This window comes from Mesoplodon mirus, assembly GCF_964341445.2.
Source record: "Mesoplodon mirus genome assembly, chromosome: 2".
In the NCBI taxonomy this organism is placed as follows: Eukaryota; Metazoa; Chordata; class Mammalia; order Artiodactyla; family Ziphiidae; genus Mesoplodon; species Mesoplodon mirus.
The window spans coordinates 106,053,132-106,125,220 of NC_138977.1; positions in this window are offsets into that span (position 1 = coordinate 106,053,132).

Below are 72,089 nucleotides of genomic sequence, written 5' to 3' on the forward strand. Positions count from 1 at the left end.
TGATACAGTCACTGTGGAGAACAGTATGGAGGTTCCTTAAAAAACGAAAAATAGAATTACCATATGATCCAGCAATCCCACTTCTGGGCACATACCCAGAGAAAACCATAAATCAAAAAGACACATTCACCACAATGTTCATTGCAGCACTATTTACAATAGCCAGGTAATGGAAGCAACCTAAATGCCCACAGACAGAGGAATGGATAAAGATGTGGTACATATATAAAATGGAATATTACTCAGCCATAAAAAGGAATGAAACTGGATCATTTGTAGAGACGTCGATGGACCTAGAGACTGTCATACAGAGTGAAGTAAGTCAGAAAGAGAAAAACAAATATTGTATATTAATGCATATATGTGGAACCTAGAGAAATGGTACAGATGAACAGGTTTGCAGGGCAGAAATAGAGACACAGAGGTAGAGAACAAACCTATGGACATCAAGGAGGGGAAGCCATGGGGTGGTGGTGGTGGGATGAGTTGGGAGACTGAGATTGACCTGTATACATGTATATGTATAATATAGATAACTAATAATAGCCTGCTGTATAAAAAATAAATAAAATAAAATATCAAAAATTTTTAAAATAAATAAAATTTAAAAATAAAACAGAAAAATGTTCTTCCCTTCACAAAGATGTATTTATATGAATGAATAATTTCCATGCTTATATCTATAAATACATTAAAGAGGAATAAAATCTAACTTGAACCAAAAAAGAAAAAAAAAACAGACACCACCAGTTATACAGAGGAAAGTCCTATCAGGGCACTTGCTCCAGTGGTCAACAATTCTGAACATCTGCCATGCAGCCAGCAGCCCCCCGCAAGGAGCGTCCTCATTGCAAAGCTGGGGAACCATGCCGAGGCGTCTGTGAGTAAACGTGAGTTGAGGCCCAGGCCAGCTGCTGCTGAACTGTTCCCACCCATCCCAGGTAAAACACCTGAATATGTACAAGGACTTGAAAGCCTAGAGGAAGGGCCCTGGAGCCACACCAGCGACAGCACGCAGGCCGACTTGGTGCCTGCAGTCCAGCCAGGATGGTCCTGGACCCGGGCGCTCTTCTGGAAGCTTTCCATTTCCCTGCCTGAGATACCCCTCCTATCCCGGCCCCCACTGCTTTGTTCCTTCCTCACCTCTGCCCGGGGAGCAATTCCAGCGATAGGTATGGGTGACACATCCTCTTCTTTAGCAGATGGCAGCCTGGCAACTCCTGCAGAAAGTCCAGCAGAGCCCCACTGACACCGGGCCTCCCACAAAGCTGTGGCCCCTCGCTCACTCCCACCAGCACAGCCCCGAGACTGCTGACGGGGCAGAGAATATGGCGTCAGGCACAGCTGCAGGGGCTCTTGCTGCCTGGAGCGGTGTTTATATTGACCTCAACCCAGGCACACCTGGGGAGGGCTGGCCGGCAGGGTCAGGCTGCCCAGGTCAGCCAATCCTCACCCCTCAGGGGCTCACATTGCCGAAAATGGACCTCGCTGAACCGGCCACGTCCAAGGAACAGGTGTGGGCTCCTGAGAGTCACGATACACAAGGGGCTGCAGCTCCGGCTTGTTTTCTAATCATTTTATCTGGCCCATGAGTGGGAGACAACTTCAAGAAGACCCTCTCCTAATGAGAGGAACTCAGGAGTCAGGGAGAGGAGGGGTGATGGGTGGAGACAGAGGCTTGGTGCCCCGGCTGCAGTGGAAGTCTCTGGAAGACCAGGCAGAGTGAAGCCACACAGAGTGATGCCCAGGGTCACAGACCTGTCAGAGCTGCTGTTTGTTAGTTCAAGTCTGCTCTGAGGTGCTCTGTGTCAGCTCTGAGTGACAGGCGATCTGGGGTGCTCTGCAATGAGGGCTATGTGCATGGTTCCTGTGTGCCCAGCCCTGCCGGGGTACCTGCCCAGGGGAGCTCCTTATCCTGGGAAGGGCCTATGAGAGCCCCATAGGCTGCTGGGTAGATGCACAGGTGAGCTCCATAACCTGGGAGTGGCCTGACCGTGAGAGCCCGGTGGGCTGCTGGGGACATGCCCAGGTTAGGCCCATATCCTGGGAGGGGCCTGACTACGAGAGCCCCATGTGCTGCTGGGTAGTTGCACAGGTGAGCTCCATAACATGGGAGTGCCCTGACCATGAGAGCCCCGTTGGCTGCTGGGGACCTGCCCCGGTGAGCTCCATATCCTGGGAGGGGCCTGACCACGAGAGCCCCATGGGCTGCTGGGTAGATGCACAGGTGAGCTCCATAACCTGGGAGTGACCTGACCATGAGAGCCCCGTGGGCTGCTGGGGACATGCCCAAGTTAGGCCCATATCCTGGGAGGGGCCTGACCACGAGAGCCCCATGGGCTGCTGGGTAGATGCACAGGTGAGCTCCATAACCTGGGAGTGGCCTGACCATGAGAGCCCCGTTGGCTGCTGGGGACCTGCCCCGGTGAGCTCCATATACTGGGAGGGGCCTGACTACGAGAGCCCCATGTGCTGCTGGGTAGTTGCGCAGGTGAACTCCGTAACCTGGGAGTGGCCTGACCACCAGAGCCCCGTGGGCGGCTGGGGACCTGGTAAAGGATGTCAGGACAGTCAGTGAAGCCACCGAGGATATACATCCAGTAGTTCCTAATTCCTACACCCTGCTGCTCATTCTACCATCCACCAGGACATGGTATTCTGTATTAGAATTCAATGATGCCTTCTTCTGTATTCCATTGGTCCCAGAAAGGCTCTGCTGCCATAGTAACCAGATTTGGGAATGGAGAAATGCTGCCGCCTTGTGGCCGTTTCACACAACAGCAGCTTTAAACCCAGTGCTAATGGTCACTAAATATTCACACTCATTGCAGGCCTGTAAATGACACCTGCCCTCCAAAACAATCCTGGCGTCGAAAATTGACCACAAAATTCAACAGAGGGCAACCATCCAAGAAGACAATTTCAAGAGGTTAATTGTACTCTCCGTTTTTTTCTGTTTTTCTGTAGCAGAAATTTTAAAAGGCGTGGAAAAATGCTGAATATTAGGAATAATTAAAGATATGCAAATCCAAATTACAAAAACCTGTCAGCTCATACTAGTCAGAATGGCCATCAGCAAAAATTCTGCAAACAATAAATGCTGAAGGGGTTTTGGAGAAATGCCTACCCTTGGTTCAACGTGGGACATGAGCCAATAATGTAAAGGTAAATACTGAGTTACCATTCAATCAAGCATACCCACTGCTGGGCCTATCGCCTGAGGGGACGAGAATCAAAAAGACACAGGCTGGGCTCCACTGGTGGCGCAGTGGTTGAGAGTCCGCCAGCCAATGCAGGAGACATGGGTTCATGCCCCGTTTCGGGAAGATCCCACATGCTGCGGAGCGGCTGGTCCCGTGAGCTATGGCCGCTGGGCCTGAGCATCCGGAGCCTGTGCTCTGCAATCGGAGGGTCCACAGCAGTGAGAGGCACTCGTACGACGCAAAAAAAAAATAAATAAATAAAGACACAGGCTGGCAATCCTGCACTCCCGCAATATTTACCATAGCCAATACTTGGAAGCTACGAAAATGTCCATCAACAGAGGAATGCACCAAGAAAAAGTGGTCCATGTGCACAATGGAATATGACTCCAATAAAAAAATATAAATTCAATTTATAAAACAAACATAAGTAAGGACAGATCAGGTTTTGGGGTCACATTCCACTCTAATATATAACCGAGGAACACCACTGTCAGGATGGTCTGTTTCCGTAGTTACCAGATTGGGAAAAGCTGAAATGCTGACGCCCTCTGGCCATTACATGCAACAGCAGCTTTAAAACGTGTGCTGAGGGTCACTTCTTATGCACCAGTACTGGAGGTCTGTAAATGAAACCTGCCCTCAAAATGTCTTGAGGGAGGTAATGGCCAAAATATTTCTAAATGTCACACATACTTCACGAATACAATTTGAAGAGGTAAGCTGTACTCACAGTTTGAAGCAAAAAAGGACATGCCAGAAAGCTGAATTTCAAGTGATTATGAGACGCATGCAAATCCAAACACAAAGTGGTATCAGCTCACATTAGTCAGAATAAACATCAGCAAAAAAAATCTACAAACAATAAATGCTGAGGGTGTTGTGGAGAAGTGCATACCGTCAACTTTAAGTGTGACATAACCTGGTAAGAGCCACTAATGTGTACAGAATGGAGGTGCCTCTATAAGGTAAATATGCTACCATATGTTCCAGCAGGCCAACTCCTGGGCCTATAACCTAAGAAGACAGAATTGCAAAGACACAGGCAGGCAAATGTGCATTGCCGCAGCATTACAATAGCCATGACATGGAAGCAACCAAAAAGTCCATCAACAGATGAGTGGACAAAGAAGAACTGGTACATGTACAGACGGAATATTAGCCAAGGAAAGAAAGGACACAATGCCATGTGCAGCACCGTAGATGAGTCTAGAGGTAATCACATGACTTGTAGTAAGTCAGAAGAAGAAAGACACATATCATATGATATCACTTAGAGGTGTTACATAAAAATTGATACCAGTGAAGATACTTCCACAGAGAAGGGCAATCACAGATTCATTAAACAAACTTATGGTTCACCAATGGAAAGGTGTGAGGATTGGATACATTAGGATATTGGCGTTAAGAGACATATACAAACACAGGTGACATATATAATCACCAAGACCTACGAAATACCAAGAGAAGACTACTCAACATTCTGTCATAAGGTACGTGGGAAAAGGATCCCAGGAAGAACAGACATAGGTATATGTGTAAAAGAACCATATCTTGCACACCTACAACAAGCCAAACATTTTAATCAAACTTGCTGTGATATAAAAATAAAAATTAAATTTAAAGAAAGAGCAAGAATAGTGAGACAAACATAAGGGGCTTTCTCCTGGCACATTCCCTTCTAAATTACAACCTAGAACACGACTTCCATTGAGGCTCTGTTGCCCTAGTAACCAGATTTGGTAAAGGAGACCTGCTGCCACCTTGTGGCCGTTTCACACAACAGCAGCTTTAATCCCAGCGCTAATGGTCAGTGGATATTCAAAATAATTGCAGGCCTGTAAATGACACCTGCTCTGAAAACAAATCCTGGGGTCGTATATCGACCAAAAATTTCAAAAGACATCCACATTTCAAAACGACCGTTTCAAGAGACATATTTTATGTACATTTGTGTTCTGCTTCTTTTTCTTTCTTTCTTTTTTTGTTAAAACAACGGGAATGGAAAAAAGGCAACCCTCAGAATGGGAGAAAATATTTGCAAAGGAATCAATGGACAAAGGTTTAATCTCCAATATATATAAACAGCTCATGCAGCTTAATATTAAAAAAACAAACAACCCAATACAAAAATGGGTAGAACATCTAAATTGACCTTTCTTCAAAGAAGACACAGAGATGGCCAAGATGCACATGAAAAGCTGCTCAACATCACTAATTATTAGAGAAATGCAAATCCAAACTACAATGAGGTATCACCTCACACCTGTTAGAATGGGCATCATCAGAAAATCTACAAACAACAAATGCTGGGGAGGGTGTGGACAAAAGGAACCCTCTTCCACTATTGGTGGGAATGTAAATTGATACAGTCACTGTGGAGAACAGTATGGAGGTTCCTTAAAAAACGAAAAATAGAATTACCATATGATCCAGCAATCCCACTTCTGGGCACATACCCAGAGAAAACCATAAATCAAAAAGACACATTCACCACAATGTTCACTGCAGCACTATTTACAATAGCCAGGTAATGGAAGCAACCTAAATGCCCACAGACTGAGGAATGGATAAAGATGTGGTACATATATAAAATGGAATATTACTCAGCCATAAAAAGGAATGAAACTGGATCATTTGTAGAGACGTCGATGGACCTAGAGACTGTCATACAGAGTGAAGTCAGTCAGAAAGAGAAAAACAAATATTGTATATTAATGCATATATGTGGAACCTAGAGAAATGGTACAGATGAACAGGTTTGCAGGGCAGAAATAGAGACACAGAGGTAGAGAACAAACCTATGGACATCAAGGAGGGGAAGCCATGAGGTGGTGGTGGTGGGATGAGTTGGGAGACTGAGATTGACCTGTATACATGCATATGTATAATATAGATATCTAATAATAACCTGCTGTATAAAAAATAAATAAAATTTCAATAATTTTTAAAATAAATAAAATTTAAAAATAAAACAGAAAAATGTTCTTCCCTTCACAAAGATGTATTTATATGAATGAATGATTTCCATGCGTATATCTATAAATATATTAAAGAGGAATAACATCTTCCTTGAACCAAAAAAGAAAAAAAAAAGAAACAGACACCACCAGTTATACAGAGGAAAATCCTATCAGGGCACTTGCTCCAGTGGTCAAATATTCTGAACATCTGCCATGCAGCCAGCAGCCCTCCGCAAGGAGCGTCCTCATTGCAAACCTGGGGGACCGTGCCGAGGCATCTGTGAGTAAACGTGAGTTGAGCCCCAGGCCAGCTGCTGCTGAACTGTTCCCACCCTTCCCAAGTAAAACACCTGAATATGTACAAGGACTTGAAAGCCTAGAGGAAGGGCCCTGGAGCCACACCAGCGACAGCACGCAGGCCGACTTGGTGCCTGCAGTCCAGCCACGATGGTCCTGGCCCCGGGTGCTCTTCTGGAAGCTTTCCATTTCCCTGCCTGAGATACCCCCCGTGTCCCGGCCCCCACTGCTTTTTTCCTTCCTCACCTCTGCCCGGGGAGCAATTCCAGCGATAGGTATGGGTGACACATCCTCTTCTTTAGCAGATGGCAGCCTGGCAACTCCTGCAGAAAGTCCAGCAGAGCCCCACTGACACCGGGCCTCCCACAAAGCTGTGGCCCCTCACTCACTCCCACCAGCACAGCCCCGAGACTGCTGACGGGGCAGAGAATATGGCGTCAGGCACAGCTGCAGGGGCTCTTGCTGCCTGGAGCGGTGTTTATATTGACCTCAACCCAGGCACACCTGGGGAGGGCTGGCCGGCAGGGTCAGGCTGCCCAGGTCAGCCAATCCTCACCCCTCAGGGGCTCACATTGCCGAAAATGGACCTTGCTGAACCGGCCACGTCCAAGGAACAGGTGTGGGTTCCTGAGAGTCACGATACACAAGGGGCTGCAGCTCCGGCTTGTTTTCTAATCATTTTATCTGGCCCATGAGTGGGAGACAACTTCAAGAAGACCCTCTCCTAATGAGAGGAACTCAGGAGTCAGGGAGAGGATGGGTGATGGGTGGAGACAGAGGCTTGGTGCCCCGGCTGCAGTGGAAGTCTCTGGAAGACCAGGCAGAGTGAAGCCACACAGAGTGATGCCCAGGGTCACAGACCTGTCAGAGCTGCTGTTTGTTAGTTCAAGTCTGCTCTGAGGTGCTCTGTGTCAGCTCTGAGTGACAGGCGATCTGGGGTGCTCTGCAATGAGGGCTATGTGCATGGTTCCTGTGTGCCCAGGCCTGCCGGGGTACCTGCCCAGGGGAGCTTCTTATCCTGGGAAGGGCCTATCAGAGCCCCATAGGCTGCTGGGTAGATGCACAGGTGAGCTCCATAACCTGGGAGTGGCCTGACCATGAGAGCCCGGTGGGCTGCTGGGGACATGCCCAGGTTAGGCCCATATCCTGGGAGGGGCCTGACTACGAGAGCCCCATGTGCTGCTGGGTAGTTGCACAGGTGAGCTCCATAACCTGGGAGTGCCCTGACCATGAGAGCCCCGTTGGCTGCTGGGGACCTGCCCCGGTGAGCTCCATATCCTGGGAGGGGCCTGACCACGAGAGCCCCATGGGCTGCTGGGTAGATGCACAGGTGAGCTCCATAACCTGGGAGTGGCCTGACCATGAGAGCCCCATGGGCTGCTGGGGACATGCCCAGGTTAGGCACATATCCTGGAAGGGGCCTGACTACGAGAGCCCCATGTACTGCTGGGTAGTTGCGCAGGTGAACTCCGTAACCTGAGAGTGGCCTGACCACCAGAGCCCCGTGGGCCGCTGGGGACCTGGTAAAGAATGTCAGGACAGTCAGTGAAGCCACCGAGGATATACATCCAGTAGTTCCTAATTCCTACACCCTGCTGGTCATTCTACCATCCACCAGGACATGGTATTCTGTATTAGAATTCAATGATGCCTTCTTCTGTATTCCATTGGTCCCAGAAAGGCTCTGCTGCCCTAGTAACCAGATTTGGGAATGGAGAAATGCTGATGCCTTGTGGCCGTTTCCCACAACAGCAGCTTTAAACCCAGTGCTAATGGTCACTAAATATTCACACTCATTGCAGGCCTGTAAATGACACCTGCCCTCCAAAACAATCCTGGGGTCGAAAATTGACCACAAAATTCAAAAGAGGGCAACCATCCAAGAAGACAATTTCAAAAGGTTAATTGTACTCTCCATTTTTTTCTGTTTTCCTGTAGCAGAAATTTTAAAAGGCGTGGAAAAATGCTGAACATTAGGAATAATTAAAGATATGCAAATCCAAATTACAAAAACCTATCAGCTCATACCAGTCAGAATGGCCATCAGCAAAAATTCTGCAAACAATAAATGCTGAAGGGGTTTTGGAGAAATGCCTACCCTTGGTTCAACGTGGGACATGAGCCAATAATGTAAAGGTAAATACTGAGCTAACATTCAATCAAGCATACCCACTGCTGGGCCTATCGCCTGAGGGGATGAGAATCAAAAAGACACAGGCTGGGCTCCACTGGTGGCGCAGTGGTTGAGAGTCCCCCTGCCAATGCAGGAGACATGGGTTCATGCCCCGTTTCGGGAAGATCCCACATGCTGCGGAGCGGCTGGTCCCGTGAGCTATGGCCGCTGGGCCTGAGCATCCGGAGCCTGTGCTCTGCAATGGGAGGGTCAACAGCAGTGAGAGGCACACGTAAGTCGCAAAAAATATATAAATAAATAAAGACACAGGCTGGCAATCCTGCACTCCAGCAATATTTACCATAGCCAACACTTGGAAGCTACGAAAATGTCCATCAACAGAGGAATGCACAAAGAAAAAGTGGTCCATGTGCACAATGGAATATGACTCCAATAAAAAAATATAAATTCAATTTATAAAACAAACATAAGTAAGGACACATCAGGTTTTGGGGTCACATTCCACTCTAATATATAACCCAGGAACACCACTGTCAGGATGTTCTGTTTCCGTAGTTACCAGATTGGGAAAAGCTGAAATGCTGACGCCCTCTGGCCATTACCTGCAACAGCAGCTTTAAAACGTGTGCTGAGGGTCACTTCTTATGCACCAGTACTGGAGGTCTGTAAATGAAACCTGCCCTCAAAATGTCTTGAGGGAGGTAATGGCCAAAATATTTCTAAATGTCACACATACTTCACGAATACAATTTGAAGAGGTAAGCTGAACTCACAGTTTGAAGAAAAAAGGACATGCCAGAAAGCTGAATTTCAAGTGATTATGAGACGCATGCAAATCCAAACACAAAGTGGTATCAGCTCACATTAGTCAGAATAAACATCAGCAAAAAAAGTCTACAAACAATAAATGCTGAGGGTGTTGTGGAGAAGTGCATACCGTCAACTTTAAGTGTGACATAACCTGGTAAGAGCCACTAATGAGAACAGAATGGAGGTGCCTCTATAAGGTAAACATTTTGCTACCATATGATCCAGCAGGCCCACTCCTGGGCCTATAACCTAAGAAGACAGAATTGCAAAGACACAGGCAGGCAAATGTGCATTGCCGCAGCATTACAATAGCCATGACATGGAAACAACCAAAAAGTCCATCAACAGATGAGTGGACAAAGAAGAACTGGTACATGTACAGACGGAATATTAGCCAAGGAAAGAAAGGACACAATGTCATGTACAGCACCGTAGATGAGTCTAGAGGTAATCACATGACTTGTAGTAAGTCAGAAAAAGAAAGACACATATCATATGATATCACCAAGATGTGTTACATAAAAATTGATACCAGTGAAGATACTTCCACAGAGAAGGGCAATCACAGATTCATTAAACAAACTTATGGTTCACCAATGGAAAGGTGTGAGGATTGGATACATTAGGATATTGGCGTTAAGAGACATATACAAACACAGGTGACATATATAATCACCAAGACCTAGGAAATACCAAGAGAAGACTACTCAACATTCTGTCATAAGGTACGTGGGAAAAGGATCCCAGGAAGAACAGACATAGGTATATGTGTAAAAGAACCATATCTTGCACACCTACAACAAGCCAAACATTTTACTCAAACTTGCTGTGATATAAAAATAAAAATTAAATTTAAAGAAAGAACAAGAATAGTGAGACAAACATAAGGGGCTTTCTCCTGGCACATTGCCTTCTAAATTACAACCTGGAACACGACTTCCATTGAGGCTCTGTTGCCCTAGTAACCAGATTTCGTAAAGGAGAACTGCTGCCACCTTGTGGCCGTTTCACACAACAGCAGCTTTAATCCCAGCGCTAATGGTCAGTGGATATTCAAAATAATTGCAGGCCTGTAAATGACACCTGCTCTGAAAACAAATCCTGGGGTCGTATATCGACCAAAAATTTCAAAAGACGTCCACATTTCAAAACGACAGTTTCAAGAGACATATTTTATGCACATTTTTGTTCTGCTTCTTTTTCTTTCTTTTTTTGTTAAAACAACGGGAATGGAAAAAGGCAACCCTCAGAATGGGAGAAACTATTTGCAAACGAATCAATGGACAAAGGTTTAATCTCCAATATATATAAACAGCTCATGCAGCTTAATATTAAAAAAACAAACAACCCAATACAAAAATGGGTAGGACATCTAAATTGACCTTTCTTCAAAGAAGACAGAGAGATGGCCAAGATGCACAGGAAAAGCTGCTCAACATCACTACTTATTAGAGAAATGCAAATCCAAACTACAATGAGGTATCACCTCACACCTGTTAGAATGGGCATCATCAGAAAATCTAGAAACAACAAATGCTGGGGAGGGTGTGGACAAAAGGAACCCTCTTCCACTATTGGTGGGAATGTAAATTGATACAGTCACTGTGGAGAACAGTATGGAGGTTCCTTAAAAAACGAAAAATAGAATTACCATATGATCCAGCAATCCCACTTCTGGGCACATACCCAGAGAAAACCATAAATCAAAAAGACACATTCACCACAATGTTCATTGCAGCACTATTTACAATAGCCAGGTAATGGAAGCAACCTAAATGCCCACAGACAGAGGAATGGATAAAGATGTGGTTCATATATAAAATGGAATACTACTCAGCCATAAAAAGGAATGAAACTGGATCATTTGTAGAGACGTCGATGGACCTAGAGACTGTCATACAGAGTGAAGTAAGTCAGAAAGAGAAAAACAAATATTGTATATTAATGCATATATGTGGAACCTAGAGAAATGGTACAGATGAACAGGTTTGCAGGGCAGAAATAGAGACACAGAGGTAGAGAACAAACCTATGGACATCAAGGAGGGGAAGCCATGGGGTGGTGGTGGTGGGATGAGTTGGGAGACTGAGATTGACCTGTATACATGTATATGTATAATATAGATAGCTAATAATAACCTGCTGTATAAAAAATAAACAAAATAAAATTTCAAATTTTTTTAAAATAAATAAAATTTAAAAATAAAACAGAAAAATGTTCTTCCCTTCACAAAGATGTATTTATATGAATGAATAATTTTCATGCTTATATCTATAAATACATTAAAGAGGAATAAAATCTACCTTGAACCAAAAAAGAAAAAAAAAACAGACACCACCAGTTATACAGAGGAAAATCCTATCAGGGCACTTGCTCCAGTGGTCAACAATTCTGAACATCTGCCATGCAGCCAGCAGCTCCCCGCAAGGAGCGTCCTCATTGCAAAGCTGGGGGACCGTGCCGAGGCGTCTGTTAGTAAACGTGAGTTGAGCCCCAGGCCAGCTGCTGCTGAACTGTTCCCACCCTTCCCAGGTAAAACACCTGAATATGTACAAGGACTTGAAAGCCTAGAGGAAGGGCCGTGGTGCCACATCAGCAACAGCACGCCCGCTGACTTGGTTCCTGTAGGGCAGCCAGTATGGTCCTGGACCTGGGCGCTCTTCTGGAAGCTTTCCATTTCCCTGCCTGAGATACCCCTCCTTTCCTGGCCCCCACTGCTTTTTTCCTTCCTCACCTCTCCCCGAGGAGAATTTCCAATGGAAGGTATGGGTGACACATCCTCTTTTTTAGCAGATGGCGGCCTGCCAACTCCTTCAGAAACTCCAGCAGAGCCCCACTCACAACGGGTCACCCACAAAGCCATGGCCCCTCACTCCCTCCCACCAGTCCAGCCCCCACACTGCTTACGGGGCAAATAATATGGCGTCAGGCACAGCTGCAGTGGCTCTTGCTGCCTGGAGCGGTGTTTATATTGACCTCAAGCCAGGCACACCTGGGGAGGGCTGGCCGGCAGGGTCAGGCTGCCCAGGTCAGCCAATCCTCACCCCTTAGGGGCTCACATTGCGAAAATGGACCTCGTGAACCGGTCAGGTACAAGGAACATGTTTGGGCTCCTGAGAGTCATAATACACAAGGGGCCGCCGCTCTGGCTTGTTTTCTAATCATTTTATCTGGCCCATGAGTGGGAGACAACTTCAAGAAGACCCTCTCCTAATGAGAGGAACCCAGGGGTCAGGGAGAGGAGGGGTGATGGGTGGAGACAGAGGCTTGGTGCCCCGGCTGCAGTGGAAGTCTCTGGACGATCAGGCAGAGGGAGGCTCCACCTAGTGATGCCCAGGTTCACAGACCTGTCAGAGCTGCTGTTTGTTAGTTCAAGTCCTGCTCTGAGGTGCTCTGTGTCAGCTCTGAGTGACAGGTGATCTGGGGTGCTCTGCAATGTGGGTTATGTGAATCGTTCCTGTGTACCTAGACCTCTCATGGTACCTGCCCAGGGGAGCTCCGTATCCTTGGAGGGTCTTGACCACTGGAGCCACATGAGCTGCTGGGTACTTGCACAGGTGAGCTCCATAACCTGGGAGTGACTTGACCACGAAAGCATTGTTGGCTGCTGGGGTCCTGCCCCGGTGACCTCCATATCCTGAGATTGCCCTGACCACGAGAGCCCTGTGGCCTGCTGGGGACCTGGTAAAGGATGTCAGGAGAGTCAGTGAAGCCACCGAGTGTATACATCCAGTAGTTCCTAATTCCTACACCCTGCTGGTCATTCTACCTTCCACCAGGACATGGTATTCTGTATTAGAGTTCAATGATGCCTTCTTCTGTATTCCATTAGTCCCAGAGTCACAATAAATTTTGGCTTGTGAGTGGCAGGACTCAACATACAACAAAAACAATAGTACTGGGCCGTCCTGCCCCTAGGGTTCAAAAATTCCCACACCATCTTTGGTGAATCGTTATCTAAAGACCTAAAAGTTCTACCTCTGGAAAAGGGAATGCTTCTTCATTATGCAGACGACATTCTGATTGCCAGCCCTACTAAGGAGGTCTCTGAACTACCTAGGCAATAAAGGATAGAAGGTGTCCAAGAAAAGGGCTCATATATCACAGGCTAAGGTGACCTGCCTGGGCTTCATTCTCACGGAAGGTCGGAGAAACCCATCCCAGGATAGGAAAGAAGGCATTTGCAGCCTTACCCTTTCTAAAACTTGAAGACAGCTTACAGGTTCCTGGGGAGGTCGGGATCCTTAACTACAGTCTAATAGCTGGGCCTCTATATGAAACACTGAAAGGAAAAGTTGATGATCCTTTTGAATTGAATCCAGAAGTGGCCTTTCAAGAATGGAAAGAGCAGTCAATTCAGACCCTTGCCCTGGAACTCCCTAATTTAGCTAAACCCTTTGACCTTTACATTCCCGTTCAAAGGTGAATCGCTCTTGGAGTATTAGTGCAAAAACTGGGACCACTTGAAATGGAAAAATGCAAGAATGCCCTCCAGGTAGGATAACCTACTGTCACCAAGGGCTTGGCCCACCGCCCCATCCGGCCTGGATACTGGGGCTATCTAAAAACTTGGAAATCAGCAGCCCGCAAGGCCAGCTCCCTCCTAAGGGAATAGGACCCCACGTGGTGATCCTAACCACCCACCATGCCCTGAAGTTTCAGGGGTCGCTCCATGGGGACACAGACCTTGAGAGAGGAGGCCCTGCAACTCCAACCTCCAGAGAGACAACCGGGGGCTACAGGCTCCCATGACGACTCGTGTGACCATCATTTGACCTGAAGCTTCTCTCGGAAAACAATAAGATTGTGCCCCAAAAGAGCAGACTACTGCTTGCAGGACTTACTTCACCCAGATGGGAGCTAATAAGCTTCGTGGGGGAACCATGTATCACGCTGTAACCAAAGAAAAGCCTACAGACACCGCGGTGACAGCAGCCAATAAGACCGGCTGGACTCCTGGCTACTTCAAAAGACCATTGACTCAGTGGCCGCCATGGCCCTGGATCACCACCGACCCTGGACTGTCTGGGAGTTGAGCGGGCAGTGCTCTGACACCTGGTGCTGTTTGTACATTAATTCAGGGGCCTAACTGAAGAAAGCGCAGACTACTGGTCAGAATATCTAGGCTGGCAGAAACTGTCAGCCTAAGGTGGCCAAACAAATGTGGGGTGTAGTAAAACCGCCCCCCAGCCTCTCTGCATATCTCTTTCCTGGACCCTTAAAGGTCATTAGAATCTATAACACTTCCAATGCTGGTGCTCAGGCGGACGAGCAGTGAGGCAGGAGGCCTGGGGACAATCAACCTCACCTGGAGGCTGCTGGGGAGAAGTTCTGCCCCTCCCCCCCCGGTTATGAGGCCTCCCAACTCAGCACAAAGCAGTTACAAAAGAAGGGTCTGCACACTCAGAACCCCAAGAATGAGGAACAGGCCAAAAGGTGGAGGAGTGGTTTGTCACCGGCAAAGCCCATGAAAAATACCTGGGATATAAAAATAGAACCTGGGCAATAAAATAAAGTCTAACCTTTTTTTCCTTTGTGCTTTGTCTAATTTCATGTGCTCCTAGGGTTCCGCATGCAGAGGTCCCACACCCGGCACTTCAGACCCGATTTCCTAGTGCAGAGTGGCTGGGTGGACACCTTAGCTTGCCAGGCCCCATGCAGACTCCGCGACATAGAGCCTGAGCTGCAGCCAACCTGGCCTTCGAGAGATCCGTCCCCTTCCTCCCGCTGATGCTGCCAGGATCCCTACACAGAAGGCCCGCCCACAGCCCGTGGGGGACCACACGCTTTCACCTCTCCATTCTCTGATCAAAATATAAAGTTTCCTTTGCTTCTGAACCAAACTCAGTCTCGGTCTGTTGGCTCCAATGACACTGGGCAGGGGGACCCTTGTTGGGGCCCACTCTGGAGGATCAGTAACAGAAATTGAGAACATTGTAACTTCACTGAACAGATGTGTGAGCCAAACTGTAATTAACATAGAGCAGTGTATAAGGCTCGGGTAAAATAAGATGTTTCTAACACTTCCATTTGATATTTCTATCACTTTATTATAAGCAAGTTCAGTGAAGAGGTTTGTCTTATTTGTCAGGTCAACATTAGAGAAATGAAGTGATTTCTTTCCAAGGATGTATATCTAATAATCTTGGCTGAAGCTTCAATATTGGTTTGAATGTTTTTCCATTAGAAATGATACCTCTCTTACAGCTCCCCCATTTCTGAGAAGTATAAAATCTTATAATTTATTATTACCAAAGAGGAAAGGTGGGAGGAGGGATGAATTAACAGGTTGGGATTAACACATACACACTGCTATGTATAAAAAAGATCATCAACAAGGAACTACTGTATAGCACAGGGAACTACACTCAATATTTTGCAATAACCTATAAGGGGAAATAATCTGAAAAAGAATAGATATTTTTATCGACATCATCTATCAATGACAGATAAAATGTAACCTACAGGAAGCTGATGGTGAGCGCTTCTGATGCTGAAGACTTCAATCATCTAAATTTCGGACTCTGCCTACTTCCCAAGGCCCTTAATGACTACATGTGTAGCTGTAGCTTAAAACATCCCCAGTTTGGGGTTCGGGGAGACACTGATTTGGAAAAATCCCTCGTGTTCTTCTTACATGCACGGGACCCTTCCTACGGCTAAAACATGCCTGTCACACCCAGAGGATGGTACACCATTTGATCGGGAAGAGTTTGGAAAAGGCATCTCATCTCCTCATCTCTTGGTGCTCGGGTTCACTCCTCCAGCGTCTTTCCTAACAATCTCCCTACTTGCGGATGTCAGCATCATCAACATCCTGTTGCTCACAGTTTGGAATTTGTCCAGAGGATGAAGCAGAAGGATGAGAAACAATGAGAGACAAGTCCTAGGTGTTCGGAGAGGCACATGTCACTCTAATTTCCAATTAGGAAGACGAATTGACCAAAGGTTAGGATTGCCCATGGAAACAGAATAGGGCTTGAGGAAATCCCGCTGTTTTGTGGCCAGTTCCCAAAAAAGCAAGTTGAAAAATGGAACTCAGGGGCACTAAAATCCATGAAACTGCAGAGTTGAAAATACCTATCGTCGATTAATGTCTTTAGGTAAGTCACCGAAAAGGACTTGTAAGCAAGGGAGAATGGCAGGTAGGGAATTTGAAGAGGTAGAAAGGACTCACCATTAAAGCACAAGAAAAGGGGCTGAACATCGGCAACGATGCAGTTGGCCAGAAAGGGCATATGCATTTTTCTGAATATATTCAAGAAAAGGGCATACAGCCCTTTTAGCCAACCAAACAGGTGGGCACTGGAAATCAATACTACAAGAGGTGTCACTAAGCATCAGTCAGAAGAGCCATCCTCATAAAGTGTAAACACCAGAAATGCAGGACAGGGTGAAGAGAAAAGGGAGCCCTGTGAGGCTTATAGTGGAAATGTAAATTGCCAACGGCCACTCGGGAGAAGTCTATTGTGTTTACTAAAACATCTAAAAAATGAGCTACAGAGCATAGGGCATTTCCACTCATGGGCGTATATCTTGGGAAAAACAAAAATAGACAGGACACAGCCACCCCAACATTTACCGCCTCTCTGTTTAAAAGAACCTCAACTTGGATATAACCTTAATGTCCCTGGAAGGAAAAAATGGATAAAAGAGATGTGGTACTTATGTAGAGTGGAATATTACTCCTCCTGGAACTCAATGAAATAAGGCCAGTTGCAACAACTCCAAAGGAGTTACGTACAATCGTTCTAAGTGACATAAGTCAAAAAGAAAAAGATACATATCATAAGATATCACTTAAAGGTGGAATCAAAAATGGCTAGACATTAAGTAAATTACAAAAGAGAAACATAGTCAACTATGTAGAAAACACACATAAGGCTGATAAACGGGAAAGGTGGGGAGAGGTGAGGCATTATCCAGGAGGTTGAAATTAGCAAAGATACCGTTCCAAATACCAAATTGATAATAGATAAGGACTACACGGTACCTCTGAGGACTGCACTCAGCACACTCAAGTCACCAGAAAAGAATATATACGACTGATAAAATTCTGAAAAAGAATGTATTGATGTCTCTCTGTACGTGGATCAAGTGGTTGAATAGAAGCAAGAAACAGACCATTGAAAATCAGCTGCAACCAATATAATAATAAATTTTAAAAAATAAAAGACAATGAGACACAAAAATTCTTACAACTTTTGCACAGGGGCTGTGATGCAACGTGGATTGAACACATCTAGACCCACAACAGGATGAGACATAAGGCTGGAAACTGTTCGCACTAAGAGAACTAGTGAGGTTGGGTGAGGAAATGCAGACCCTTTAAAGTAATACTGCCTGGTACCCATTCCGTGGGTCCTAAATCTGCAGGTTCAAGGGAAGCTTCCTACAGTGAAAATATGCATGGGAAACCCAGAGGAATGTACACCATGTGAAGGGGAAAGGCGTCTGAAATACACTTCATTTTTCATCTCCTGGTGCTCAGGTTCGCCATTCCAGACACTTTACTAAAAATCTCCCCACTTGGAGATTCAGGGCCTTTAAGCTCCTGTTTCACACAGTTCGCAATGTGTGTGGAGGATGAACGGGAAGAGGGGGAACCACAGAGAGACTAGTAGTAGGTGTTTCGACAGGCACATGTCAGTCTAATTTCCCATCAGGTAGAAGAATTAAACAAAGTATCAAACTGCCAACACAGAAACAGAATAGGGCCTGAAGCAACCTGCAGATTTTCAGCCAGCTCACAAAAAAAGAGAGTTGAAAAATGGAGCTAGGGGCAGTGCAATTGCCAAACATGCAGAGTGAGAAAGGACAACTATCATCCAAAAATATATTAATGTAATGAAACAAAGAGGATTTGAAACCAAGGCAGAATTGCAGGAAACAGATTTCAAGAGGCAGATTGGAGTCCCCTATAAAGCACATGAAAAGCAGAAGAACTTCGACCATGATGCAGTAGACCAAAAAGCAAGTGGGCAATGCAAATCTACCCTACAAAGAAGTCTTACTTCCCACCGGTCAAAAGGGCCATAAGAAAAAAGTGTTAAAACCAGAAAGTCAGGGCAGGCCATGGAGAACAGGGAGCATTTTTTTGCTGATGGGAGGAATGTAAATCGCCAACAGCCACTCTGGAGAAGTGAATGGTGTTTCCTGAAACATCTAAAAAACAAAGCTATAGAGCATAGGGCACTTCCACTCATGGGCGTATATCTTGGTAAAACTAAAAATCAACAAGGCACTGCCACCACAAAATTTATGGTTGCTCTGTTTACAAGAACCTCTATTTCTGTACATCTTAAATGGCCCAGGAAAGAGAAAAATGGATAAAGAAGTTGTGGTAGTTTTGTACAATGGAATATCACTCAGCCATGAAATCAATGTAATAAGGCCAGTAACAGCATAATGAGTGGATTTAGGTACGATGATTCTAAGGGAAATAAGTCTCACAGAAAAAAAAATTATCATAAGATATCACTTAGAGAGTGAATGTAAACATGGGTACACATGAGCTGAATTACAAAGCAGAAAACAGTCTTACATTTAGAAAACCCACTTATGCCTGCTTACGGGGAAAGGTGAGGTGGGATGATGCATAAAACCAGAGTTTGAAATTAGCACAGACACCGTTCCATAAACCAAATTTGTAATAGATGAGACCTACTCCTTGCTCAATGAACTGGACTCAACACCCACTAGTCAGCACATAGGAATATAACTGACTAGAAAGAATCTTAAAACCTATGTATTTATATCTCTCTTTCACTGAACTGAGTGTGCGTAGAGAGGCATAAGCACAGCAGTGAAAATCAGCTAAACCCCATTATAAAAAAATTTCAAAAACAAAATGAAAACACGGTGAAAGAAAGAGGAATTCTTACAAAATTCGTTCAGGAGCTGTGACACAACCTGGATTGACATCTACACCCACAGCTGGATGAGACATAAGGCTGGACACTTGGGGCTAAGAGGATTGGTGAGGTTTGGTGAGTAAATGCAGACCCTTTAAAGCAATAATCGTGCCACCCATTCCATGGGTCCCAACTCTCCACGTTTAAGGGAATCTTCCAAGAGCCATAATATACATGGGAAACCCAGAGGATGGTACACCGTGTGATAGGGAAACCTTTCTAAAACGCACCATATTTTACCTCTTCTGGTGCTAGGTTTCGTCATTGCAGACGCTTTACTAAAACTCTCACCACTTGGAGAGTCAGCACCTTTAACCTCCTGTTCTGCACAGTTTGCAATTTGTGCAGAGGATGAACGGGAAAAGGGGGAACCAATGACAGACTAGCTGTAGGTGTACGGAGGGGAACATGGCACTCTAATTTCAAATAAGGAAGAAGAATTAAACAAAGGCTCAGGCTGCAGCCACAGAAACAAAATAGGACCTGAAGCAATCCTGTGGTTTGCGGCAAGCTCACAAAAAAGAGAGCTGAAAAATGGAGCACAGTGGCACAGCAATTCACAAACCTTCAGAGTTTTACAGGACAACTATCATCCAAATATCTGTTGAGGGAAGGCAACGAGGAGGACTTGAAAGCGAGGCAGAATTGCAAGAAACAGATTTCAAGGGGTAGATTGGAATCGCCTTTAAAGCACATGAAAAGTGGCAGAAGTCCGACAATAATGCACTTGGCCAAAAAGGGCGCATGCGTTTTTTCCTGAATATATTCAGGAAAAAACGCATGCCAACCAAGCAAGTGGGCAATGCAAATCCACACTACAAAGAAGTCTCACTTCCCATCAGTCAAAACGGAATTCCGAAAAAAGTTTAAAAACCAGAAAGGAATGACAGGCCATGGGGAACAGGGAGCCTTGTTATGCTAATGGAAGGTATGTAATTTGCCAAGAGCCACTCTGGAGAAGTGCATGGTGTTTCCTAAAACATCTAAAAAACAGAGCTACAGTGCCTAGGGAACTTCGACACATGGGCGTATACCTTGGAAAAACTGAAAATCAACCAGAAACAGCCTTCCCAAAGTTGAGGGATGCTCTGTTTACAAGAACCTCGACTTTGGTATATCTTAAATATCCCAGGAAAGAGAAAATGGATAGAGGAATTGTGGTACTTACGGACGATGGAATATGCCTCAGCCATGAAATCAATGTCATAAGGCCAGTAGCAGCATAATGAATGGACTTAGGAACGATTATTCTAAGTGAAATAGGTCACACAGAAAAAGAAACTTATCCTAAGATATCACTTATAAAGGGAATGTAAACATGGCTACACATGAACTGAATAAGAAAACAGAACAGAGTCTCACATTTACACAACACTCTTCTGCCTGCTTAAGGGGAAAGGTGAGGTGGGGTGATGAATAAAACCAGAGTTTGATGTTAGCACAAGTACCATTCCATAAACCAAATATGTTATAGACAAGACCTCCTCCTTGCTCAGTGAACTGAACTCAGCACCCCCTATTCACCACAGAGGAATATATCTGTCTAGTAAGAATCATAAAACCTATGTATTGATATGTCTCCATAAGGGAATCAAGTGTGACTAGAGCAGCGTAAGCACAGCAGTGAAAATCAGCTCAAGCCCACTATAAAAATAAATTTCAAAAACAAAACACAAAAACTGCGAAATTCTTACAAAGGTCCTTCAGCGGCTCTGATGCAACCTGGATAGACCCCATCTACACCCACAGCTGGATGAGACATAAGGCTAGACACTTGGGGCTGAGAGGATTGGTGAGGTTGGTGAGTAAATGCAGACCCTTGAAAGCAATAATCGTGCCGCCCATTCCATGGGTCCCAAGTCTCCAGGTTTAACGGAATCTTACTACAGCTGAAACACGCATGGGAAACCCAGAGGATGGGACACCGTGTGATCAGGAAAGGTTTCTAAAACACACCTCATTTTTCCTCTCCTGGTCCTCGGATTGCCATTCCAGCCGCTTTACTATCAATCTCCCCACTTGGAGAGTCAGCGCCATTAACCTCCTGTTTTGCACTGTTTGCAATTTGTGCAGAGGATGAAAGGGAAGAGGGGGACCAATGAGAGATTAGCCGTAGGCATTTGAACCCACCCATGTCACTCTAATATCCCATAAGGACGAATCATTAATCAAAGGCTCAGCCTGCCACCCCGGCACCAGAATAGGGCCTGAAGCAATTCTGCCGTTTTGGGGCCAGCTCACAAAAAAACGAGTTGAGAAACGGAGCTCAGCGCCTCAGCAATTCACAGACCTGCAGAGTTTTACAGGACAAGTGTCGTCCACAAATCTGTTGAGGGAAGGCAACAAGGAGGACTTGAAAACGAGGCAGAACTGCAGGAAACAGATTTCAAGCGGTAGATTGGAATCGCCTTTAAAGCACATGAAAAGCGACAGAAGTTCGACAATGATGCACTTGGCCAAAAAGGGTGTATGCGTATTTTCCTGAATATATTCAAGAAAAAAAGCACACGCCCTTTTTAGGCGACCAAGCAAGTGGCCAATGCAAATCCGCACTACAAAGAAGTCTCACTGCCCACCGTTCAAAAGGGAATTCCGAAAACATTCTTAAAAATTGAAAGGCAGGACAGGCCTTGGGGATCAGGGAGCCTTGTTATGCTAATGGGAGGGATGTAAATTGCCAAGAGCCACTCTGGAGAAGTGCATGGTGTTTCCTAAATCATCTAAAAAACGGAGCTACAGAGCCTAGGGCACTTCCACTCATGGGCGTATAACTTGGGAAAAACGAAAATCAACAAGAGACAGCCATCCTAAAGTTTAGGGCTGCTCTGTATACATCAATCATGACTTCGGTACACCTTAAATATCCCTGGAAACAAAATGGATAGAGAAGTTGTGGTACTTATGTACAATGGAATATCCCTCAACCATGAAATCAATGTCATAAGGCCAGTAGCAACATAATGAATGGACTTAGGAGCGATGATTCTAAGTGAAATAAGTCACACAGAAAAAGAAACTTATCCTAAGATATCACTTATAAAGGGAATGTCAACATGGCTACACATGAACTGAATTAAAAACAGAGCAGAGTCTCACATTTAGACAACACTCTTCTGCCTGCTTATGGGGAAAGGTGAGGTGGGGTGATGAATAAAACAAGAGTTTTATGTTAGCACTAGTACCATTAAATAAACCAAATATGTAATAGACAAGACCTACTCCTTGCTTGGTGAACTGGACTCAACAGCCCCTATTCACCGCAGAGGAATATTTCTGACTATTAAGAATCATAAAACCTATGTATTGATATGTCTCCGTAAGGGAATCAAGTGTGTCTAGAGCGGCGTAAGCATGGCAGTGAAAATCAGCTCAAGCCCACTATAAAAATAAATTTCAAAAACAAAACACAAAAACTGCGAAATTCTTACAAAGGTCCTTCAGCAGCTCTGATGCAACCTGGATAGACCACATCTACACCCACAGCTGGATGAGACATAAGGCTGGACACTTGGGGCTGAGAGGATTGGTGAGGTTGGGTGAGTAAATGCAGACCCTTGAAAGCAATAATCGTGCCACTCATTCCAAGGGTTCCCAACTCTCCAGGTTTAAGGGAATCTTACCACAGCTAAAACACGCATGGGAAACCCAGAGGATGGGACACCGTGTGATCGGGAAAGGTTTCTAAAACGCACCTCATTTTTCCTCTCCTGGTGCTCGGATTCGCCATTCCAGCCACTTTACAATCAATCTCCCCACTTGGAGAGTCAGCGTCTTTAACCTCTTGTTTTGCACTGTTTGCAAATTGTGCAGAGGATGAAAGGGAAGAGTGGGACCAATGAGAGACTATCCGTAGGCATTTGAAACTGCACATGTCACTCTAATTTCTGTCATGACGAAGAATTAATCAAAGGCTCAGCCTGCCACCCCGGAACTAGAATAGGGACTGATGCAAGTCTGCCGTTATGGGGTCAGCTCACAAAAAAGCGAGTTGAAAAACGGAGCTCAGCGGCTCAGCAATTCACAAACCTGCAGAGTTTTACACGCCAACTCACTTCCAAAAATCTGTTGAGGGAAGGCTACTAGGAGGATTTTAAAGTGAGACAGGATTGCAGGAAACAGATTTCAAGCGGTAGATTGGAATCACCTTTAAAGCACATGAAAAGCGGCAGAAATTCGACAATGATGCACTTGGCCAAAAAGGGCACATGCATTTTTTCCTGAATATATTCAGGAAAAAACGCATGTGCCCTTTTTGGACTACCAATCAAGCGAGCAATGCAAATCCGCACTACAAAGAAGTCTCACTGCCCACCGGTCAAAAGGGAATTCCGAAAACAATCTAAAAAATTGAAAGGCAGGACAGGCCTTGGGGACCAGGGAGCCTTGTTATGCTAATGGGAGGGATGTAAATTGCCAAGAGCCACTCTGGAGAAGTGCATGGTGTTTCCTAAATCATCTATAAAACAGAGCTATAGAGCCTAGGGCACTTCCACTCATGGGCGTATAACTTGGGAAAAACGAAAATCAACAAGAGACAGCCAACCCAAAGTTTAGTGCTGCTCTGTTTACATCAACCATGACTTCGGTACACCTAAAATATCCCAGGAAACAGAAAATGGATAGAGACATTGTGGTACTTACGGACGATGGAATATCCCTCAACCATGAAATCAATGTCATAAGGCCAGTAGCAGCATAATGAATGGATTTAGGAACGATTATTCTAAGTGAAATAAGTCACACAGAAAAAGAAACTTATCCTAAGATATCACTTATAAAGGGAATGTAAACATGGCTACACATGAACTGAATTAGAAAACAGAAGAGAGTCTCACATTTAGACAACAATCTTCTGCCTTCTTAAGGGGAAAGGTGAGGTGGGGTGATGAATAAAACCAGAGTTTGATGTTAGCACAAGTACCGTTCCATAAACCAAATATGTAATAGATAAGACCTCCTCCTTGCTCAGTGAACTGGACTCAACACCCCCTATTCACCGCAGAGGAATATATTGGACTAGTAGGAATCATAAAACCTATGTATTGATATGTCTCCATAAGGGAATCAAGTGTGTCTAGAGCAGCATAAGCACCACAGTGAAAATCAGCTCAAGCCCACTATAAAAATAAATTTCAAAAACAAAACACAAATCCTGCAAAATTCTTACAAAGGTCCTTGAGCGGCTCTGATGCAACCTGGATAGACCACATCTACACCCACAGCTGGATGAGACATAAGGCTGCACACTTGGGGCTGAGACGATTGGTGAGGTTTGGTGAGTAAATGCAGACCCTTTAAAGCAATAATCGTGCCACTCATTCCAAGGTTCCCAACTCTCCAGGTTTAAGGGACTCTTAATACAGCTAAAACACGCATGGGAAACCCAGAGGATGGGACACCATGTGATCGGGAAAGGTTTCTAAAACGCACCTCATTTTTCCTCTCCTGGTGCTCGGATTCGTCATTCCAGCCGATTTACTATCAATGTCCACACTTGGAGAGTAGTGCCTTATCTTCCTGTTTTGCACTGTTTGCAATTTGTGCAGAGGATGAAAGGGAAGAGGGGGAACCAATGAGAGAATAGCCGTAGGCGTTGGAACCCACACATGTCACTCTAATTTCCCGTCAGGATGAAGAATTAATCAAAGGCTTAGCCTGCCGCCATGGAACCAGAATAGGGCCTGAAGCAATTCTGCCATTTTGGGGCCAGCTCACAAAAACGCGAGTTGAGAAATGGAGCTCAGCGGCTCAGGAATTCACAAACCTGCAGAGTTTAACAGGACAACTGTCGTCCAAAAATCTGTTGAGGGAAGGCAATGAGGAGGACTTGAAAGCAAGGCAGAATTGTAGGAAACAGATTTCAAGCGGTAGAATGGAATTGCCTTTAAAGCACATTAAAAGCGGCAGAAGTTCGACTATGATGCACTTGGCTAAAAACAGCGTATGTGTTTTCTCCTGAATATATTCAGGAAAAAACGCATACGCACTTTTTGGCCAACCAAGGAAGCGGGCAATGCAAATCCTCACTAGAAAAAAGTCTCAGTACCTACAGGTCAAAAGGGAAAAGGGAATTCCGAAAACATTGTAAAAAATTGAAAGGCAGGACAGGCCATGGCAATCAGAGAGCCTTGTTATGCTAATAGGAGGGATGTAACTTGCCAAGAGCCACTCTGGAGAAGTGCATGGTGTTTTCTAAATTATCTAAAAAATAGAGCTAGAGAGCCTAGTGCACTTCCACTGATGGGCGTATAAATTTGGAAAAACGAAATCAACAAGAGATAGCCATCCCAACGTTTAGGGCTGCTCTGTTTACAACAACCTCGACTTCAGTACACCTTAAATATCCCAGGAAACAGAATATGGATAGAGAAATTGTGATACTTACATACGATGGAATATTCCTCAGCCATGAAATCAATGTCATAAGGCCAGTACCAGCACAATGAATGGACTTAGAAACGATGGTTCTAAGTGAAATAACTCACAGAGAAAAAGAACCTTATCCTACTATATCACTTATAAAGGGAATGTAAACATGGCTACACATGAACTGAATTAGAAAACAGAACAGAGTCTCATATTTAGACAACACTCTTTTGACTGCTTAAGGGTAAAGGTGAGGTGGGGTGAAGAATAAAACCAGAGTTTGATGTTAGCACAAGTACCATTCCATAAACCAAATATGTAATAGACAAGACCTCCTCCGTGCTCAGTGAACTGGACTCAACACCCCCTATTCACAGCAGAGGAATATATCTTACTAGTAATTATCATAAAACCTATATATTGGTATGTCTCCATAAGCAAATCAAGTGTGACTAGTGCGGTGTAAGCACGGCAGTGAAAATCAGCTCAAGCCCACTATAAAAATTAATTTCAAAAACAAAACACAAAAACTGAGAAATTCTTACAAAAGTCCTTCAGCGGCTCTGATGCAACCTGGATAGACCCCATCTACAACCACAGCTGGATGAGACATAAGGCTGGACACTTGGGGCTGAGTGGAGTTGTGAGGTTGGGTGAGTAAATGCAGACCCTTGAAAGCAATAATCGTGCCACCCATTCCATGGGTCACAACACTCCAGGTTTAAGGGAATCTTAACACAGCTAAAACACACATGGGAAACCCAGAGGATGGGACACCGTGTGATCAGGAAAGGTTTCTAAAACGCACCTCATTTTTCCTCCCCTGTGCTCGGTTTCGCCATTCCAGCTGCTTTACTGTCAATCTCCACACCTCAGAGTCAGCGCCTTTAAACTCCTCTTTTGCACTGTTTGCAATTTCTGCAGAGGATGAAAGGGAAGAGGAGGAAACAAAGAGAGACTAGCCATAGGCATTGGAACCCACATATGTCACTCTAATTTCCCATCAGGATGAAGAATTAATCAAAGGCTCAGCTTGCCACCCAGGAACCAGAATAGGGCCTGAAGCAATTCTCCCATTTTGGCACCAGCTCACAAAAAAGCGAGTTGAAAAATGGATCTCAGTGACTCAGCAATTCACAAACTTGAGGAGTTTTACAGGAAAACTGTCGTCCAAAAATCTGTTGAGGGGAGGCAACGAGGAGGACTTGAAAGCGAGGCAGAATTGCAGGAAACAGATTTCAAGAGGTACATTGGGATCACCTTTAAAGCACAGTAAGAGGGGCACAACTTCGAAAACGATGCACTTGGCCAAAAAGGGCATATGCGTTTTCTCCTGAATATATTCAGAGGAAAACGCATACGCCCATTTTGGCCAAGCAAGCTAGCAGGCAATGCAAATCGGCACTACAAAGAGGTATCACTTCCCACTGGTCAAAAGGGACATCCACAAAATGTGTAAAAACCAGAAAGGCAAGACAGGCCCTGGAGAACAGGGAGCCTTTTTATGCTGAAGGGACGGATGTAAATTGCCAACTGCCTCTCTGGAGGAGTGCATTGGGTTCCCTAAAACAATTAAACAACAGAGCTACAGAGCCAAGGGCACTTCCAGTCTAGGGAATATACCGTGGGAAAACTGAAAATCAATAAGAAAGAGCCACCCCAAAATTTAGGGCTGCACTGCTTACAAGAACCTCAACTTGGGTACACCTTAAAAATCCCAGGAAAGATAAAAATGGTTCAAAAAATTGTGGTACTTACGTACGATGGAATATCCCTCAGCCATGAAATCAATGTCATAAGACCAGGAGCAGCAAAATGAGTGGATTCAGGTATGATGATTCTACGTGAAATAAGTCACACAGAAAAAGAAACTTATCATAAGATATCACTTATGAAGGTCCTGTAAACATGTCTACACATGAACTGAGTTAGAAAAGAGAACACAGTCTCACATTGAGAAAACACTCTTATGCCTGCTTAAGGGGGAAAGAGAGGTAGGGTGATGCATAAAACCAGAGTTTGATAATAGCACAAGTACAGTTCCAAAAACCAAAAATGGAATAGACAAGAACTACATCTTCCTAAGTGGAAGGGACTCAAAACCGCATATTCCCTGCAGGGGAATATATCTGAGAAGCAAGAATCTTCAAACCTATGTATTGATATGTCTCCGTAAGGGAATCAAGTGTGTCTAGACTGGCATAACCATGGCAGTGAGAATCAGCTCAAACCCACTATGAAAATGAATTTCAAAAAGAAATGAAAAAAACAGGGGAATTCTTTACAATTCCTTCAGGGGCTCTGATGAAACCTCGAATGACCGTATCTACAACGACAGCTGGATGTGGCATAAGACTGGATACTTGGGACTGAGAGGATTGGTGAGGTCGGGTGAGCAAATGAAGACCCTTTAAAGCAATAATGTGTGGCGTCCATTCCATGTGTCCCAACTCTCCAGGTTGAAGCGAATATTACTACAACTATAACATGTACGGGAAACCTAGAGAATGGACACACTGTGAATATGAAAGGTTACTAAAACTCAACAAATAGTCCCACTCCTGGTGCTCCGTTTTGACTTTCTAACTGCTTTACTATCATTCTCCTAAATTGGAGACACAGCCCCTTTAACCTCCTGGTTCGCAAAGGTTTCCTATTTTGCAGAATATGAAAGGGAAGAGGGAGAACAAATGAGAGAGTAGCTGTTAGGCATTTGGACGGGCACATGTCACTCTAATATCTCATAAGGAAGAAGAATTAACCAAAGTCTCAGCCAACCGCTGGGAACCAGTATAGGTCCTGAACCAAAATTTTGGACTTGCGGTCAGCTCACAAAAAACGAGTTGAAAAATGGAGCTCAGGGGCACAGCAATTCACAAACTGGCAGAGTAATAAAGGACAACTATCGTCCAAAAATCTGTTGAGGGAAGGCAACGAGTCGGGCTTGAAAGCGAGGCAGAATAGCAGGAAACAGATTTCAAGAGGTACGTTGGAATCGCCTTTAAAGCACAGTAAGAGGGGCACAAATTTGACAATGATGCACTTGGCCAAAAAGGGCGTATGCGTTTTCTCCCGAATATATTCAGGAGAAAACACATACGCCCTTTTTGGCCAAGCAAGAAAGCAGGCAATGCAAATCTGCAATACAAAGAAGTATCACTTCCCACCGCCCAAAAGGGACATCCGCAGAATGTGTAAAAACCAAAAAGGCAAGACAGGCCCTGGAGAGCAGGGAGACTTGTTATGCTGAAGGGCCGGATGTAAATTGCCAACTGCCTCTCTGGAGGAGTGCATTGTGTTCCCTAAAACAAGTAAACAACAGAGCTACAGAGCCAAGGGCACTTCCAGTCTAGGGAATATACCTTGGGAAAACTGAAAATCAATTAATCAGAACCACCTCCAAAATTTTGGGCTGCACTGCTTACAAGAACCTCAACTTGGGTACACCTTAAAAATCCCAGGAAAGATAAAAATGGTTCAAGATATTGTTGTACTTGCGTACGATGGAATATCCCTCAGCCATGAAATCAATGTCATAAGACCAGGAGCAGCAAAATGAGTGGATTCAGGTACGATGATTCTAAGTGAAATAAGTCACACAGAAAAAGAAACTTATCATAAGATATCCCTTATGAAGGTCCTGTAAACAAGGCTACACATGAACTGAGTTAGGAAAGAGAACAGAATCTGACGTTTAGAAAACACTCTTATGCCTGCTTAAGGGGGAAGGAGAAGTGGGGTGGTGCATAAAAGCAGAGTTTGATATTAGCACAAGTACCGTTCAAAAACCAAATACAGAATAGACAAGACCTACACCTTCCTCAGTGAAAGAGACTCAACACCCCATATTCCCCGCACGGGAATATATCTGAGAAGCAAGAATCTTCAAACCTATGTATTGATATGTCTCCGTAAGGGAATCAAGTGTGTCTAGACTGGCATAAACATGGCAGTGACAATCAGCTCAAACCCTCTATAAAAAGGAATTTCAAAAACAAAACAAAAAAACAGGGGGGGGCTTCCCTGGTGGCGCAGTGGTTGAGCATCCGCCTGCCGATGCAGGGGACACGGGTTTGTGCCCTGGTGCGGGAAGATCCCACATGCCACGGGGCGGCTGGGCCCGTGAGCCATGGCTGCTGAGCCTGCGCATCCAGAGCCTATGCTCCACAACGGGAGAGGCCACAACAGTGAGAGGCCCGCGTATCGAAAAAAAAAAAAAAAAAAAAACCAGGGAAATTCTTTACAATTCCTTCAGGGTCTCTGATGAAACCTGGAATGACCCTATCTACAACGACAGCTGGATGTGGCATAAGGCTGGACACTTGGCACTGAGAGGATTGGTGAGATTGGGTGAGCAAATGCAGACCCTTTAAAGCAATAATGCATGGCACTCATTCCATGGGTCCCAACTCACCAGGTTGAAGGGAATATTACTACAGCTATAACATGTACGGGAAACCTAGATAATGGACACACTGTGAATACGAAAGGTTTCTAAAACTGAACTAATAGTCCCTCTCCTGGTGCTCTGGTATGACATTCCAACTACTTTATAATCAATCTGCCAACATGGAGAGACAGCCACTTTAACCTCCTGGTTCGCACAGGTTGCCATTTTGCAGAGGATGAAAGGGAAGGGGGAGAACCAATGAGAGAGTAGCTGTTAGGCATTTGGACGGGCACATGTCACTCTAATTTCTCATAAGGAAGAAGAATTAACCAAAGTCTCAGCCACCCACCGGGAACCAGTATAGGTCCTGAACCAAAATTTTGGACTTGCGGTGAGCTCACAAAAAACGAGTTGAAAAATGGAGCTCAGGGGCACAGCAATTCACAAACTGGCAGAGTAATAAAGGACAACTATCGTCCAAAAATCTGTTGAGGGAAGGCAACGAGTCGGGCTTGAAAGCGAGGCAGAATAGCAGGAAACAGATTTCAAGAGGTACGTTGGAATCGCCTTTAAAGCACAGTAAGAGGGGCACAAATTTGACAATGATGCACTTGGCCAAAAAGGGCGTATGCGTTTTCTCCCGAATATATTCAGGAGAAAACACATACGCCCTTTTTGGCCAAGCAAGAAAGCAGGCAATGCAAATCTGCAATACAAAGAAGTATCACTTCCCACCGCCCAAAAGGGACATCCGCAGAATGTGTAAAAACCAAAAAGGCAAGACAGGCCCTGGAGAGCAGGGAGACTTGTTATGCTGAGGGGCAGGATGTAAATTGCCAACTGCATCTCTGGAGGACTGCAGTGTGTTCCCTAAAACAATAAAACAACAGAGCTACAGAGCCAAGGGCACTTCCAGTCTAGGGAATATACCTTGGGAAAACTGAAAATCAGTAAGACAGAGCCACCCCAAAATTTTGGGCTGCACTGCTTACAAGAACCTCAACTTGGATACACCTTAAATATCCCAGGAAAGACAAAAATGGTTCAAGAAATTGTGGTACTTACGTACGATGGAATATTCCTCAGCCATGAAATCAATGTTATAAAGCCAGTAGCAGCAAAAGGAGTGGATTCAGGTACGATGATTCTAAGTGAAATAAGTCTCACAGAAAAAGAAACTTATCATACGATATCCCTTATGAAGATCTTGTAAACATGGCTACACATGAACTGAGTTAGGAAAGAGAACAGAGTCTCACATTGAGAAAATACTCTTATGCCTACTTATGGGGGAAGGAGAGGTGGGGTGATGCATAAAACCAGAGATTGATATTAGCACAGATACTATTCCAAAAACCAAATACGGAACATGCAAGACCTACACCTTCCTCAGTGAAAGGGAATCAACAGCCCATATTCCCCAAAGAGGAATATATCGTACTAGTAAGAATCGTAAATCCTATGTATTGATATGTTTCCGTAAGGGAATCAAGTGTGTCAAACAGGCATAAACATGGCAGTATGAATCAGCTCAAACCCACTCTAAAAATCAATTTCAAAAACAAAACAAATAAACAGGGAAATTCTTTACAATTCCTTCAGGGTCTCTGATGAAACCTGGAATGACCCTATATACAAGGACAGCTGGATGTGGCATAAGGCTGGACACTTGGGACTGAGAGGATTGGTGAGATTGGGTTAGCAAATGTAGACCCCGTAAAGCAATAATGCGTGGCACCCTTTCCATGGGTTCCAACTCACTAGGTTGAAGGGAATATTACTACAGCTATAACATGTATGGGAAACCTAGAGAATGGACACACTGTGAATACGAATGTTTTCTAAAACTCAATGAATAGTCTCTCTCCTGGCGCTCCGGTTTGATTTTCCAACTGATTTACTATCAATCTCCGAAGTTGGAGTGACAGCCCCTTTAACCTCCTGGTTCTAACAGGTTTCCAATTTTGCAGAGGATGAAAAGGAAGAGGGAGAACCAATGAGAGAGTAGCTATTAGGCATTTGGACGAGCACATGTCACTCTAATTTCCTGTCAGGAAGAAGAATTAACCAAAGTGTCAGCCACCCGCCAGAACCAGTATATGTCCTGAACCAAAATTCTGGACTTTCGGGCAGCTCACAAAAAACGAGTTGAAATATGGTGCTCAAGGGCACAGCAATTCAAAAACTGGCAGAGTAATAAACGACAACTCTCATCCAAAAATCTGTTGAGGGAAGGCAACGAGGCAGCCTTCAAAGCGAGGCTGAATAGCAGGAAACAGATTTCAAGAAGTACGTTGGAATAACCTGTAAAGCACAGGAAGAGGGGCACAACTCCAACAATGATGCACTTGGCCAAAAATGGCAAATGCATTATCTCCTGAATATAATCAGGAGAAAACGCATACGACCTTTTTGGCCAAGCAAGCAAGCGGGCAATGCAAATCTGCACTACAAAGAATTTTCACTTCCCACTGGTCAAAAGGGACATCCGCAAAATGTGTAAAAACCAGAAAGGCAAGATAGGCACTGGAGAACATGGAACCTTGTTATGCTGAGGGGCGGGATGTAAATTGCCAACTGCCTTTCTGGAGGAGTGCATTGTGTTCCCTAAAACAAATAAACAACAGAGGTACAGAGCCAAGGGCACTTCCAGTCTAGGGAATATACCTTGGGAAAACTGAAAATCAATAAGACAGAGCCACCCCAAAATTTAGGGCTGCACTGCTTACAACAACCTCAACTTGGGTACACCTTAAAAATCCCAGGAAATATAAAAATATTTCAAGAAATTGTGGTACTTACGTATGATGCAATATCCCTCAGCCATAAAATCAATGTCATAAGACCAGTAGCAGCAAAATGAGTGGATTCAGGTACAATGATTCTAAGTGAAATAAATCACAGAGAAAAAGAAACATATAATAAGATATCACTTATGAAGGTCCTGTAAACATAGCTACACATGAACTGTGTTAGGAAAGAGAAGAGATTCTCACATTTAGAAAACACTCTTATGCCTGTTTAAGGGGGAAGGAGAGGTGGGGTGATGCATAAAACCAGAGTTTGATATAAGCACAGGTACCGTTTCAAAAACCAACTATGGAATAGACAAGACCTACACCTTCCTCAGTGAAAGGGACTCAAAACCCCATATTTCCCACAGAGGAATATATCTCACTAGTACGAATCTTAAAACCTATGTATTGATATGTCTACATAACGGAATCAAGTATGTCTAGATTGGCATAAACATGGCAGTGAGAATCAGCTCAAACTCACTATAAAAAAGAATTTCAAAAACAAAACAAAAAACCGGGAAATTGTTTACAATTCCTTCATGGTCTCTGACGAAACCTGGAAAGACCCTATCTACAATGACAGCTGGATGCTGCATAAGGCTTGACGCTTGGGACTGAGAGGATTGGTGAGATTGGGTGAGCAAATGCAGATCCTTTAAAGTAATAATGTGTGGCACCCATTCCATGGGTCCCAACTCTCCAGGTTGAAGGGAATATTACTACAGCTATAACATGTATGGGAAACCTAGCGAATGGACACACTGTGAATATGAAAGGTTTCTAAAACACAACTAATAGTCCCTCTCCTGGTGCTCCAGTTTGACTTTCCAACTGCTTTACTAACTATCTCCCAACTTGGAGAGATGGCCCTTTAACCTCCTGGTTCGCACAGGTTGTCAAATTTGCAGAAGATGAAAGGGAAGAGGGTGATCAAATGAGAGAGTAGCTCTTAGGCATTTGGACGGGCACATGTCACTCTAATTTCCCAGCAAGAAGAAGAAGTAACCAATGTCTCAGCCTGCCTGACAGGAACGAGTATAAGTCCTGAACCAAAATTGTGGATTTGTGGTCAGCTCACAAAAAATCGAGTTGAAAAATGGAGCTCAGGGGCACAGCAATTCACAAACTGGCAGAGTAATAAAGGACAACTATCGTCCAAAAATCTGTTGAGGGAAGGCAATGAGGCAGACTTGAAAGCGAGGCAGAATAGCAGGAAACAGATTTCAAGAGGTACGTTGGAATCGCCTTTAAAGCACAGGAAGAGGGGCACAACTTCGACAATGATGCACTTGGCCAAAAGAGCGTATGCGTTTTCTCCTGAATATATTCAGGAAAAAACTCATATACCCTTTTTGGCCAAGCAAGAAAGCAGGCAATGCAAATCTGCACTACAAGAACGATCACTTCCCACAGGTCAAAAGGGACATCAGCAAAATTGTGCAAAAACCAGAAAGGCAAGACAGGCCCTGGAGAACAGGGAGCCTTGTTAGGCTAATGGGCAGGATGTAAATTGCAACCTGCCTCGCTGGAGGAGTGCATTGTGTTCCCTAAAACAATTAAACAGCAGAGCTACAGAGCCAAGGGCAGTTCCAGTATAGGGAATATACCTTTGGAAAACTGAAAATCAAGAAGACACAGCCATGCCAAAATTTAGGGCTGCACTGCTTACCAGAACCTCAACTTGGGTACACCTTAAATATCCCAGGATAGACAAAAATGGTTCAAGAAATTGTGGTACTTATGTACGATGGAATATCCCTTAGCCATGAAATCAACGTCATAAGACCAGGAGCAGCAAAATGAGTGGATTCAGGTACGATGATTCTAAGTGAAATAAGTCACACAGAAAAAGAAACTTATCATAAGATATCACTTATGAAGGTCCTGTAAACATGGCTACACATGAACTGAGTTAGGAAAGATAACAGAGTAACTAATCTTATCATAAGATATCACTCAGAGCGGGAATGTACACGTGGCTACACATGAACTGAATTACAAACACAACAGAGTCACACATTTAGAAAACAATCTTCTGCCTGCTTAAGGGGAAAGGCGAGGTGGGGTGATGCATAAAACCACAGTTTTAAATTAGCACTGATACCATTACATAAGCCAAGTATGTAATAGACAACACCTACTCCCGGCACAATGAACTGGACTCAACACCCCCTATTCATTGCAGAGGAATATATCTGACTCTAAGCATTTTAAAACATATGTATTCTCATGTCTCCATAAAGGAATCATGTGTGTGTATAATGGCATGACGACAGCAGTGAAATTCAGCTAAACCCCCTTATAAAAATAAATTTAAAGCGCAAACTGCAAAAACAGTGAAACAGAGAGAAAGTCTTAAAAATTACGATCAGGGCCTGTGATGCAACCTGGATTGTCCACCTTTACACCCACAGCTGGATGAGACATAATACTGCACACTTGGGGCTGACAAGATTGCTGAGGTTGTGTGAGCAAAAGAACACCACTTAGAGCAATACTGTGTGCTACCCATTCTAGTGGCCCCAAATTTCCAGGTTTAAGGGAATCTTCCTACAGTTAAAACATGCATGGGAAACCCAGTGGATGGTATATTGTGTAATTGGGAACGTTTTCTAAAAGGTACCTCATTTTTCCTTTCGTCGTGCTCGGCTTCGCCATTCCATCTGCATTACTAAAATCTCCCCACTTGGAGTGTCAGCGCCTTTACCATCCTGTTATGCACAGTTTGCAAATTGTGCAGAGGATAAACAGGAAGAGGGGAAACAAATGAGAGATTAGCTGTAGGTGTTTGGATGGGCACATGTCACTCTAGTTTCCCATCAGGAAGAAGAATTAACCAAAGGCTCAGCCTGAAGCCCCAGAACCAGACTAGGGCCTAAAGCCATCCTGCGGTATTGCAGCCAGCTCACAAATAGGCGAGTTGAAAAATGGAAATCAGGGGCACAGCAATTCACAAACTTGCAGAGTTATAAAGGACAACTATCATCCAGAAATAGATTGAGGTAAGGCAGTGAAGAGGATTTGAATGCAAGGCAGAATTGAAGGAAACAGATTTCAAGAGGTAGATTGGAGTCATCTTTAAAGCACATGAAAAGCGACAGAACTTCGACAATGATGCCCTTGGCTGAAAAGGGCGTATGTGTATTTTCTTGAATATATTCGGGAAAAAATGCATATGCCCTTTTTGGCCAAGCAAGCCATCAGGCATTGCAAATCCACACTACATAGAAGTGTCCCTTACCTCCCGTCAAAAGGGCCATCCGCAAATAGTGTAAAAACCACAAATGCAGGACAGGCCATGGAGAAAAGGGAGCCTGGTTACACCGATGGACAGGATGTAAATTGCCAACAGCCTCTCTGGAGAACTGTATGTTGTTTTCTAAAACAGAGCTACTGAGCATAGCACACTTCCACTCATGGGCGTGTATTTTGGGAAAACTAAAAATCCACAACACACAGCCAGCCCAAAGTTTAGGGCTGCTCTGTTTACAAGAACCTCGACTTTGGTACACTTTAAATATCCCAGGAAAGGAAAAAAAAATGGATATAGATGTTGTGGTACTTATATACAATGGAATGTCATTCAGACATAAAATCAATGTCATAAGGCTAATAGCAGCATAATGAGTGGCTTTAGGTACGATGATGCTAAGTGAAATGAGCCACAAAGAAAAAGAAACTTATTGTAATATATCACCTATAGAGGGAATGTAAACATGGCTACACATGAACTGAATTTCAAAAGAGAACAGAGTTACACATTTAGAAAACACACTTCTGCCTCCTTAAGGGGAAAGGTGACGTGGGGTGATGTGTAAAAGCAGAGTTTGAAATTAGCACAGATACCATTCCATATACCAAATATGTAATAGACAAGACCTACTCCTTTCTCAATGAACTGGACACAAAACACCCTATTCACTGAAGAGGAATATATCTGACTGGTAATAATCTTGAAACCTATGTATTTATATGTCTCCATAAAGGAATCAAGTGTATGTAGATTGACATAAACATAGATCAATGGAACAGGACAGAAAGCCCAGAGATAAACCTACATACCTATGGCTATCTCATCTATGACAAAGGAGCTAAGGATATACAATGGAGAAAAGACAGTCTCTTCAGTAATTGGTGCTGGGAAAACTGGACCCCTACACATAAAAGAATGAAATTAGAACACTCCATAACACCATACACAAAAATAAACTCTAAATTGATTAGAGATCTAAATATAAGACCAGACACTATAAAACACTTAGAGGAAACCATAGGCAGAACACTCTATGACATAAATCACAGCAAGATCCTTTTTGATCCACCTCCTAGAGAAATGGAAATAAAAACAGAAATCAACAAATGGGACCTAGAAACTTAAAAGCTTTTACACAGGACAGGAAAACATAAACAAGATGCAAAAACAACCCTCAGAATGGGAGAAAATATTTTCAAATGAAGCAATTGACAAAGGATTAATCTCCAAACTTTACAAGCACCTCATGTAGCTCAATATCACAAAAACAAACAACCCAATCCAAAAACGGGCAGAAGACCTAAATAGACATTTCTCCAAAGAAGATATACAGATTACCAAGAAACACATGAAAGGATGCTGAACATCACTAATCATTAGAGAAATGCAAATCAAAACTACCGTGAGGTATCACCTCACAGCAGTCAGAGTGGCAATCATCAAAAAAATCTACAAAACAATAAATGCTGGAGAGGCCTTTATTGGAGAAAAGGGAACACACTTGCACTGTGGGTGGGAATGTAAATTGATATGGGCACTAGGGAGAACAGTAAGGAGGTTCCTTTAAATAACTAACAATAGAAGTACCATACGACACAACAATCCAACTACTGGGCATTTGCCTTGCGAAAACCATAATTCAAAAAGAGTTATGTACAAAAATGTTCATTGCAGCTCTATTTACAATAGCCAGGACATGGAAGCAACCTAAGTGTCCATCGACAGATGAATGGATAAAGAAGATCTGGCACATATATACAATGGAATATTACTCAGCCATAAAAAGAAGCAAAACTGAGTTATTTGTACTGAGGTGGATGGACTTAGGATCTGTCCTACACAGTGAAGAAAGTCAGAAAGGTAAAAACAAATACTGTGTGTTAACAGAGATATACGGAATCTAATGAAGAAAAAAAAAAGATTTTGAAGAACCTAGTGGCAGGACAGGATTAAGGACACAGACATAGAGAAAGGACTTGAGGACACCGGAACGGGGATGGGTAAGCTGGGACGAAGTGAGAGAGTGGCATGGACATACATACGTTAACAAATGTAACACTGATAGCTACTGGGAAGCAGCCACATAGAACAGGGAGATCAGCTCGGTGCTTTGTGACCACATAAAGGGGTGGGATATGGAGTGTGGGAGGGAGATGCAAGAGGGAGGGGATCTGGTGATATTTGCATATGTATAGCTGATTCACTTTGTTATAGAGCAGAAACGAACACTCCATTGTAAAGCAATTATGCTCCAACAAACGTGTAAAAGGAAAAAAAAAGAAAGCCCAGGGATAAACCTACACACCTATGCTCAACTAATCTATGACAAAGGAGGCAAGACTATACAATGGAGATAAGACAGTCTCTTCAATCATTGGTGCTGGGAAATATGGACAGCTACATGTAAAAGAATGAAATTAGAACACTCCCCAACACCCTACATAAAAATATATTCAAAATGGATTAGAGACCTTAATGTAAGACCGGACAGTATAAAACTCTGAGAGGAAAACTTACGAAGGATACTCTGACGTAAATCACAGCAATATCTTTTTTGATCCACCTCCTATAGTAATGAAATAAAAAAGAAAACTAAACAGATGGGACCTAATGAAACGTAAAAGCTTTTGCAAAGCAAAGGAAACTACAAACAAGATGAAAAGACAACCCTCAGAATGGCAGAAAATATTTGCAAACGAATCAATGAACAAATGATTAATCTCCAATATATATAAACAGCTCATGCAGCTCAATATTAATAAAACAAACAACCCAATACAAAAATGGAAGAAGATCTAAATAGACATTTCTTCCAAGGAGACATAGAGAGGGCCAGTACGCACATGAAAATCTGCTCAACGTCACTAATTATTAGAGAAATGGAAATCGAAACTACAATGAGGTATCACCTCACACCTGTTAGAATGGGCATCATCAGAAAATCTAGAAACAACAAATGCTGGGGAGGGTGTGGACAAAAGGAACCCTCTTCCACTATTGGTGGGAATGTAAATTGATACAGTCACTGTGGAGAACAGTATGGAGGTTCCTTAAAAAACGAAAAATAGAATTACCATATGATCCAGCAATCCCACTTCTGGGCACATACCCAGAGAAAACCATAAATCAAAAAGACACATTCACCACAATGTTCATTGCAGCACTATTTACAATAGCCAGGTAATGGAAGCAACCTAAATGCCCACAGACAGAGGAATGGATAAAGATGTGGTACATATATAAAATGGAATATTACTCAGCCATAAAAAGGAATGAAACTGGATCATTTGTAGAGACGTCGATGGACCTAGAGACTGTCATACAGAGTGAAGTCAGTCAGAAAGAGAAAAACAAATATTGTATATTAATGCATATATGTGGAACCTAGAGAAATGGTACAGATGAACAGGTTTGCAGGGCAGAAATAGAGACACAGAGGTAGAGAACAAACCTATGGACATCAAGGAGGGGAAGCCATGGGGTGGTGGCGGTGGGATGAGTTGGGAGACTGAGATTGACCTGTATATATGCATATGTATAATATAGATAACTAATAATAACCTGCTGTATAAAAAATAAATAAAATTTCAAAAATTTTTAAAATAAATAAAATATAAAACTAAAACAGAAAAATGTTCTTCCCTTCACAAAGATGTAGAGAACAAACATATGGACACCAAGGGGGGAACGCCATGTGAGGGTGGTGGTGGGATGAATTGGGAGACTGGGATTCACATGTTCCCACTTATATGTATAAAATAGATATCCAATAAGAACCTGCTGTATAAAAGAAATAAATAAATTTAAAAAAAAATTAAAATAAATAAATAACATTTAATAAAATAAAACAGAAAAAAAGTTTTTCCCTTCACATAGACGTCTGTATATTAATGCATTATTTCCATGTTTATATCTCCAAATTAAAAAAAAGAGGAATAAATAAAATCTACCTTGAACCAAAAAGAAAAAAAGAAAAAAAAAAAGAACCCACCAGTTACACAGAGGAAAATCGTATCAGGGCACTTGCTCCAGTGGTAAAAAATTCTTAAGTTGGTCAGAGGTGGGAAATCGTCTCCCATGCAGTCAGCAGCACTCCCCCCACAAGGAGCATCCTTATTGCAAACCTGGGGGACTGTGTCGAGGCGTCTGTGAGTAAATGTGAGCTGAGCCCCAGTCCTGCTGCAGCTGAACTCTTCCCACCCTTTCCAGGTAAAACACCTGAATATGTACAAGAACTTGCAAGCCTAGAGGAAGGGCTGTGGAGCCACACCAGCGACAGCATGCAGGCCGACTTGGTGCCTGCAGGCCAGCCAGGATGGTCCTGGCCCCAGATGGTCTTCTGAAGGCTTTCCATTTCCCTGCCTGAGATACCCCTCCTGCCATGGCCCCCACTGCTTTTTTACTTCCTCACCTCTGCCTGGGGAGAAATTCCAGCAGCAGGTATGGGTGACACATCCTCTTCTTTAGCAGGTGGCAGCCTGGCAACTCCTGCAGAAAGTCCAGCAGAGCCCCACTCACACTGGGCCACCCACAAAGCCACGGCCCCTCACTCCCTCCCACCACCCCAGCCCCGACACTGCTGACGGGGCAGAGAATATGGCGTCAGGCACAGCTACAGGGCCTCTTGCTGACTGGAGAGGTGTTTATATTGACCTCAACCCAGGCACACCTGGGGATGGCTGGCAGGCAGTGTCAGGCTGCCCAAATCAGCCTATCCTCACCACTCAGGGGTTCACAGTTGCAGAAAATGAACCTTGCTAAATGGGCCAGGCCCAAGGAACAGGTGTGGGCTCTTGAGAGTCAGGATAGACAAGGAGCTGCAGCTGAAGCTTGTTTTCTTATCATTTTATCTGGTCCATGAGTGAAAAACAACTTCAAGAAGACCCTATCCTAATGAGAAGAACCCAGGAGTCATGGAAAGGAGTGATGGTGGGTGGAGACAGAGGCCTGGTGCCCTGGCTGCAGTGGAAGTGTCTGGAAGACCAGGCAGAGAGAGGCTGCACAGAATGATACCCAGGGTCACAGACCTGTCAGAGCTGCTGTTTGTTAGTTCAAGTCCTGCTCTGAGGTGTTCTGGGTTAGCTGTGACAGGTGAGCTGGGGGTTCTCTGCAAGGTGGGCTATGTGCACAGTTCCTGAGTGTCCAGCCCTGCCGGGGTACCTGCCCAGGGGAGCTCCGTATCCTGGGAAGGGCCTGACTATGAGAGCCCCATGGGCTGCTGGGTAGCTGCACAGGTGAGCTCCATACCCTGGGAGGGACTTGACCACGAGAGCCCCGTGGGCTGTGGGGTGGGGGGTGCAGCCCTGGTGAGCTCCATATCCTGGGATTGGCCTGACCACTAGAGCCCCATGGGCTGCTGGAGACCTGGTAAAGGATATCAGGACAGTCAGTGAAGCCACCAAGGATATACATCCAGTAGCTCCTATTTCCTACACCCTGCTGGTCATTCTACCTTCCACCAGGCCATGGCATTCTGTATTAGACGTCAATGATGCCTTCTTCTGTATTCCATTCATCTCAGAGTCACAAGAATTTTTGGCTTGTGAGTGGCAGGACACAACATGCAACAAAAGCAATAATGCTGGGCCGTCCTGCCCCAATGGTTCAAAAATCCCCACACCATCATTGGGGAAATGTCCTCCAAAGACCTAAAAGTTCTACCTCTGTAAAAGGGAACCCTCCTTCAATATGCAGATGACATTCTGATCGCCAGGCCTACTAAAGACGCCTCTGAACTACCTAGCCAAGAAAGGATAGAAGGTGTCCAAGAAAAAGGCTCAAATATCCCAGGCTAAGGTGACATGCCTGGGCTTCATTCTCACTGAGATTAGGAGAAACGCATCCCAGGATAGGGAAGAAGCCATTTGCAGCCTTACCTCTTCTAAAACTAGAAGACAGCTTAGGGGTTCCTGGGGAGGCCAAGGCTTTCTGCATCTGGATCCCTAACTACAGTCTAATAGCTGGGCCTCTACATGAAACACTGACACAAAAAGATGATGATCCTTTTGAATAGAATCCAGAAGCAGCCTTTCAAGAATGGAAAGAGCAGTCAATTCAGACCCTTGCCCAGGAACTCCCTAATTTAGCTAAACCCTTTGACCTTTACATACCCGGTCAAAGGTTAATCGCCCTTGGAACCTTAGTGCAAAAACTGGGACCACTTGAAATGGAGCAACACAAGAATGCCCTTCAGGTATGATAAACTATGGTCACCAAGGGCTTTGCCCACCGACTCATCAGGCCAGGATACTGGGGTATCTAAAAAGCTGGAAATCAGCAGCCCGCAAGGCCAGCTCCCTCCTAAGGGAAAAGGACCCCACGTGGTGATCCTAAACACCCATCATGCCCTGAAGTTGCAGGGGTTGCTCTGTGGACACACTGACCTCGAGTGAGGAGGCCCTCCAACTCCAACCTCCTGAGAGACAAACGGGGGCAACGGGCCCCCAAATGACTCATGTGACCATCACTTGACCTGGAGTTTCTCTCAGAAAACAAGACAGTGCCCCAAAACAGCACACTACTGCTTGCAGGACTTACTGCACCCAGAGGGGAGCTAATAAGCATGGCGGGGGAAACATATATCATGCTTTCACCATAGAAAACCCTACAGACACCGCAGTGATGGTGACCAATATGACCGGCTGGACTGCTGGCTACTTCTAAAGGCCGTTGTCTCAGTGGACGTCATGGTCCTGGATCACCACTGACCCTGGACTGTCTGGGAGTTGCGCGGGCAGGGCTCTGACACATGGTGCTGTTTGTACATTAATTCAGGGACCTAATTAAAGAAAGCACAGACTACTGGTCAGAGCATCTAGGCTGGCAAAAACCGTCAGCCTAAGGTCGCCGAACAAATGTGGGGTGGGGTGAAACCTGCCACCGCAGCATCTCTGCGCATCTCTTTCCTGGACCCTGAAAGGTCATTAGAATCTATAACACTTCCAATGCTGGTGCTCAGGCGGACGAGAAGTGAGGCAGGAGGCCTTGGGACAATCAACCTCACCTGGAGGCTGGTGGGGAGACATTTTGCCCCTCCCCCCAGGTATCAGGGCTCCCACCACAGCATGAAGCAGTTACAAAAGAGGGGTCTGCACCCTCAACACCCCAAGAATGAGGAACGGAACAAAAAGCAGAGGAGGTGTTCATCTCCGGCAACGTTCATTAAAAATTCCTGGGAGATAAAAAGAGAATCTGGGCAATAAAATAAAGTCTAACCTGTTTTTCCTTTGTGCTTTGTCTAATTTCACGTGCTCCTAGGGTTCCGCATGCAGAGGTCCCACACCCGGCACTTCAGACCCGATTTCCTAGTGCAGAATGGCTGGGTCGACACCTCAGCTAGCGGGGTCCCATGCAGACTCCGCAACATAGAGCCTGAGCTGCAGCCAACCCAGCCCTCGAGAGCTCCATCCCCTCCCTCCCACTGACGCTGCCAGGATCCCTACACAGCAGCCCAGCCCACAGCCCGTGGGGGAGTGCACGCTCTCACCTCTCCATTCTGTTTTCAAAATAATGTTTCCTTTACTTCTGAACCAAACTTAGTCTTGATCTGTTGGCTCCAATGACACTGGGCACGGGGACTCCTGTTGGGGTCCACTCTGGAGGATCAGTAACAGAAATTGAGAACATTGTAACTTCAATGAACAGATGTGTGAGCCAAACTGTAGTTAACATAGAGCAGTGTATAATGCTCGGGTAAAAGAAGATGTTTCTAAGACTTACATTTGATATTTCCATCACTTTCCTATAAGCAAGTTCAGTGAAGACGTCTGTCTTATTTGTCAGGTCAACATTAGAGAAATGAAGTGATTTATTTCCATGGATGTACATCGAATACTCTTGGCTGAAGCTTCAATCTTGTTTTGAATGCTTTTCCATTGAAAAGGATACCTCTCTTTCAGCTCCCCCATTTCTGAGAAGTATAAAATCTTATAATTTATTATTACCAAAGGGGAAAGGTAGGAGAAGGGATAAATTAACAGTTTGGGATTAACACATACACACTGCTAGGTATAAAATAGATCATCAACAAGGAACTACTGTATAGCACAGGGAACTACACTCAATATTTTGCAATAACCTATAAGGGGAAATAATCTGAAAAAGAATAGATATTTTTGTTGACATCATCTATCAATGACAGATAAAATGTAACCTAAGCAAGGCCGATGGTGAGCGCTTCTGACCCTGAAGATTTCAATCATCTAAAGTTTGGGCTCTGCCTATTTCCCAAGGCCCTTAATGGACATACGTGTAGCTGTAGCTTAAAAATTCCCCAGTTTGGGGTTCGGGGAGGCACTGATTTGGAAAAATCCCTGGTGTTCTCCTTACATGCACGGGACCCTTCCTACAGCTAAAACATGCCTGTCACACCTAGAGGATGGTACACCGTTTGATCGGAAAGAGTTTGGAAAAGGCACCTCATCTCCTCATCGCCTGGTGCTCGGGTTCACCCCTCCAGCATCTTTCCTAACAATCTCCTCACTTGTGGATATCAGCACCGTCAACATGCTGTTGCACACAGTTTGGAATTTGTCCAGAGGATGAAGTGGAAGGATGAGAAAAATTTAGAGACAAGTCTTTGGTGTTCGGACAGGCACATGCCACTCTAATTTCCAATCCGGAAGACAAATTCATCAAAGGCTAGAATTGCCCACGGAAACAGAATAGGGCTAGAGGAAATCCCACTGTTTTTTTGTCCAGTTTCCAAAAACACAAGTTTAAAAATAGAACTCAGGAGTACTAAAATTCATGAAACTGCAGAATTGAAAATATCTATCGTCGAAAAATGTCTTGAGGTAAGTCACAGAAAAGGACTTGTAAGCAAGGGAGAGTGGCAGGAAAGAGATTTGAAGAGGTAGAAAGGACTCCCCTTTAAAGCACAAGAAAAGGGGCTGAACATCGCCAATGATGCAGTTGGCCAAAAAGGGCGTATGCATTTTTTCTGAATATATTCAAGTAAAGGCCATACACACTTTTTATCCAACCAAACAGGTGGGCACTGGAAATCAATACTACAAAATGTATCACTTCACATCAGTCAGAAGGGCCATCCACATAAAGTGTAAACACCAGAAATGCAGGACAGGGCGAGGAGAAAAGGGAGCCCTGTGAGGCGGATAGTGGAAATGTAATTTGCCAACGGCCACTCTGGAGAAGTGTATTGTGTTTGCTAAAACACCTAAAAAATGAGCTACAGAGCATAGGGCACTTGCACTCATGGGCGTATACCTTGGGAAAAACAAAAATTGACAGAAAACAGGCACCCCAACGTTTACCACCTCTCTGTTAAAAAGGGCCTCAACTTGGATATAACCTAAATGTCCCTGGAAGGATAAAATGGATAAAAGAGATGGGGTACTTATGTAGAGTGGAATATTACTCATCCAGAAATCAATGAAATAAGGCCAGTTGTAACCACTCTGGAGGAGTTACATATGATCATTCTAAGTGACATATGTCAGAAAGAAAAAGACACATATCATAAGATGTCACTTAAAGGTGGAATCAAAAATGGCTACACATGAAATAAACTACAAAACAGAAACATAGTCAAATATGTAGAAAATAGACATAAGGCTGCCAAATGGGAAAGGTGGGGAATGGTGAGGTATTATCCAGGAGGTTGAAATTATCAAAGATACCATTCCAAGTACCAAATTGAATAACTGACAAGGCCTACACGGTACCTCAAAAAACTGCACTCAGCCCACTCAAGTCACTGGAAAATAATACATATGACTGGTAAGCATCTGAAAAAAGAATTTATTGTTGTCTCACAGTACATGAATCAAGTGGATGTACAGCAGCAAAAAACAGAGCTTTGAAAATCAGCTGTAACCAATATAAAAATAAATTTAAAAATATTTATAAAAACAGTGAGACAGACAAAAATTCTTACAACTTTTATTGAAGGGCTACGATGTAACATGGATTGAACACATGTAGACCCACAGCAGGATGATATATAAGGCGGGAAGCTATGCATGCTAAGAGATGTTAGAGAGGCTGGGTGAGGAAATGCAGACCTTTTAAAGTAATACTGCCTGGTACCCATTCCATGGGTCCCAAATCTGCAGGTTCAAGGGAATCTTCTGACAGTGAAAACATGCCTGGGAAACTGAGATGAATGTACACCATGTGCTCAGGAAAGGTGTCTAAAATGCACCTCATTTTTGATCTCCTGGTGCTGGGGTTCGCCATTCCAGCCACATTACTAACAATCTCCCCACTTGGAGAATCAGCACGTTTAACCTCCTGTTTCACACAGTTTGCCATTTGTGCAGAGGATAAATGGGAAGAGGGGGAACAAATGAGAGATTAGCTGTAGGAGTTTTGACAGGCACATGTCACTCTAATTTCCCATTAGGAAGAAGAATTAACCAAAGGCTCAGCCTGGCTCCTCAGAACCAGAATAGGGCCAGAAGCAATCCCATGGTTTGGTGGCCAGCTCACAAAAAAAGCAAGTTGCAAAATGGAGCTCAGGAGCAGACAATTCAAAGACCTGCAAAGATATAAATGATAACCAACGTCCAAAAATATATTCAGGTAAGGCAACGAAGAGGATCTGAATAAGAGGCAGAATTACAGGAAACAGATTTCAAAAGGTAGATTGTACTCACATTTAAAGCATATGAAAAGCAGCAGAATTTCTAAAATGATGCAGTTGGGCAAAAGGGTGTATGCATTTTTTTCGTGAATATCTTCAGGAAAAAAAACACATACAGAGTTTTTGGCCAACCAAGCAAGCGGGAAATGCAAATCCGCACAACAAAGAAGTCTCAATTTCCACTGCTCAGAAAGGCCATCCAAAAAATGTGTACAAACCAGAAATGCAGGAGAGGCCATGGAGAGCAGGGAGCCTAGTCACGCTGATGGGTGGGGTATAAATATCCAAGAGCCACTCTGAAGAAGTGTATGCTGTTTCCTAAAACATCTAAAATACAAAGCCCCAGAGCAAAGGGGACTTCAACTCATGGGCATATAACCTGGGAAGACTAAATATCAACAAGACACAGGCACCCCAAAGTTTAGGGCTGCTCTGTATACAAGAACCTCAACTTCGGTACACCTAAAATATCCCAGGAAAAAGAGAAATGCATAAAGAACTTGTGGCAATTTTGTACAACGGAATATCACTTAGACGTGAAATCAATGTCATAAGGCCAGTAGCAGCATAATGAGTGGATTTAGGTATGATGATTCTAAGTGAAATTAGTCACACAGAAAAAGAAGGTTATCATAAGATATCACTTACAGAGGGAATGTCAACATCACAACACATGAACTGAATTAGGAAAAAGAACAGAGTCTCACATTTAGAAAACACTCTTATGCCTGCTTCAGGGGAAAGGAGAGGTGGGGTGATGCATAAAACCAGAGTTTGATATTAGCACAGGTACCATTCCATAAACCAAATACAGAATAGACAGGACCTACACCTTCCTCAGTGAACGGGACTCAAAACCCCTATTCCCCGCAGAGGAATATATCTGACTAGTAAGAATCTTAAAACCTATGTATTGATATGTCTCCGTAAGGGAATCAAGTGTGTCTAGACCGGCATAAACACGTCAGTGAAAATCAGCTCAACCCCATTATAAAAATGAATTTCAAAAACAAAACAAAAAAAACAGCAAAATTCTTACACAATTCCTTCAGGGGTTCTGATGAAACCTGGAATGACCCTATCTGCAAAGACAGCTGGATGAGACATAAGGCTGGACACTTGGGACTGAGAGGACTGGTGAGATTGGGAGAGAAAATGCAGACCTTTTGAAGTAGTAATGCATGCCACCATTCCATGGGTCCCAAATCTCCAGGTAGAAGGGAATATCACTACAGTTATAACATGTATGGGAAACCTAGAGAATGGACACCCTGTGATGGCGAAAGGTTTCTAAAAGTCTCCTAATTTTTCCTCTCCTTGTGCTCCAGTTTGGCATTCCAACTGCTTTACTATCAATCTCCCAACTTAGGAGAGTCAGCCCCTATAACATCCTGGTTCGCACAGTTTGCTAATTGTGCAGAGGATGAAAGGGAAGAGGGAGAACCAATCAGAGAGTAGATGTAGGCATTTGGACGGGCACATGTCACTCTAAATTCCCGTCAGGAAGAAGAATTAACCAAAGCCTCAGCCACCTGCAGGGAACCAGTATAGCCACCCCTGGAACCAGTATAGGTCCTGAAGCAAAATTGTGGATTTGTGGTCAGCTCCCAAAAATGGGATTTGAAAATTGGAGCTCAGGGGCACAGCAATTCACAAACCTGCAGAGTTATAAAGGACTACTCTCTTCCAAAAATCTGTTGAGGGAAGGCAACGAAGCGGACTCGAAAATGAGGCAGAATTGCACAAAACATATTTCAAGAGGTAAATTGGAATCGCCTTTAAAGCACAGGAAAAGCATCACAACTTCAACAATGATGCACTTGGCCAAAAACGGCGTATGCCTTTTCTCCTGAATATATTCAGGAGAAAACGCATACGCCCTTTTTGGCCAATCAAGCAAGCGTGCAATGCAAATCCACACTACAAAGAATTGTCACTTCCCACCGGTCAAAAGGGACATCCGAAAATCTGTAAAAACCAGAAAGGCAAGAGAGAGATGACAAGGCCATGAAGAAATGTGATCCCAAGGGTCATGGAGGATTGTGATGACAAGCGCATGGAGCATTGTGATGACAAGATTATGTAGCATTTTGCTGACAAAGGCATGGAGCATTGTGATGACAAGGTTCATGGAGCACTGTGATGAGAAGCGTCACGGAGCATTGTGATTACAGGGGTCATGGACCATTGGGATGACAAGGGCATGGAGCATTTTGATGACAAGTGTCCCGGATCATTGTGTTGTCAGGGTTCATGGAGCATTGTGATGACAGTGGTCATGGAGCATTGTGATGACAGGGGTCATGGAGCATTGTGATGAGAAGTTCATGGAGCATTGGGCTGAAAATATTCCTGGAGTATTGTGATGACAGGGGTCATGGAGCATTGTGATGACAGGGGCATGGAGCATTGGTCTGACAAGTTTCATGCATAATTGTGTTGACAGTGGGCATGGCACATTGTGATGACAAGGGCATGGAGCATTGTGATGACAAGGTCATGGAGTATTGTGAAGACAGGTGTCAGGGAGCATTGTGATGACATATTTCATGGTCCATTGTGATGACAATGGCATGGAGCATTGTGATGCCAAGTGTTATGGAGGACTGTGATGAAAAAGGTAATGGAGCATTGTGATGACAAGGGCTTGGAGCATTGTGATGACAAGGGCATGAAGCATTGTGATGACAACGGCCATTGAGAATTTTGATGAAAATGTCATGAAGCATTGTGATGACAAAGGCATGGAGCTTGCTATGACAGGGGTCATGGGGCATTGCGATGACAAGTGCATGGAGAATTGTGATGACAAGAGCATGTAACATTGTGATGAGAACTGTCATGGAGCATTCTGATGACAAGGACGTGGAGAATTGTGATGACAAGGGACATGGAGCATTGTGATGACCAGGGCATGGAGCATTGTGATGGCAAGACCGTGGAGCACTGTGATGAGAAGACCATGGATAATTGTGATGACAAGCATCATAGAGCACTGTAATGACAAGGGACATGGAGCATTGTAATGACAGGTGTCATGGAGCATTGTGATGACAGGGGTCATGGATCATTGTGATGACAAGGGTCATGGAGCTTTCTGATGACAAGCTTCTGGAGTATTGTGATGACAGGCATCATGGAGCGTTGTGATGACAAGTGTTATGGAACATTGTGATCACAAGGGTTTGGAGCATTGTGATGACAGAGGTCATGGATCATTTTGATTTCAAGGAGCATGGAGCATTGTGATGACAAGGGCATGAAGCAATGTGATCCCAAGGTTCATGGAGGATTGTGATGACAATGGTAATGGAGTATTTTGATGACAAGCGCATAGAGCATTGGGATGACAAGGTTATGTAGCATTTTGCTGACAGAGGCATGGAGCCTTGTGATGATAAGGGTCATGGAGAACTGTGATGACAAGCGTCACAGAGCATTGTGAATACAGGGGTCATGGAGCATTGGGATGACAAGCACATGGATCATTGTGATGACAAGAGTCCCGGATCATTGTGTTGTCAGGGGTCATGGAGCGTTGTGATGACAGTGGTCATGGAGCATTGTGATGATATGGGTCAAGAAGCATTGTGATGACAAGGTCCTGGAGCATTGTGATGAGAAGACCATGGAGCCTTGTGATGACAAGTCTCATGGAGCATTCTGATGAAAAGGGGCATGGAGCATTGTGATTACAGGGGTCTTGGAACATTGTGATGACAAGGGCATGGAGCATTGTGATGAGAAGGCCAAGGAGCTTTCTGATGACATGCGTCAGGGAGCTTTGTGATGACATGGGCATGGAGCATTGTGATTATAGGGGTCTTGGAGCATTGTGATGACAAAGGTAAAGGAGCATTTTGATGACAAGGGCTTGGAGCATTGTGATGACAAGGGTCATAGAGCACTGTGATGACAAGGGCATGGAGCATTGTGATGACAAGGGCCATTGAGAATTTTGATGACAATTCATGAAGCATTGTGATGACAAGCACATGGAGCTTGCTATGACAGGGGTCATGGAGCATTGTGATGACAGGTGCATAGAGAATTGTGATGACAAAGCATGTAACACTGTGATGAGAAGTGTCATGGAGCATAGTGATGCCAAGAACATGGAGAATTGTGATGACAGGGGACATGGAGCATTGTGATGACCAGGGCATGGAGCATTGTGATGGCAAGACAGTGGAGCATTGTGATGAGAAGACCATGGATAATTGTGATTACGAGCGTCAGGGAGCACTGTAATGACAAGGGGTGTGGAACATTGTGATGACAGTGGCCATGGAGCATTGTGATGACAAGGGTCAAGGAGCATTTTGATGACAAACTTGTGGAGTATTGTGATGACAATGGCATGGAGCATGGTGATGAAAAGGGCATGGAGCATTGTGATGAAAAAGGCATGGAGCCTTTTCATGACAGGGTTCAAGGAGCATTCTGATGACAAGTGTCAGGGAGCATTGTGATGACAAGTGTATTGAGAATTGTGATGACAAAGATCATGGAGCATTGTGACAACAAGGGCATGGAGTATTGTGATGACAGGCATCATGGAGCGTTGTGATGACAAGTGTTATGGAACATTGTGATCACAAGGGTTTGGAGCATTGTGATGACAGAGGTCATGGATCATTTTGATTTCAAGGAGCATGGAGCATTGTGATGACAAGGGCATGAAGCAATGTGATCCCAAGGTTCATGGAGGATTGTGATGACAATGGTAATGGAGTATTGTGATGACAAGCGCATGGAGCATTGTGATGACAAGGTCATGTAGCATTTTGCTGACACAGGCATGGAGCATTGTGATGATAAGGGTCATGGAGCACTGTGATGACAAGCATCACAGAGCATTGTGATTACAGGGGTCATGGAGCATTGGAATGACAAGGGCGTGGATCATTGTGATGACAAGGGTCACGGAGCATTGGGCTGAAAATGTTCATGGAGCATTGTGATGACAAGGGAATAGAGCATTGTGATGACAAGAGTCCCGGATCATTGTGTTGTCAGGGATCATGGAGCGTTGTGATGACAGTGGTCATGGAGCATTGTGATGATCTGTGTCATGAAGCATTGTGATGAGAAGGTCATGGAGCATTGGGCTGAAAATGTTCATGGGGTATTGTGATGACAGGGTTCATGGAGCATTGTGATGACAAGGGCGTGGTGCATTGTGAGGAGAAGGGCAGGGAGCATTGTGATGATAGGGTCATGTAGCAATTTGATGAAAATGGTCATGGAACACTTTGATGACAGGGGTTATGGAACATTGTGATGTCAGGGGTCATGGAGCATTTTGATGACAGGGGTCATGGAACATTTGATGTCAGGGGTCATGGAGCATTTTGATGAAAAGGGTCATGGAGCATTTTGATGACAGGGGTTATGGAACATTGTGATGTCAGGGGTCATCGAACATTGTGATGATAATGTATGTAGCATTGCGATGACAGGAGTCATGGAACATTGTGATGACAGGGGTGAGGGAGTATTGTGATGAATAGTGATGTAACATTGTGATATCAGTGGTGAGAGAGCATTTTGATGAGAAGTGCATGGAGCATTGTGATGACAAGGTTTATGGAGCATTGTGATGACAAGATTGTGGAGCACTGTGATGACAAGCGCATGGCACATTGTGATGACATGGGTCATGGAGCATTGTGATGACAAGCGCATGGAGCATTGTGATGACAAGGATCATGGAGCATTGTGCTGAGAAAGGCATAGAGCATTGTGATGACAAGGGTCAAAGAGCATTGTGATGAAAAGTTCATGGAGCATTATGGTTAAAAAGGTCACAGAGACTGTTGATGACGAGGGCATGGACCATTGTGATGACAAAGGTCATGAAGCATTGTGATGACTGGAGTCATGGAGCATTGTGATGACAGGGGTCATGGAGCATTGTGATAACAAGGGCATGGAGCATTGTGATGACAATGGCATGGAGCATTGGTCTAATAAGTTTCATGGATTATTGCGACGACAGTTGGAATGGCACATTGTGATGACAAGGGCATGGAGCATTGGTCTAGTAAGTTTCATGGATTATTGCGATGACAGTTGGAATGGCGCATTGTGATGACAAGGGCATGGAGCATTGTGATGACTAGGTAATGCATTATTGTGAAGACAGGTGTCAGGGAGCACTGTGATGACATATGTAATGGCGCATCGTGATGACAATGGCATGGAGCATTGTGATGCCAAGTGTCATGGAGGATTCTGATGACAAATATAATGGAGCATTTTGATGACAATGGTTTGGAGCATTGTGATGACAAGGGTCAGGGATCATCGTGCTGACAAGTGCATGGAGAATTGTGATGACAAGGTTCATGGAGCATTCTGATGACAAGCTTGTGGAGTATTGTGATGACAGTGGCATGGAGCATTGTGATGAAAACGGCATGGGGCATTGTGATGAAAAAGGCATGGAGCCTTTTCGTGACAGGGTTCAAGGAGCATTCTGACGACAAGTGTCAGGGAGCACTGTGATGACAAGTGTATTGAGAATTGTGATGACAAAGGTCATGGAGCATTGTGATGACAGGGGTTATGGAACATTGTGATGACAAACGTTATGAAGCATTGTGATGACTGGAGTCACGGAGCATTGTTATGACAGGGGTCATGGAGCATTGTGATGAAAAGGGCATGGAGCATTGTGATGACAGGGGCATGGAGCATTGGTCTGACAAGTTTCATAGATTATTGTGATGACATTGGCATGGTGCATTTTGATGAGAAGGTCATGGAGTATTGTGAAGACAGGTGTCAGGGAGCATTGTGATGACATATGTCATGGTCCATTGCGATGACAATGGCATGGAGCATTGTGATGCCAAATGTTATGGAGGATTGTGATGACAAATATAATGGAGCATTGTGATGACTAGGGCTTGGAGCATTATGATGACAAGGGCCATTGAGAATTTTCATGAAAAGTTCGTGAAGCATTGTGATGACAAGGTCTTGGAGCACTGTGATGAGAAAACCATGGAGCCTTGTGATGACAAGTCTCATGGAGCATACTGATGAAAAGGGGCATGGAGCATTGTGATTACAGGGGTCTTGGAGCATTGTGATGACAAGGGCATCGAGCACTGTGATGAGAAGGCGAAGGAGCATTCTGATGACATGCATCATTGAGCTTTGTGATGACAAGGGCATAGAGCATTGTGATTACAGGGGTCTTGGAGCATTGTGATGAAAAGGGCATGGATCTTTGTGATGAAAAAGGCATGCAGCCTTGTCATGACAGGGATCAAGGAGCATACAGACAACAAGTGACAGGGAGCATTTTGATGACAAGTGTATTGAGCATTGTGATGACAAAGATCATGGAGCATTGTGATGAGAAGACCATGGATAATTGTGATGACGAGCATCATGAGGCATTGTGATGACAAGTGTTATGGAATATTGTGATCACAAGGGTTTGGAGCATTGTTATGACAGAGGTCATGGAGCATTTTGATTTCATTGTGATGACAATAGCATGAAGCATTATGATGATGGGCATGGTGCATTGTGATGACAGGGTTCATGGATCATTGAGATGAAAAGGGGCATGGAGCATTGTGATGACAAGGCCATGGAACATCGTGATGGCAGGGCTCATGGAGCATTGTTATGACAGGGTTAATGGAGCATTGTGATGGCAAGTGCATGGAGCATTGTGATGAGAAGGCCATGGAGCATTCTGATGACATGCGTCATGGAGCTTTGTGATGACAAGGTCATGGAGCATTTTGATGACAAGTGCGTGGTGCATTGTGATGAGAAGGGCAGGGAGCATTGTGATGACAGGGTCATGGAACAATTTGATGAAAAGCATCATTGAACATTGTGATGTCAGGGGTCATCGAAAATTGTGATGATAAGTGCCTGTAGCATTGTGATGACAGGAGTCATGGAACATTGTGATGACGGGGTGAGGGAGTATTGTGATGAATAGTGATGTACCATTGTGATATCAGTGGTGAGAGAGCATTTTGATGAGAAGTGCATGGAGCATTGTGATGACAAGATTTATGGAGCATTGTGATGACAAGATTGTGGAGCACTGTGATGACAAGATTGTGGAGCACTGTGATGACAAGCGCATGGTGCATTGTGATGACATGTGTCATGGAGCATTGTGCTGACAAGTGCATGGAGCATTGTGATGACAAGGGTCATGGAGCATTGTGATGAAAAGTTCATGGAGCATTGTGGTTAAAAAGGTCACAGAGACTGTTGATGACGAGGGCATGGACCATTGTGATGACAAAGGTCATGAAGCATTGTGATGACCGGGGTCATGGAGCATTGTGATAACAAGGGCATGGAGCATTGTGATGACAAGGGCATGGAGCATTGGTCTAATAAGTTTCATGGATTATTGCGATGACAGTTGGAATGGCGCAATGTGATGACAAGGGCATGGAGCATTGTGATGACCAGGTCATGCATTATTGTGAAGACAGGTGTCAGGGAGCATTGTGATGACATATGTAATGGCCCATTGTGAGGACAATGGCATGGAACATTGTGATGCCAAGTGTCATGGAGGATTGTGATGACAAAGGTAATGGAGCATTGTGATGACAATGGTTTGGAGCATTGTGATGACAAGGGTCAAGGAGCATTGTGCTGACAAGTGCATGGAGAATTGTGATGACAAGGGTCATGGAGCATTCTGATGACAAGCTTGTGGAGTATTTTGATGACAATGGCATGGAGCATTGTGATGAAAACGGCATGGGGCATTGTGATGAAAAAGGCATGGAGCCTTTTCGTGACAGGGTTCAAGGAGCATTCTGACGACAGTGTCAGGGAGCATTGTGATGACAAGTGTATTGAGAATTGTGATGACAAAGGTCATGGAGCACTGTGATGAAAAGGGCATGGAGTATTGTGATGACAGGCATCATGGAGCGTTGTGATGACAAGCGTTATGGAACATTGTGATCACAATGGTTTGGAGCATTGTGAGGACAGAGGTCATGGATCATTTTGATTTCAAGTAGCATGGAGCATTGTGATGACAAGGGCATGAAGCAATGTGATCCCAAGGTTCATGGAGGATTGTGATGGCAATGGTAATGGAGTATTGTGATGACAATTGCATAGAGCATTGTAATGACAAGGTCATGTAGCATTTTGCTGACAAAGGCATGGAGCATTGTGATGACAGGTGTCATGGAGCACTGTGATGACAAGCGTCACAGAGCATTGTGAATACAAGGGTCATGGAGCATTGGGATGACAAGGGCATGCATCATTCTGATGACAAGTGTCATGGAGCATTGGGCTGAAAATGTTCATGGAGTATTGTGATGACAGGGGTCATGGAGCATTGTGATGACTAGGGAATGGAGCATTGTGATGACAAGAGTCCCGGATCATTGTGTTGTCAAGTGTCATGGAGTGTTGTGATGACAGTGGTCATGGAGCATTGTGATGATATTGGTCATGGAGCATTGTGATGAGAAGGTCATGGAGTATTGGGCTGAACATGTTCATGGATTATTGTGATGACAGGGGTCATCGAGCATTGTGATGACAGGGAAATGGAGCATGGTGATGACAAGGTCCTGGAGCATTGTGATGAGAAGACCATGGAGACTTGTGATGACAAGTCTCATGGAGCATTCTGATGAAAAGGGGTATGGAGCATTGTGATTACAGGGGTCTTGGAGCATTGTGATGACAAGGGCATGGAGCATTGAGACGAGAAGGCCATGGAGCATTCTGATGACATGCGTCATGGAGCTTTGTGATGACAAGGGCAAGGAGCATTGTGATTACAGGGGTCTTGGAGCATTGTGATGAAAATGGCATGGATCATTGTGATGAAAAAGGCATGGAGCCTTGTCATGACTGGGTTCCAGGAGCATACTGACGACAAGTGTCATGGAGCATTGTGATGAGAAGACCATGGATAATTGTGATGATGAGCGTCAAGGGGTGTTGTGATGATAAGTGTTATGGAACATTGTGATCACAAGGGTTTGGAGCATTGTGATGACAGAGGTCATGGAGCATTTTGATTTCATTGTGATGACAACAGCCTGAAGCATTATGATGATGGGCATGGTGCATTGTGATGACAGGGTTCATGGGACACTGAGATGGAAAGCGGCATGGAGCATTGTGATTACAAGGGTCTTGGAGCATTGTGATGACAAGGGCATGGAGCATTGTGATGAGAAGGCCATGGAACATTCTGATGACATGCGTCATGGAGCTTTGTGATGACAGGGGCATGGAGCATTGTGATTACAGGGGTCTTGGAGCATTGTGATGACAAGTGTCATGGAGCCTTGTGATGACAAGGCCGTAGAACATTGTGATGGCAGGGGTAATGGAGCATTGTTATGACAGGGGTAATGGAGCATTGTGATGAGAAGGGCATGGAGCATTGGTCTGAAATGTTTCATGGATTATTGTGATGAGAGTGGGCATGGAGCATTGTGATGACAAGTGCACGGAACACTGTGATACATGGGTCATGGAGGATTGTAATGACAAGGGCATGGAGCATTGTGATGAGAAGGGCATCGAGCATTGTTATGACAAGTGTCATGGAGCTTTGTGATGACAAGGGCATGGAGCAATGTGATGAGAGGGTTCATGGAGCATTGTGATGACAATGACATGGAGCATTGTGATGCCAAGGGTCATGGAGCTTTGTGATGACAGAGGTCCTGGAGCATTATGATGACAAGGCCGTGGTGCATTGTGATGAGAAAGGCAGGGAGCATTTTGATGACAGGGTCATGCAGCAATTTGATGAAAAGTGTAATGGAACATTTTGATGACAGGGGTTATAGAACATTGTGATGTCAGGGGTCATGGAGCTTTGGGATGAAAAGGGTCATGGAGCATTTTGATGACAGGGGCTATGGAACATTGTGATGTCAGGTGTCATGGAACATTGTGATGATAAGGGGATGTAGCATTGTGATGACAGGGTTCATGGAACATTGTGATGACAGGGGTGAGGGAGTATTGTGATGACTAGTGATGGAACATTGTGATATCACTGGTGAGAGAGCATTTTGATGAGAAGTGCATGGAGCATTGTGATTACAAGGTTTATGGAGCATTGCGATGACAAGGTTGTGGACCGTTGTGATGAAAAGCGCGTGGCACATTGTGATGACAAGGGCCATGGAGCATTGTTCTGACAAAGGCATTGAGCATTGTGATGACAAGTGTCACGGCGCTTTGTGATGAAAAGTTCATGGAGCATTGTAGTTACAAAGGTCACAGAGCCTTGTGATGATGCGGGCATGGACCACTGTGATGACAAATGTTATGAAGCATTGTGATGACTGGGGTCACGGAGCATTGTGATGACGGGGGCATGGAGCATTGTGATGACAGGGGCATGGAGCATTGGTCTGACAAGTTTCATAGATTATTGTGATGACAGTGGGCATGGTGCATTTTGATGAGAAGTTCATGGAGTATTGTGAAGACAGGTGTCAAGGAGCATTGTGATGACATATGGCATGGTCCATTGCGATGACAATAGCATGGAGCATTGTGATGCCAAATGTTATGGAGGATTGTGATGACAAATATAATGGAGCATTGTGATGACTAGGGCTTGGAGCATTATGATGACAAGGGCCATTGAGAATTTTCATGACAAGGTCGTGAAGCATTGTGATGACAAGGTCCAGGAGCATTGTGATGAGAAAACCATGGAGCCTTGTGATGACAAGTCTCATGGAGCATACTGATGAAAAGGGGCATGGAGCATTGTGATTACAGGAGTCTTGGAACATTGTGATGACAAGGGCATGGAGCACTGTGATGAGAAGGCCATGGATAATTGTGATGACGAGCATCATGGGGCATTGTGATGACAAGTGTTATGGAATATTGTGATCACAAGGGTTTGGAGCATTGATATGACAGAGGTAATGGAGCATTTTGATTTCATTGTGATGACAATAGCATGAAGCATTATGATGATGGGCATGGTGCATTGTGATGACAGGGTTCATGGATCATTGAGATGAAAAGGGGCATGGAGCATTGTGATTACAGGGGTCTTGGAGCATTGTGATGAGAAGGGTCATGGAGCCTTGTGATGACAAGGCCATGGAACACCGTGATGGCAGGGCTCATGGAGCATTGTTATGACAGGGTTAATGGAGCATTGTGATGGCAAGGGCATGGAGCATTGTGATGAGAAGGCCATGGAGCATTCTGATGACATGCGTCATGGAGCTTTGTGATGACAAGGTCATGGAACAGTTTGATGAAATGGGTCATGGAACATTGTGATGTCAGGGGTCAACGAACATTGTGATGATAAGTGCCTGTAGCATTGTGATGACAGGAGTCATGGAACATTGTGATGACAGGGGTGAGGGAGTATTGTGATGAATAGTGATGAAACATTGTGATATCAGTGGTGAGAGCATTTTGATGAGAAGTGCATGGAGCATTGTGATGACAAGGTTTATGGAGCATTGTGATGACAAGATTGTGGAGCACTGTGATGACAAGCGCATAGTGCATTGTGATGACATGTGTCATGGAGCATTGTGCTGACAAGGGTCAAAGAGCATTGTGATGAAAAGTTCATGGAGCATTGTGGTTAAAAAGGTCACAGAGACTGTTGATGACGTGGGCATGGACCATTGTGGTGACAAAGGTCATGAAGCATTGTGATGACTGGAGTCACGGAGCATTGTGATAACAAGGGCATGCAGCATTGTGATGACAAGGGCATGGAACATTGGTCTAATAAGTTTCATGGATCATTGTGATGACAGTTAGAATGGCGCATTGTGATGACAAGGGCATGGAGCATTGTGATGACAGGCATCATGGAGTGTTGTGATGACAAGTGTTATGGAACATTGTGATCACAAGGGTTTGGAGCATTGTGATGACAGAGGTCATGGATCATTTTGATTTCAAGAAGCATGGAGCATTGTGATGACAAGGGCTTGAAGCAATGTGATCCCGAGGTTCCTGGAGGATTGTGATGACAATAGTAATGGAGTATTGTGATGACAAGCGCATAGAGCATTGTAATGACAAGGTCATGTAGCATTTTGCTGACAAAGGCATGGAGCATTGTGATGACTGGTGTCATGGAGCACTGTGATGACAAGCGTCACGGAGCATTGTGAATACAGGGGTCATGGAGCATTGGGATGACAAGGGCATGGATCATTGTGATGACAAGTGTCATGGAGCATTGGGCTGAAAATGTTCATGGAGTATTGTTATGACAGGGGTCATGGAGCATTGTGATGACAGAGGTCATGGAGCATTTTGATTTCATTGTGATGACAATAGCCTGAAGCATTATGATGATGGGAATGGTGCATTGTGATGACAGGGTTCATGGAGCATTGAGAGGAAAAGAGGCATGGATCAATGTGATTAGAGGGGTCTTGGAGCATTGTGATGAAAAGGGCATGGAGCACTGTGATGCGAGGGCCATGGAACATTCTGATGACATGCATCATAGGGCTTTGTGATGACAAGGGCATGGAGCATTGTGATTACAGGGGTCTTGGAGCATTGTGATGACAAGTGTCATGGAGCCTTGAGATGACAAGGCCGTGGAACATTGTGATGGCAGGGGTCATGGAGCATTGTTATGACAGGGGCAATGGAGCATTGTGATGAGAAGGGCATGGAGCATTGTGATTACAAGTTTTATGGAGCATGGCGATGACAAAGTTGTGGACCGTTGTGATGAAAATCGTGTGGCACCTTGTGATGACAAGGGTCATGGAGCATTTTTCTGACAATGACATGGAGCATTGTGATGACAAGTGTCATGGAGCATTGTGATGAAAAGTTCATGGAGCATTGTGGTTACAAAGGTCACAGAGCCTTGTGATGACGCGGGCAGGACCACTGTGATGACAAACGTTATGAAGCATTGTGATGACTGGAGTCACAGAGCATTGTGATGACAGGGGTCATGGAGCATTCTGATGGCAAGCTTGTGGAGTATTTTGATGAAAATGGCATGGAGCATTGTGATGAAAACGGCATGGGGCATTGTGATGAAAAAGACATGGAGCCTTTTCGTGACAGGGTTCAAGGAGCATTCTGACGACAAGTGTCAGGGAGCATTGTGATGACAAGTGTATTGAGAATTGTGATGACAAAGGTCATGGAGCATTGTGATGAAAAGGGCATGGAGTATTGTGATGACAGGCATCATAGAGCATTGTGATGAGAAGTGTTATGGAACACTGTGATTACAAGGGTTTGGAGCATTGTTATGACAGAGGTCATGGAGCATTTTGATTTCATTGTGATGACAATAGCATGAAGCTTTATGATGATGGGCATGGTGCATTGTGATGACAGGGTTCATGGATCATTGAGATGAAAAGGGGCATGGAGCATTGTGATTACAGGGCTCTTGGAGCATTGTGATGAGAAGGGTCATGGAGCCTTGTGATGACAAGGCCATGGAACATCGTGATGGCAGGGCTCATGGAGCATTGTTATGACAGGGGTAATGGAGCATTGTGATGGCAAGGGCAGGGAGCATTGTGATGAGAAGGCCATGGAACATTCTGATGACATGCGTCATGGAGCTTTGTGATGACAAGGGCATGGAGCAATGTGATGACAGCGTTCATGGAGCATTGTGATGACAATGACATGGAGCATTGTGAAGCCAAGGGTCATGGATCTATGTGATGACAAAGGTCATGGAGCATTTTGATGACAAGGACGTTGTGCATTGTGATGAGAAGGACAGGGAGCATTTTGATGACAGGGTCATGGAGCAATTTGATGAAAAGGGTCATGGAACATTTTGATGACAGGGGTTATGGAACATTGTGATGTCAGGGGTCATGGAGCATTTTGATTAAAAGGGTCATGGAGCATTCTGATGACAGGGGTTATGGAACATTGTGATATCAGGGGTCATCTAACATTGTGATGATAAGTGCATGTAGCACTGTGATGACAGGAATCATGGAACATTGTGATGACAGGGGTGAGGGAGTATTGTGATGAATAGTGATGTAACATTGTGATATCAGTGGTGAGAGAGCATTTTGATGAGAAGTGCATGGAGCATTGTGATGACAAGGTTTATGGAGCATTGTGATGACAAGATTGTGGAGCGCTGTGATGATAAGCGCATGGCACATTGTGATGACATGGGTCATGGAGCATTGTGCTGACAAGCACATGGAGCATTGTGATGACAAGGGTCATGGAGCATTGTGCTGAGAAAGGCATAGAGCATTGTGATGACAAGGGTCAAAGAGCATTGTGATGAAAATTCATGGAGCATTGTGGTTAAAAACGTCACAGAGACTGTTGATGACGAGGGCTTGGACCATTGTGATGACAAAGGTCATGAAGCATTGTGATGACTGGAGTCACGGAGCATTGTGATAACAAGGGCATGCAGCATTGTGATGACAAGGGCATGGAACATTGGTCTAATAAGTTTCATGGATCATTGTGATGACAGTTAGAATGGCGCATTGTGATGACAAGGGCATGGAGCATTGTGATGACAGGCATCATGGAGTGTTGTGATGACAAGTGTTATGGAACATTGTGATCACAAGGGTTTGGAGCATTGTGATGACAGAGGTCATGGATCATTTTGATTTCAAGAAGCATGGAGCATTGTGATGACAAGGGCATGAAGCAATGTGATCCCGAGGTTCCTGGAGGATTGTGATGACAATAGTAATGGAGTATTGTGATGACAAGCGCATAGAGCATTGTAATGACAAGGTCATGTAGCATTTTGCTGACAAAGGCATGGAGCATTGTGATGACTGGTGTCATGGAGCACTGTGATGACAAGCGTCACGGAGCATTGTGAATACAGGGGTCATGGAGCATTGGGATGACAAGGGCATGGATCATTGTGATGACAAGTGTCATGGAGCATTGGGCTGAAAATGTTCATGGAGTATTGTTATGACAGGGGTCATGGAGCATTGTGATGACAGAGGTCATGGAGCATTTTGATTTCATTGTGATGACAATAGCCTGAAGCATTATGATGATGGGAATGGTGCATTGTGATGACAGGGTTCATGGAGCATTGAGAGGAAAAGAGGCATGGATCAATGTGATTAGAGGGGTCTTGGAGCATTGTGATGAAAAGGGCATGGAGCACTGTGATGCGAGGGCCATGGAACATTCTGATGACATGCATCATAGGGCTTTGTGATGACAAGGGCATGGAGCATTGTGATTACAGGGGTCTTGGAGCATTGTGATGACAAGTGTCATGGAGCCTTGAGATGACAAGGCCGTGGAACATTGTGATGGCAGGGGTCATGGAGCATTGTTATGACAGGGGCAATGGAGCATTGTGATGAGAAGGGCATGGAGCATTGTGATTACAAGTTTTATGGAGCATGGCGATGACAAAGTTGTGGACCGTTGTGATGAAAATCGTGTGGCACCTTGTGATGACAAGGGTCATGGAGCATTTTTCTGACAATGACATGGAGCATTGTGATGACAAGTGTCATGGAGCATTGTGATGAAAAGTTCATGGAGCATTGTGGTTACAAAGGTCACAGAGCCTTGTGATGACGCGGGCAGGACCACTGTGATGACAAACGTTATGAAGCATTGTGATGACTGGAGTCACAGAGCATTGTGATGACAGGGGTCATGGAGCATTCTGATGGCAAGCTTGTGGAGTATTTTGATGAAAATGGCATGGAGCATTGTGATGAAAACGGCATGGGGCATTGTGATGAAAAAGACATGGAGCCTTTTCGTGACAGGGTTCAAGGAGCATTCTGACGACAAGTGTCAGGGAGCATTGTGATGACAAGTGTATTGAGAATTGTGATGACAAAGGTCATGGAGCATTGTGATGAAAAGGGCATGGAGTATTGTGATGACAGGCATCATAGAGCATTGTGATGAGAAGTGTTATGGAACACTGTGATTACAAGGGTTTGGAGCATTGTTATGACAGAGGTCATGGAGCATTTTGATTTCATTGTGATGACAATAGCATGAAGCTTTATGATGATGGGCATGGTGCATTGTGATGACAGGGTTCATGGATCATTGAGATGAAAAGGGGCATGGAGCATTGTGATTACAGGGCTCTTGGAGCATTGTGATGAGAAGGGTCATGGAGCCTTGTGATGACAAGGCCATGGAACATCGTGATGGCAGGGCTCATGGAGCATTGTTATGACAGGGGTAATGGAGCATTGTGATGGCAAGGGCAGGGAGCATTGTGATGAGAAGACCATGGAACATTCTGATGACATGCGTCATGGAGCTTTGTGATGACAAGGGCATGGAGCAATGTGATGACAGCGTTCATGGAGCATTGTGATGACAATGACATGGAGCATTGTGAAGCCAAGGGTCATGGATCTATGTGATGACAAAGGTCATGGAGCATTTTGATGACAAGGACGTTGTGCATTGTGATGAGAAGGACAGGGAGCATTTTGATGACAGGGTCATGGAGCAATTTGATGAAAAGGGTCATGGAACATTTTGATGACAGGGGTTATGGAACATTGTGATGTCAGGGGTCATGGAGCATTTTGATTAAAAGGGTCATGGAGCATTCTGATGACAGGGGTTATGGAACATTGTGATATCAGGGGTCATCTAACATTGTGATGATAAGTGCATGTAGCACTGTGATGACAGGAATCATGGAACATTGTGATGACAGGGGTGAGGGAGTATTGTGATGAATAGTGATGTAACACTGTGATATCAGTGGTGAGAGAGCATTTTGATGAGAAGTGCATGGAGCATTGTGATGACAAGGTTTATGGAGCATTGTGATGACAAGATTGTGGAGCGCTGTGATGATAAGCGCATGGCACATTGTGATGACATGGGTCATGGAGCATTGTGCTGACAAGCACATGGAGCATTGTGATGACAAGGGTCATGGAGCATTGTGCTGAGAAAGGCATAGAGCATTGTGATGACAAGGGTCAAAGAGCATTGTGATGAAAATTCATGGAGCATTGTGGTTAAAAACGTCACAGAGACTGTTGATGACGAGGGCTTGGACCATTGTGATGACAAAGGTCATGAAGCATTGTGATGACTGGAGTCACGGAGCATTGTGATGACAGGGGTCATGGAGCATTGTGATAACAAGGGCATGGAGCATTGGTCTAATAAGTTTCATGGATTATTGCGATGACAGTTGGAATGGCACATTGTGATGACAAGGGCATGGAGCATTGTGATGACCAGGTCTTGCATTATTGTGAAGACAGGTGTCAGGGAGCATTGTGATGACATATGTAATGGCCCATTGTGATGACAATGGCATGGAGCATTGTGATGCCAAGTGTCATGGAGGACTGTGATGACATATGTAATGGCCCATTGTGATGACAATGGCATGGAGCATTGTGATGCCAAGTGTCATGGAGGATTGTGATGACAAAGGTAATGGAGCATTGTGATGACAATGGCTTGGAGCTTTGTGATGACAAGGGTCAGGGAGCATTGTGCCAACAACTGCATGGAGAATTGTGATGACAAGGGTCATGGAGCGTTTTGATGACAAGCTTGTGGAGTATTTTGATGACAATGGCATGGAGCATTGTGATGAAAAAGACATGGAGCCTTTTCGTGACAGGGTTCAAGGAGCATTCTGACGACAAGTGTCAGGAAGCATTGTGATGACAAGTGTATTGAGAATTGTGATGACAAAGGTCATGGAGCATTGTGATGAAAAGGGCATGGAGTATTGTGATGACAGGCATCATGGAGCATTGTGATGACAAGTGTTATGGAACATTGTGATCACAAGTGATTGGAGCATTGTGATGACAGAGGTCATGGATCATTTTGATTTCAAGAAGCATGGAGCATTGTGATGACAAGGGCATGAAGCAATGTGATCCCAAGGTTCATGGAGGATTGTGATGGCAATGGTAATGGAGTATTGTGATGACAAGCGCATAGAGCATCGTAATGACAAGGTCATGTAGCATTTTGCTGACAAAGGCATGGAGCATTATGATGACAGGTATCATGGAGCACTGTGATGACAAGCGTCACAGAGCATTGTGAATACAGGGGTCATGGAACATTGGGATGACAAGGGCATGGATCATTGTGATGAAAAGGGTCATGGAGCATTGGGCTGAAAATGTTCATGGAGTATTGTGATGACAAGGTTCATGGGGCATTTTGATGAATAGGGAATGGAGCATTGTGATGACAAGAGTCCCGGATCATTGTGTTGTCAGGTGTCATGGAACGTTGTGATGACAATGGTCATGGAGCATTGTGATGTTATTGGTCATGGAGCATTGTGATGAGAAGGTCATGGAGCATTGGGCTGAAAATGTTCATGGATTATTGTGATGACAGGGGTCATGGAGCATTGTGATGACTAGGGAATGGAGCATTGTGATGACAAGGTCCTGGAGCATTGTGATGAGAAGACCATGGAGCCTTGTGATGACAAGTCTCATGGAGCATTCTGATGACAAGGGCATGGAGCATTCTGATGACATGCGTCATGGAGCTTTGTGATGACAAGGGCAAGGAGCATTGTGATTACAGGGGTCTTGGAGCATTTTGATGAAAAGGACATGGATCATTGTGATGAAAAAGGCATGGAGCCTTGTCATGGAAGGTTTCAAGGTGCAAGAGTCAGGGAGCATTGTGATGACAAGTGTATTGAGCATTGTGATGACAAATGTCATGGGGCAATGTGATGAGAAGACCATGGATAATTGTGATGACCAGCGTCATGGGGCATTGTGATGACAAGTGTTATGGAACATTGTGATCACAAGGGTTTGGAGCATTGTGATGACAGAGGTCATGGAGCATTTTGATTTCATTGTGATGACAATAGCATGAAACATTATGATGATGGGCATGGTGCATTGTGATGACAGGGTTCATGGAACATTGTGATGTAAAGGGCATGGAGCATTGGTCTGACAATTTTCTTGGATTATTTTGATGACAGTGGGCATGGCACATTGTGATGACAAGGGCATGGAGGACTGTGATGACAAGGTCATGGAGTATTTTGAAGACAGGTGGCAGGGAGCATTGTGATGATATATGTCACGTTCCATTGTGATGACAATAGCCTGGAACATTGTGATGCCAAGTATCATGGAGGATTGTTGTGACAAAGTTAAAGGAGCATTGTGATGACAAGGGCATGGAGCATTGTGATGACAAGGGTCATTGATAATTTTAATGTTCAGGTCATGAAACATTGTGATGACAAGCGCATGGAGCTTCCTATGACAGGGTTCATGGAGCACTGCGATGACAAGTGCATGGAGTATTGTGATGACAAGAGCATATAACATTGTGATGAGAAGTGCCATGGAGCATTGTGATGACAAGGACGTGGAGAATTGAGAGGACAAGGGACATTGAGCTTTGAGATGACCAGGGCATGGAGCATTGTGATGGCAAAACCATGGAGCATTGTGATGAGAAGACCTTGGGTAATTGTGATGACGAGCATCATGGAGCACTGTAATGACAAGGGGCATGAAGCATTGTGATGACAGGGGTCATGGAGCATTGTGATGAAAAGGGCAAGGAGCATTGTGATGACAAGGGCATGGAGCATTGTGATGACAAGGGCCATTGACAGATTTGATGACAAGGTCGTGAAGCATTGTGATGACAAACACTTGGAGCTTGCTATGACAGGGGTCATGGAGCATTGCAATGACAAGTGCATGGAGAATTGTGATGAAAAGAGCATGTAACATTGTGATGAGAAGTGTCATTTAGCATTGTGATGACATGGACATGGAAAATTGTGATGACAAGGGATTTGGAGCATTGTGATAACCAGGGCATGGAGCTTTGTGATGACAGGGGTCATGGAGCATTATTATGACAATGGCCATGGTGCATTCTGACATTAGATATCACTTATGAAGGGAATGTAAACATGGCTACATATGAACTGAATTAGGAAAGAGAACAGAGTCTCAGATTTAGAAAACACTCTTATGCTTGCTGAAGGGGAAAGCAGAGGTGGGGAGATGCACAAAACCAGAGTTTGATATTAGCACAGGTACCGTTCCATAAACCAAATACAGAAGAGACAAGCCCCACCCCTTCCTCAGTGAATGGAACTCAACACCCTTATTCCCTGCAGAGAAATATATCTGACTAGTAAGAATTTTAAAACCTATGTATTGATATGTCTCCGTAAGGGAACCAAGTGTGTCTAGAACGACATATACACAGCAGTGAGAATCAGCTCAAAACCACTATAAAAATGAATTTCAAAACAAAACAAAAAAACAGTGAAATTCTTACACAATACCTTCAGGGGTTCTGATGAAACCTGGAATGACCATATCTACAACGACAGCTGGATGTGGCATAAGGCTGGACACTTGGCACTGAGAGGATTGGTGAGATTGGGTGTGATAATGCAGACCCTTTAAAGCAATAATGCCTACCACCCATTCCATGTTTCCCAACTCTGCAGGTAGAAGGGAATATCACTACAGTTATTACATATATGGGAAACCTAGAGAATGGACACCCTGTGATGTTGAAAGGTTTCTAAAACTCGGCTAATTTTTTCTCTCCTTTGCTCCAGTTTGACATTCCAACTGCTTTACTATCGATCTCCCAACTTGGAGAGTCAGCCCCTATAACCTCCTGGTTCGCACAGTTGGCAAATTGTGCAGAGAATATAAGGGAAGAGGGAGAACCAATGAGAGAGTAGCTGTAGGCATTTGGACGGCCACATGTCACTGTAATTTCCCGTCACGAAGAAGAATTAACCAAACTCTCAGCCTGCCCCCCCTGCCCCCGGAACCAATGTAGGTCGTGAAGCAAAATTGTGGATTTGCGGACAGCTCACAAAAACGCGAGTTGAAAAATGGAGCTCAGGGGCACTGCAATTCACTAACATGCAGAGTTATAAAGGACTACTCGCTTCCAAAAATCTGTTGAGGGAAATCCACGAGGAGGACTTGAAAATGAGGCAGAATTGCATGAAGCAGATTTCAAGAAGTATATTGGAATTGCTTTTAAACACAGGAAAAGCATCACAACTTCGCAAATTATGGAATTGGCCAAAAAGCGCGTATGCGTTTTCACCTAAATATATTCAGGAGAAAACGCATACGCACATTTTGGCCAAGCAAGCAAGCAGGCAATGCAAATTTGAACTAAAATGAAGTATCACTTCCCACAGGTCAAAAGGGACATCCACAAAATGTGTAAAAACCAGAAAGGCAAGAAAGGCCCTGGAGAACAGGGAGCCTTGTTATGCTGATGGGTGGGATGTAAACTGCCAACTGCCCCTCAGGAGGAGTGCATTGTGTTCCCTAAAACAAGTAAACAACAGAGCTACAGAGCCAAGGGCACTTCCAGTCTAGGGAACATACCGTGGGAAAACTGAAAATCAATAACACACAGGCACCCCAAAATTTAGGGCTGCACTGCTTACAAGAACCTCAACTTGGGTACACCTTAAATATCCCAGGAAATACAAAAATGGTTAAAGAAATTGTGGTACTTACGTACAATGGAATATCCCACAGCCATGAAATAAATGTCATAAGGCCAGTAGCAGCTAAATGAGTGGATTCAGGTAAGATGATTCTAAATGAAATAAGTCACACAGAAAAAGGAACTTATCATAAGATATCACTTATGAAGGTCCTGTAAACATGGCTACACATGAACTGAGTTAGGAAAGAGAAAAGAGTCTCACGTTTAGAAAACACTCTTATGCCTGATAAAGGGGGAAGGAGACGTGGGGTGATGCATAAAACCAGAGTTTGATATAAGCACAGGTACCGTTCCAAAAACCAACTATGGAATAGACAAGACCTGCACCTTCCTCAGTGAAAGGGACACAACACCCGATATTTCCCAAAGAGGAAGGTATCTGACTAGTAATAATCGTAAAAATAATGTATTGATATGTCTCCATAAGGGAATCAAGTGTGTCTATACTGGCATAAACATGACACTGAGAATCAGCTCATACCCACTATAAAAAGGAATTTCCACCAAAACAATAAAACAGGGAAATTCTTTACAATTCCTCCAGGGGATCTGATGAAACCTGGAAAGACCCTATGTACAATGACAGCTGGATGTGGCATAAGTCGGGACACTTGGATTGAGAGGATTGGTGAGGTTCGGTGAGCAAATGCAGACCCTTTAAAGCAATAATGCGTGGCACCCATTCCATCGGTCCCAACTCCCCAGGTTGAAGGGAATATTACTACAGCTATAACATGTACGAGATACCTAGACAATGGACACACAGTGAAAACGAATGGTTTCTAAAACTCAACTAATAGTCGTGCTCTGGTTTGAATTTCCAACTGCTTTACTATCAATCTCCCAAATTAGTAGAAACAGCCCTTTAACCTCCCGGTTCGCACAGATTGCCAAATTGGCAGAGGATGAAAGGGAAGAGGGAGAACCAATGAGAGTGTAGCTGTAAGGCTCTTGGACAGGCACATGGAACTCTAATTTCCCGGCAGGAAGAAGAATTAACCAAAGTCTGAGCAACCCACCCTGAACCAGTATAGGTCTTGAACGAAAATTTTGGACTTCTGGTCAGCTCACAAAAAACGAGTTGAAAAATGGAGTTCAAGGGAACAGCAATTCACAAACTTGCAGAGTAATAAAGGACAACTATCGTCCAAAAATCTGTTGAGGGAAGGCAATCAGGCGGCCTTTAAAGCGAGGCAGAATAGGAGGAAACAGACTTCAAAAGGTACGTTGGAATCGCCTGTAAATCACAGGAAGAGGGGCACAACTTCGACAATGATGCACTTGGCCAAAAAGGGCGTATGCGTTTTCTCCTGAATATATTCAGGAGAAAACGCATACGCCCTTTTTGGCCTAGCAAGCAAGCGGGCAATGCAAATCTGCACTACAAAGAAGTATCACTTCCCACCGTTAAAAAGGGATACGCGCAAAATGTGTAAAAACCAGAACGGCAAGACAGGCTCTGGAGAACAGGGAGCCTTGTCATGCTGACAGGCGGGATATAAATTGCCAACTGCCTCTCTGGAGGAGTGCACTGGGTTCCCTAAAACAAGTAAACAACAGAGCTACAGAGCCAAGGGCACTTCCAGTCTAGGGAATATACCTTGGGAAAACTGAAAATCAATTAGACAGAGCCACCACAAAATTTAGGGCTGCACTGCATACAAAAACCTCAACTTGGGTACAGCTTAAATACCCCAGGAAAGACAAAATTGATTCAAGAAATTGTGGTACTTACGTAGGATGGAATATCCCTCAGCCATGAAATCAATATCATAAGGCCAGTAGCAGCAAAATAAGTGGATTCAGGTACGATGATTCTAAGTGAAATAAGTCAGAGAGTAAAAGAAACTTATCATAAGATATCACTTATGAAGGTCCTGTAAACATGGCTTCACATGAACTGAGTTAGGAAAGAGAAGAGAGTCTCACATTGAGAAAATACTCTTATGCCTGATTAAGGGGGAAGGAGAGGTGGGGTGATGCATAAAACCAGAGTTTGATATTAGTACAGGTACCGCTCCAAAAACCATATACGGAATAGACAAGACCTACACCTTTCTCAGTGAAAGGAACTCAACACACCATATTTCCCGCAGAGGAATATATCTGACTACTAAGAATCTTAAAACCTATGTATTGATATGTCTCCATAGGGGAATCAAGTGTGTATAGACTAGCATAAACATGGCAGTGAGAATCAGCTCAAACCCACTATAAAATGGAATTTGAAAAACAAAACCAAAAACCGGGAAATTCTTGACCATTCCTTCAGGATCTCTGATGAAACTTGGAATGACCCTATCTACAACGACAGCTGGAGGTGGCATAAGGCTGGACATTTGGGACTGAGAGGATTGGTGAGTTTGGGTGAGCAAATGCAGACCCTTAAAAGCAATAATGCGTGGCACCCATTCCATGGGTCCCAACTCTCCAGGTTGAAGGGAATATTACTACAGCTATAACATGTACGGGAAACCTAGAGAATGGACACACTGTGAATACGAATGTTTTCTAAAACTCAATGAATAGTCCCTCTCCTGGTGCTCCGGCTTGACTTTCCATCTGCTTTACTATCAATCTCCCAACTTGGAGAGACAGCCCCGTTAACCTCCTGGTTCTCACAGAGTGCCAATTTGGCAGAGGATGAAAGGGAAGAGGGAAAACCAATGAGAGAGAAGCTGTTAGGCATTTGAAGGGGCACATGTCACTCTAATTACACGGCAGAAAGAAGAATTAAACAAAGTCTCAGCCACCCGCCGGGAACCAGTATAGGTCCTGAACCAAAATTATGGACTTGCGGTCAGCTCACAAAAAACGAGTTGAAAAATGGAGCTCAGGGGCAC